Raw genomic sequence first — 72,089 nt, 5'->3', positions numbered from 1 at the left:
ATAAACTTAAAACATCAAAATGAATGAAAAATATTGTAAATATATTTTAAACATACTTTGATATATATGTACATATTTGTTATAGGTTCGTGAATCGACCAGTGGCCAAGTATTACTTCCCGACGAAGTAAAAATTTGTGAAAGTAAGTTATAGTCTCACTTTTAAAATCTAATATTTTGGGATGAGAATACATGCAGTTTTATAAATGTTTTACGAAATAGACACAAGTAATTGAAACTACATTATATGGGTGAATGATCGAAGCCGAATATGCCCCTTTTGCTTGGTTACCTAAGAATTAGTAAACCGATCTACTAATTGACGCGAATTCTAAAGATAGATCTATTGGGCCTAACGAACCCCATCCAAAGTACCGGATGCTTTAGTACTTCGAATTCGTTTTTATCATATCCGAAGGATTTCCTGGAATGATAGGGGATATTCTTATATGCATCTTGTTAATGTCGGTTACCAGGTGTTCACCATATGAATTATTTTTATCTCTATGTATGGGATGTGTATTGAAATATGAAATCTTGTGGTCTATTATTATGATTTAATAATATATAGGTTAAAACTATAACTCACCAACATTTTTGTTGACGTTTAAGCATGTTTATTCTCAAGTGATTATTAAGAGCTTCCGCTGTTGCATATTAAAATAAGGACAAGATTTGGAGTCCATGCTTGTATGATATTATGTAAAAACTGCATTCAAGAAACTTATTTTTGATGTAATATATTCTTATTGTAAACCGTTATGTAATGGTCGTGTGTAAACGGTATATTTTAGATTATCATTATTTGATAATCTACGTAATGCTTTTTAAACCTTTATAGATAAAATAAAGGTTATGGTTATTTTAAAAATGAATGCAGTCTTTGAAAAACGTCTCTTATAGAGGTCAAAACCTCGCGACGAAATTAATTAATATGGAACGTTTATAATCAATATGAACGGGACATTTCATAATCTGTCATTTACTTAATCATAATCTTTACTGAACTCAATGACTTGAATGCAACATCTTTTGAAATATGCCATGAATGATTCCAAGTAATATCTTTAAAATGAGCTAATGCACAGCGGAAGATTTCTTTAACACCTAAGAATAAACATGCTTTAAAGTGTCAACCAAAAGGTTGGTGAGTTCATTAGTTTATCATAATCATCCATTTCCATTATTTTAATAGACCACAAGAATTTCATTTTCAGTTCTCATAAATATACATCCCATGTATAGAGACAAAAATCATTCATATGGTGAACACCTGGTAACCGACATTAACAAGATGCATATAAGAATATCCCCTATAATTCCGGGAAATCCTTCGGACATGAAAAAACGAATTCGAAGTACTAAAGCATCCAGTACTTTGGATGGGGTTCGTTAGGCCCAATAGATCTATCTTTAGGATTCGCGTCAATTAGTAGATCGGTTTACTAATTCTTAGGCTACCAAGCAAAAGGGGCATATTCGGCTTCGATCATTCACCCATATAATGTAGTTTCAATTACTTGTATCTATTTCGTAAAACATTTATAAAAATTGCGCATGTATTCTCAGCCCAAAAATATAAAGGGTAAAAAGGCAAATGAAACTCACCATACTGTATTTTGTAGTAAAAATACATAGGACGTCATTGAACAAGTGTAGGGTTGGTCTCAGATTCACGAACCTATATTATTCATATATCTATTAAGGCAAATACTTGTAATCAAACAAGTTTAGATATTATTATTAATTGTTATTTCAGTAACTTGTATGTTTCATTAATAATTAAATTAACTATACTTTATTTTATATACATTAGATAAATAATTGGTATTTATTATGAAAATATTAATGTTGTTATGTGATATGTTTTAAAAATATTCTTATATAGTTATTTATTTGGTAAAATAATATCAATAATAATAAATAAAAATTTATATCTTTTTATGATAATAAATAATATTAAAAGTAATTAGATTTAGTAATGATACTGATATTAATAGTTTTGATAATAATACTAAAAATAAAAGTAATGTTAGTAATAATAATAATTTTAATAGAAAAGATAATAATGATAAGATAAAATGTTAGTTTTCAGAAAAATAAAAATTTAAATAATAATGGTACTTTTAATAAAACTGATGATTTTAATAGAAATTTTAATAGTCATATTAATCATAATAATACTATATATTTTAATAGTAATAACAATAATGATAATAATAATAATATTAGTTATACAAAAAATCTTATTTCTAATATTAGTAATAATAATAATTATTTAATAACAATCAATAATAAATAATAATAACAATAATAATAATAATAATAATGAAATAATAATAATAAGAGTATTAGTAATAACTACCTCAAAGGAGTAGCCCTAAAAAAATGCCCAAGTTCGGGGTTGAGCCCGCGACGTTCCGCTAACCCAATAACATCCTTAACCATCGCGCCATTTGTGTTTTTATGATTTATATTGGATACGAATTATATTAAATTCGTATATCGTATTTCCTATTTCTTCCTCCTTCATCATTATCTCATAATCATTACCATCATGATTATCATATCATATTCATCATTAACCTTTATCATCATTATCCCTTATCATATTATACTAATCCTAATATCTTCATCATTCATAAACATCGTACCATCATCATCGGTTGTTAACAATTATCAAACGGTATCATCATCCTTAATTCGATTCAACAAAGAGTATGAATTGAGTATAAATTGGGTGATGGCCCAACAAGCCTAGAGAGTATACAGCCCAAATTTGCACAAGAAATTTTGCGGCCCAAGTAGAAACTGAAAAAAAAAATAACGGCCCAACTCCAATCCTAATTGGTACCCGGCTGTTGAGGTAATACAGGAGATCGGCAAAAAAAATATATATATATATAATACTACCCTGCTAGTTGCATCTTTTATCCATCATTATAACAAGTCTATATTCCAAACACTTTCTTCTTTACAGCTCACTATCCTATTCTAATCTTGTACGCTGGATTAAGTAAAGTTTCCAAAGGTTTTCTAGTCTCTCATCCCTTTATCACTTAATCATCATTATTATCAATCTCTTAATGAAAAAAAATATATAAGCAAGCGTCCCAGCTTGGTCGGCCATGCAGCTGAATCGTGTCCCACATACAATATCATATCTCATTATTCGCTATATCAACAAAATGCTTATCATAATTTAATTAACCTTTGGCCCTCAGTTTTAGACTTTGCACAAACTGACTCGTTAGGAGAATTTACAAGACCCCACCATTCTATAACCTCTCGATCAACAAGGAAGCATCATTATCACTAACATGTGATTATTATTATTAAATCCTCTTTATACATCATGCAATTACCTTTAAAAAAAATATCAAGTGGTGTAAAATGGAACGTAAAAGTTTACCCAATAATTCCCATGTTCGGCTAAAAGAGAGAATTAGTGGTAATTTATTAAAGGCAACATCCATTCACTTTTTAGCAATATTTAATCGATCAGGTTACAAAATAATTAAACTAAAAGGAAACAGTTTGCTCACTTATTTAGTAGCCATGATCGATAGTTGAGGGTTTTGGTTGACGGTTTACAGCGATGGCAGCAGGCAAACTAATAATTGGAGTATGATAAGGATTGAGGTGTTAAGCTTGAAAGGAAAAGAAAACGTAGGTACGGCAACAAAACAGTAGCAGTATGAGAGGGTGTTCTATGGTAATGATTCGGGTTTATGATGGTTGAAGCAAAAGAAAGGAAGAAAAAAGGAAAGAATTTTAGTAGATGTTAGCGGTGATCGAGGGTAGTATTAGGTTGATGATAGAAGGTGTCTGTTTCGGTGGTCTTCGATGTTGGTTTAGTGGATTTCACGATGTGTGTTGGCAATGGATTATGGTTTGGGGCAGATAGAAGACAGAATCATAATAGTAACATGGTCGTGGTTTGTGGTGTTTCTTGGCCGCAAGACAGCAGCAAGACAACAGCAGGGATGGTGGCGATGAAGTGGTTTGAAGTGATGGTTCTCGTTGGTGTGTTCGAGTGAGATTCGATAGTTGAAGACGGTGGTAGTTTGTTGTGATGTTTGTAGAAGAAGGGTGGTGATCTTGGTGATGATGGCCAATGGGTGTGATCGAGCTTACTAGTAAGGGTGATGATTGAATGAGAGTGGAAATGATAAGGGTGATTGATCAAGGTTATGTATCTTATCATGTAGTGTGTAAATGTTATATTGTATATGCAGTACATGTTCATATGGAGTGTAAATGAGATTGAAAATAGCCTTAAGATTTGATTGAATTCGTTGTGTAGCTTGTGATGGTTAACAGAATAACAAGCAGGTACCTAAATATAATAAAGAAATTAAAAAGAGATTGAGACTGCTAACAAATTCGTACCCAATTGATTTAGATGTGTAATAATTTTAGACAGAAACAAAAATCAACACAAATGATTGAGATAGGTATCGGATTCTTTTGATTCTTAATGATTTTTCATATGATTTATATATATATATATAAATATTATTAATAATTTATAATTATAATTATATTAATAATAATCCAAATACTAATAACAATAATATTAATAATTTAATAATAATAGTAATAATAAAAATAATAAGGGTAATAATAATAATAAATCCCAGTAATAATAACTTTAGTGAATTTGATAAGAATTATGATAATATTTATATTAATATTGATATTAATATATATATATATATATATATATATATATATATATATATATATATATATATATATATATATATATATATCAATTTTTATATTTATATTTTTAACATGATAATATTAATAATTCTAGTATTGATATTAATAAAAAAATAATAACAATATAACAACTATATTTAATACATTAATTTTACATTTAGTATATTATATAATATATTTTATATAAAATTATATTATCATATAATAATATTTATAATAAGGATCATATATACATATATAGATTAATATCATATATATATATATATATATATATATATATATATATATATATATATATATATATATATATATATATTCATTTTAACAATACATAATTATTTTGTTTATTATTTACATTTTAAAGTGTATTTTTATTTATTCAAAAATATTACGTATACACTTATATATATATATATATATATATATATATATATATATATATATATATATATATATATATATATATATATATATATATATATATATATATATATATATATATATATATATATATATATATATATATATATATATATATATATATATATATATATTTACATTTTTAATTACACACAATTGTTCGTGAATCATCGGGAATAGTCAAAGGTCAAATGAATCAATGTAAACAGTTCAGAAATTTTAAGACTCAATATTACAGACTTTGCTTATCGTGTCGAAACCATATAAAGATTAAGTTTAAATTTGGTTGAAAATTTCCGGGTCGTCACATATTGCATGTCTGGAGACGACTTCTTTAATGACCCGTCCTAATCCATCTGGACGAATACATTACATTTGGGTACATCGCGAGGTACTTGACCTCTATATGATACATTTTAGAAACATTGCATTCGTTTTTAAAAGACAAACTTTCATTTCATCGAAAGTTAACGGCATGCATACCATTTCATAATATATCCAACTATAATTGACTTAATACTAATCTTGATGAACTCAACGACTCGAATGCAACGTCTTTTGAAATATGTCATGAATGACTCTAAGTAATATCTCTAGAATGAGTAAATGCACAGCGGAAAATTTCTTTCATACCTGAGAATAAACATGCTTTAAAGTGTCAACCAAAAGGTTGGTGAGTTCATTAGTTTATCGTAAACAATCATTTCCATAATTTTAATAGACCACAAGATTTCCTTTAATTAATAATCATACACTCGCAAGTGTTTAAAAATCATTCATATGGATTGAACACCTGGTAACCGACATTAACATCATGCATATAGAATATCCCCAAACAGAAATGCATCTGTATAATATAAACTCGAAGTACTAAAGCATACCATTTTCCAGTATGGGGGGTGTTAGTGCTTGTAGATCTACCTTTAGGGTTCGCGTCAATTAGGTTGTCTGTTTCCTAATTCTTAGGCTACCAAGCTAAAAGGGGTAATATTCGATTCGATAATCCAACCATAGATTGTAGTTTCGATTACTTGTGTCTATTTCGTAAAACATTTATAAAAGCAGCGCATGTATTCTCAGCCTAAAAATATATATTGCAAAAGCATTTAAAAAGAGAGTAAATGAAACTCACTATACTATATTTTGTAGTAAAAATACATATGACGATATTCAACAATGCAGGGTTGACCTCGGATTCACGAACCTATATAAATTATATATATTAAAACATATAATTGTAATCGAACAAATTTATATATTGTTAGTGCTATGATTTTTATTTTAATTATGTGTTTCATTAATAACCTAATTAATTACATTTATTTTGTATACTTTAAATAAATAATTATAATATAGTTTTATTATGTATGTTTTTATATGATTAATTTTTATTGTAATAACAATAATGATAATAATAATATATTAAAAATAATGATACTTGATAGTGCTCCAAATGAACATATATTTTGTAGCAATATCCTCCCAATATGTAAATTATTTAGTTGTAATTGTTCTATTTTAAGTTGTAATCGTTTATATTAAATAAGTACGAAGATAAAAGGCGAAAACGAAGATTCGAAGACAAAAACGTCCAAAAAGCTCAAATGTACAAGATACAATTCAAGTGGTTCAATTTATTGATAAGAAACGTCTAAAAATGACAAAAGTACAAGTTACAAAACGCAAAGTACAAGATATAAAATTGTACGAAAGGACGTTCAAAAATCCGGAACCGGTACCCGAGCCAACTATCAACACCCGACGCAATGGACCAAAAATTACAAGTCTACTATGCACAAGAATATAATATAATATATAAATAATTATATTAATTATTTATATTTTATATTTATTTATAAATTATGTCGACAAGCAAGGTTCCAAAATTGTGTGAGCTGGATTTTCAAACTCCGCGACTCGCGGAGCTGCAAAAATCAGAAATGCCTATAAAAGGCCATGCATTCTGCCGAGTTTAAAAAACATAAAAAAATAATAATAATACTCTGTAATAAATAATATATATATATATATATATATATATATATATATATATATATATATATATATATATATATATATATATATATATATATATATATATATATATAGGGTAGTTTTATATTAGTTAGTTTGGGCTATGTAACGGTTATTTACGGGTTTTTAAGCCGGAACTCTGTCCGTGTAACACTACGCGTTAAATAATCAATGTAAGTTATGTTCTCCCTTTTTAAATTAATGTCTCGTAACTAAGTTGTTATTATGCTTATTTGAACAGAAGTAATCATGATGTTGGGCTAAAAATATCTAAAATTGGGTAATTAGGCTTTGTACCATAATTGGGGTTTGGACAAAAGAACGACACTTGTGTAAATTAGACTATAGGCTATTAATGGGCTTTATATTTGTTTAACTAAATGATAGTTTGTTAATTTTAATATAAATATTTACAATTGGACGTCCCTATAAATAACCATATACACTCGATCGGACACGGTGGGCGGGATATTTATATGTACGAATAATCGTTCATTTAACCGGACACAGGAATGGATTAATAGTCACTAGAATTATTAAAACAGGGGTGAAATTATGTACAAGGACACTTGGCGTAATTATTAACAAAATATTAAAACCTTGTTACAGTTTAAGTCCCCAATTAGTTGCAATATTTGACTTCGGATATAAGGATAATTTGACGAGGACACTCGCACTTTATATTTATGACTGATGGACTGTTATGGACAAAAACCAGACGGGCATATTAAATAATCCAGGACAAAGAAAAATTAACCCATTGGAATAAACTAAAAATCAACACGTCAAACATCATGATTACGGAAGTTTAAATAAGCATAATATATTTTATTTCATATTTCCTCGTACTTTTATTTATTGTCATTTTAATTATTGTTATTTATTTTATATTGTTAGTTAAATATCGTCATTTACTTTACGCTTAAAATATAAAATCGACAAACCGGTCATTAAACGGTAAAACCCCATTTTATATATTATTAATATAATATATTTCGTACGAATATAATTGTTTAAAATATAGTGTGAAATAAGCCAGCTCCCTGTGGAACGAACCGGACTTACTAAAAACTACACTACTCTACGATTAGGTACACTGCCTATAGTGTTGTAGCAAGGTTTAGGTATATCCCATTTGTAAATAAATATTAAAACTTGTCATATTTTGTGTAATATTTCGTCGTATTTTGTATTTAAATTAATACTATTTCATATACACCTCGCATAACATCAAGTATTTTTGGCGCCGCTGCCGGGGACTCGGTGAAAAACTATATTTTTGTAAAAATATATTATTTCGTAAAAATATTTTCTTATTTATTATAAGTGTCCAAAAATATAAAATTTAAAAAACCGAAAAAAAATTTGTATATATATATATATATATATATAAGAGTTGTTCAAAAATATATAAAATTATAAAGTATTTTTATTTTTATTTTAGTTTTTAAATATAAGTTTTATTTATTTAATATAAATATTTTATATAATTATTAAAACAGAAAAATAAAAAAATAAATGAATATTAAAAACTGAACCTACGTAATTCGAAACCTGCACCTCATTTAATTTATCAAACTCCGCGACTCGCAGAATCTTAGGGCACGTGGCACAGCACTCGCGGAGCCGCCCTGACAGGTCACAAAACCCTGGTTTCGCATTAATTAAGGTGTTTTATTTATTATTATTATTATTTAAACCCTAATTAGTTAATTATTATTATTAATTAGTTTTAATTAATTATAATTAGTTTTATTATATATAAAAATTAATACTTTTATAAAATAAATATAAAAAAATATTTTTATAAAAATAAGTAATTTTATCACTTTTTATTTCTTTTTATATTTAATATCTTTTTATATTTTGTATCTTTTAATCATTTAATCGTAATATTGTATATTTGTCGTTCGTAATTATAGTTTTAAGTTCTAGTATTTTGCCGTAGCTTATTTTTATTTCTAGATTTTTAGGATTTTCCGTAAAATCCCTTAAGTGCTATTTCTTTAGACTAAGATTTAGGTGCTTTAGAATTTTGTGACGCCATTTATATATTTTAGTGCCTTTTAAGTAATTGCCGTTTTGGATTTAGAATTGCATTTAAGTTTTAATACCTTTAGGCGCAACTTTTTAAATTTAAATTTTAGTACCTTTTAAGTTTCGACGCGCTATATTCTTTTTATTTTTCGACGCTTATTTTTTGACACCTTTTATTTTTTCGACATTTTTCGACGTGCAATCTTTTTCTTTCTTATTTCTCGATGCTCTAGTTTTTAGGACTTAGAAATTTTCTCTACTTCTTCTCTAATAATTCCAAACGAAAAATTATTTTAAGCGGTTAAATTGATAGACATCCAAATTTTCTGGTTCGTAGTAATAGTTGGATTTGTTAGTGGCGAGTTGTGGGCTTCTGATTTAAAGGGTCCTGGCTATCTGCTGCATCTATTGGCTATTCGAAACGTGGGTCAGAAAAGTCTATTAATTTGATAACTTATATAATTTTTTATTTTATAACTAATAGGATAATCAGTAAATGCACCACATTGTAGCTAAAAGTTGGTAATAAGCGCATCATGGAAAATCTCGAAAATATTCTGGAAACTCTTTATGACATACGAAATCAATACTCTCAACCGAGTGTTGATGACAATTTATTCGGTCAATCTTGGATCACGAACGACGATACAATAACTGGTTGTGAAATCTGTGGAGATTATCACTCAACATGGGAATGTTATTATTACGTTCCTAAGGAAAATTACGTACCCACAGAACCTGAATGGAGCGATTATGAGGAATACAATTCTAATTGGGATTATTCCCAAGAATATTTCCAAACTCAACAACCAGAAAACGAGGAAAATTATGTGTCTGAAAATTCTTTAGATTATATGAAAATCAAACTCGAAGAACTTGATGCTCAAAATGAACAAATGAGAGAGTTTGTAAATCGGCAAGCTGAAACTCTATCAGATTACACACCTGTTGATCTAAGGAGTATTGTGCAAGAAAATCTCATATCATCGAATTTTGATGAATTCGAGAGCTCCGAAATCACCAATTATCCCGATAATACTTTTTATTCAGCTTTACCAATTTCACAACATATCGACACATTAGCCTCTACTGACGAAAACATCGATCCATCAATGGATGAAGAAGAAGTAAGGGTGACAAATTAGTACTCTTGGGAAAACGATAACGTTAAAAATTTTACCCCCGAGACCAAAATGGTGGGACCAATAAGTACCGTTAATGAAGAAAAATCTACTTCGATCCCGAAATTCACCATTCCACAACCTTCCAACCCAATATTCTCAATAGACGAGTCATCTACCGAAGATGAACTACGAGCTGTAATAGGTAATAACACCTCGAAATTCACCCAATTGGGTAATAGAGGTGAAAACTTTGATCCCGAGAATAAACGGAAGGAAATGTTAGGAATTGTCCACCCAATAGAAATATGTATGTCGGTGTATATCGATCCATTTGACCAAGAACCAGAAAAGAGACATATCCAATTACTAAAAGCTACACTTAAAAAAGAATTAAGTAGTGATGATCGGGAGAGTCTAAACTTTAAACCCATTGATATATTATACACCACCCGAGATGTAAATAACTGGCTCACTATTCTAATTCGTGGAACTTATTCTACCGACTTCACATGTCGTCAGCTAAGTGTGGGGAAGTCTAACCCCACTTAATGTTAAATTAGGGGTTCAGGTTAGTGCATAACTCGTTAAAAAAAATGCATGATAATTTAGGGTAAAAGACGTATTTTCAAAGATTAGCAAACATTTCAGAAAAGAAACCGTTTTTGAAGAAAAACATGTGTGATAAAACAAGAAGGAATGAACGATGATGCGCGCCATCTATCATTCGAAGAGCTTTGTAATTACAAACTGGGTATTTTTAATCACTTTTCTACACTTATCACCCTCGTGAATTTATAATTATAGTCTGATTTCATGCAAATGAGGGCATTGCATGATCTCAAGTGTTGGGAAAGGTTATAAATTCTCTCGGGTTTGCACTTAGTTTATTTGCCAAATTTTGTGAAAATTTTAAAAAATTTCAAATAAATGAATTCAAAATCATGTTTATACATATTTATGAACGATGAAAATTAGGTGTTAATACCGAAATTATCGTTACCTCGGAAAGGACATAAATTGAGAAACACCCTAAAACGATTGAATTCATTTAAAATGAAATAAAGGAGAATAAAAAGGCAAAGAAAGAAACTAAGTGTAGGGAGAACGTACCAAGTTATTCAATTAAAAACTATCTATCACATGTTTCTGTAAAGTTATTGCAGGTACTTTTGTTTTGGAGGATTTTAATCAGTTTTACCCAATTTACTGTAATATATTTGAAAGAAAAGATGGATCTACACGATGAATCAATTCCATCATTAAAAGGAAGTAAAGTCTTCCGAAAAAGACATGCGCTTCTTGATTTAGGTCAAGAATTTGTCGTCCAGACTAGCTGTAGGTTGATGAAAAATCTAGAAAAGTCATCTCTAAAATCAGCAGGAAATCCATGGACCTCAGCATCAAACAGGGTCGCCAATTGGTCAGACTTATCCTAACCATGAGAGGATCTGTCTCGTAAAATAGGGAGGACGCCGTGCAAATTAGCTTGATAAGACTAATGAATCAGACCCCCAAAAAGGATAATCTCCTTAAAGATTAAAAATCAGCTTTTAAGCCTGATATTACTCAATCCTAGAGGTTGACCTTAAAGATTGAGAATTACAAACTCATGAAATTCAATGATATCTAAACTCGAGCTTGAACGAGAAAATATTTTGATCAAAATTACAAACCGATTTGTTTTCTAGAAAACCCATTTTCAATGTGTTCATTACCATTGAACGTAAAATCCTAGGAATTCACCTGGAATTCATTAGGTCACATGAACCAAATCGGGTGTCAACCGTAAGAACGGTGGTTGCATAGCATGGTCGAAGACAGGACCTTGTGCCAGACCGAAAAATTATAAGGGTGAGCTTTACTATTGCTCCTACAAAGGATAGTAATTGCGTCCGACACATTATAGACCATAATTAAAAGCATGTCAGGGGACATTGCCTTAACAGTTGCTTGTTCAACGCTTTCCTTTACAACCGGACGGTAGTTTACCGAAAGGTAATATACGGGACAAGTAAACTGGACGTGTTGCTTTCCTAATACAAGGTTAGCAAGTGGGTAACACAAAACCATAAGTTTTGAGCTAAAATTTTCAAATCTGAAACCCACAAAACCAAAAAAAAATCATTTTGCAAACTCCGGTGAAGGGTTATTTCGAAAAACTTATCTAGGGTAAAAGCTAGATTGAATTTTCAAAAGATCAAATGTTTTCATAAAGATCTAATTTCCTTAAGGATCTACATTTTCATAGTCATGTGGGACTGTAAACCGCCTTTCAAATGTGCACTTTGCTTTGGAAACCGAAAGTAAATCGGCTATTTGATTGCAAGTGTCGTTGACCTAAACCCGAGGCAACTGTGGATGACACACCCACCTTTAACCATGGTTCTATCATTACTATCATTATTTATACCGCCATATCAAAATCACGGATGTACAAAGTGTGAAGAATAAAGAAGTGATTCGTGTGATGTATTATATTATTTCAAGTTATGTATTGCTTGAGGACAAGCAACGTTCAAGTGTGGGGATATTTGATAGTGCTCCAAATGAACATATATTTTGTAGCAATATCCTCCCAATATGTAAATTATTTAGTTGTAATTGTTCTATTTTAAGTTGTAATCGTTTAAATTAAATAAGTACGAAGACAAAAGGCGAAAACGAAGATTCGAAGACAAAAATGTCCAAAAAGCTCAAATGTACAAGATACAATTCAAGTGGTTCAATTTATTGATGAGAAACGTCTAAAAATGACAAAAGTACAAGTTACAAAACGCAAAGTACAAGATATAAAATTGTACGAAAGGACGTTCGAAAATCCGGAACCGGTACCCGAGCCAACTATCAACACCCGACGCAATGGACCAAAAATTACAAGTCTACTATGCACAAGAATATAATATAATATATAAATAATTATATTAATTATTTATATTTTATATTTATATATAAATTATGTCGACGAGCAAGGTTTCAAAATTGTGTGAGCTGGATTTTCAAACTCCGCGACTCGCGGAGTTTGCAAGCTTAAAATACCGCAACTCGCGGAGCTGCAAAAATCAGAAATGCCTATAAAAGGCCATGCATTCTGCCGAGTTTAAAAAACATAAAAAAATAATAATAATACTCTGTATTAAATAATAAATAAATATATAATATATATATAGTATAGGGTAGTTTTATATTAGTTAGTTTGGGTTATGTAACGGTTATTTACGGGTTTTTAAGCCGGAACTCTGTCCGTGTAACACTACGCGTTAAATAATCAATGTAAGTTATGTTCTCCCTTTTTAAATTAATGTCTCGTAACTAAGTTGTTATTATGCTTATTTGAACCGAAGTAATCATGATGTTGGGCTAAAAATATCTAAAATTGGGTAATTGGACTTTGTACCATAATTGGGGTTTGGACAAAAGAACGATACTTGTGGAAATTAGACTATGGGCTATTAATGGGCTTTATATTTGTTTAACTAAATGATAGTTTGTTAATTTTAATATAAAGATTTACAATTGGACATCCCTATAAATAACCATATACACTCGATCGGACACGATGGGCGGGATATTTATATGTACGAATAATCGTTCATTTAACCGGACACGGGAATGGATTAATAGTCACTAGAATTATTAAAACAGGGGTGAAATTATGTACAAGGACACTTGGCGTAATTGTTAACAAAGTATTAAAACCTTGTTACAGTTTAAGTCCCCAATTAGTTGGAATATTTGACTTCGGATATAAGGATAATTTGAGAAGGACACTCGCACTTTATATTTATGACTGATGGACTGTTATGGACAAAAACCAGACGGGCATATTAAATAATCCAGGACAAAGAACAATTAACCCATGGGAATAAACTAAAAATCAACACGTCAAACATCATAATTACGGAAGTTTAAATAAGCATAATATATTTTATTTCATATTTCCTCGTACTTTTATTTATTGTCATTTTAATTATTGTTATTTATTTTATATTGTTAGTTAAATATCGTCATTTACTTTACGCTTCGCTTAAAATATAAAATCGACAAACCGGTCATTAAACGGTAAAACCCCATTTTATATATTATTAATATAATATATTTTGTACGAATATAATTGTTTAAAATATAGTGTGAAATAAGCCAGCTCCCTGTGGAACGAACCGGACTTACTAAAAACTACACTACTCTACGATTAGGTACACTGCCTATAGTGTTGTAGCAAGGTTTAGGTATATCCCATTTGTAGATAAATAATTAAAACTTGTCATATTTTGTGTAATATTTCGTCGTATTTCGTATTTAAATTAATACTATTTCATATACACCTCGCATAACATCAATACTTATAATAATGATAATAAAAATAATGATAATAATAATAAAAATAATAATTTTAAATATAATAATAAAATCATGTTTAATAATAATAATAATAATAATAATAATAATAATAATAATAATAATAATAATAATAATAATAATAATAATAATAATAATAATAATAATAATGATACTTTTAATAATAATAATAATAATAATAATAATAATATAATAATAATAATAATAATAATAATAATAATAATAATAATAATAATAATAATAATAATAATAATAATAATAATAATAATAATAATAATGATGATAAGTTTAATAAAAATGCTAATTTTATATATAATAATAATTTTATTAAAAATGATAACTTCAATAAAAATGATAGTTTTTAATAAAAATGATAATTTTAATGATAATACTAATAATAATTTAAATGATGATTTTAATAAACCTGTTATTCTTAATAATAATGATAATCTTAATAAAATGATAATTTTATTTAATCACAACTTAATTGTATTTATTTTCATCTTTACTCATAAGCGTACTTCTAATTATACTTTTCGGTAGTAATTACCTTAACTATATTCATAATCACAACCTTAATCATTTTTATCTTAACATTAGTAATCTTAATTATATTAGTATTAATGATATTAATAATATAATAATTATGCTATCAAGATTGGTAATAATAATAATAAAAATAATAATAATGATAATAATAATAATGATGATGATAATAATAATAATAATAATAATAATAATAATAATAATAATAATAATAATAATAATAATAATAATAATAATAATAATAATAATAATAATAATAATAATAATAATCATAGTAATAGTAATAGTAATAATAATAATAATAATAATAATAATAATAATAATAATAATAATAATAATAATAATAATAATAATAATAATAATAATAATAATAATAATAATAATAATAATAATAATAATAATAATAATAATAATAATAATAATAATAATAATAATAAGTTTACAACCTTTGAAGAGTGAGTTCCTAAAAAAATAATGCCCTAGACCGGGCTCGAACCCAAGACCTCTTGAATACCCGCAAACACCTTCAACCATCCCACCATCCCTATTTTTCTGTTATAACTCAATTTTTGTTTTATTTATATTATACTTTAGTTTCATCTTCTTCCTAACATAAACTAACATCATCATCATCCCTCTTCATCGCCATGTACCATCGTCATTGTCATCCTTTATTATCATATAGCATCACCACTATTTATCATCATCGAACTTCATTGTTCACACCATCATTATCATGATCGATCATCATCTGTTTCGAACCATTATCATCAATATATCGCCATTCATCATCTTCATTCACGTCATCAACTCATCATCACTTCCATTATTTTTGTGATGATACACAAGAAGGAAAAGAAACAGAATTTATCACGGCAATAGCAACTGTAATGTGTTTTGGTGGTATTGGGCCACCTAATGGGTCGATTATATTTAATTGGTTATAAAAGACTTGATGTTGGGTTTAATGGATCGAACAATTGGGCTTCTTCTCGTTTGAACCTCAACAGATACAGAAAAAAATTCCTATGGCAGTCGACACCTTTTCAGGTTGCAGGAGGTCTTGCGTGGTGGTGGGTTTGTACAGCAGTAGCATAAACGAATACCAATAATCATCGTGATCAAGCAAAACGAAAACAAAAACAAAAAATGGTAGAGAGAGAGAGAGATGGTCCAGCGATGGGGTGGTGATGGAGTTTATCAAGGTGGCGGTTGGTTGTGTTAAATGGTGGGTTTATGGTGGTGGTGATCACATGAGGGAGACGGTGGTGGTGGTTTTTTAAATCACGGTGGTGAGGGTTTAGTGGATTCATGAGAATATAATAGAGATGGAAAAGAGATAGAGAAGGAAGAAGATGGCGGTGGATTGGTGGTTGACGGTGGTGGCCAGGGAGGGTGGAGATCAAGCAAGAAGGATGGTTTCGGGTGTAGCACTTGATCGACAGAAAACTTGAAGGAGAAGATGAAAATGTTTTAGTTTTTTGCATAAGTATGTTATATAAATATATATATATTTTTATTTTCATTTGTTTATTTATTTATATTTAATATGCTAAAGTTTTGTCAAGTGGATTTAGTGGGGAACAGGAGTACATCTGTGATCAATCGAATAGCCGCCTACTTTCTTGACCAGTGTTTTTACAAACTTGTTATTTCGTGCTTCCTTGCTAATCAGTGGCGGATAAAAAGTCTTCGAAAAATTTCTAAATTTTTACATTAATTACATTTATTTATTTTGGTCATTATGGTATAAAATTCTATCCTTAATTTGTTAAATAAAAATTACATCAACTGTCCCTCTCATTTATGGGTAAAATATAAAAAATGTTAAAATTTAATAACTAGGTTCTAAATACATTTTTAGTAAGCCTAAAATTTATAGAACTCATTTTTGAATCACCGTTTATTTTAAAATCGTATAAGTTTGAATTTAACTTGCTTAATATCAATCGAAACATCAAACGAATATTAAAATCATTTAATATTTATTTTTAATATACTTTATATATATAGAGATATATTTTAAATAATAATTATTATAATATCCTATTTTTATTTTATTAATTTTTAATAACAACAACATATAATACTTCAAATTATATTTCGAATTATTATTTATATATACATACACACATATCTATTTACAATTAATTGTTCGCACCATCATTATGGGCAGTCGAAGGGTAAATGAATGCATGAACACAGTTCAAAGTTTTTGAGATTTCAATATTACAGACTTTGCTTATCGTGTCGGAATCATATAAAGATTAAGTTTAAATTTGGTCGGAAATTTTCGGGTCGTCACAACTTCCTTCAAGTATAGTCGTGCTAACTTCTCCCTTTTGTCATCTTCTCTCATTGGTAGAAAGTGTGCTGACTTGGTGAGACGATCGACTATTACCCAAATAGTATCATAAACACTTGCAGTCCTTGACAATTTAGTAATGAAATCCATGGTAATGTTTTCCCATTTCCATTCCGGGATTTCTGGTTGTTGAAGTAGACCTGATGGTTTCTGATGTTTAGCTTTTACCTTAGAACACATCAAACATTCTCCTACGTATTCAGCAATATCGGCTTTCATACCCGGCCACCAAAATTGTTTCTTGAGATCTTTGTACATCTTCCCCGCTCCGGGATGTATTGAATATCTGGTTTTACGTGCTTCCCTAAGTACCATTTCTCTCACATCTCCAAATTTTGGTACCCAAATTCTTTCAGTCCTATACCGGGTTCTGTCTTCCCGAATATTAAGATGTTTCTCCGATCCTTTGGGTATTTCATTGTTCAAATTTCCCTCTTTTAAAACTCCATGTTGCTCTTCCTTTATTTGAGTAGTAAGGTTAGTATGAATAATTATATTCATATCTTTTACTCGAATAGGTTCCCTGTCCTTTCTGCTCAAGGCGTCGGCTACCACATTTGCCTTCCCCGGGTGGTAACAAATCTTAAAGTCGTAATCATTCAACAACTCAATCCACCTACGCTGCCTCATGTTCAGTTGTTTCAGATCAAATATATATTGGAGACTTTTGTGGTCGGTATATATAATACTTTTGACCCCATATAGGTAGTGCCTCCAAGTTTTTAATGCAAAAACAACAGTGCCCAATTCCAAATCGTGAGTCGTATAATTTTGCTCGTGAATCTTCAATTGTCTGGATGCATAAGCAATTACCTTCGTTCGTTGCATTAATACACAACCGAGGCCTTGCTTTGAGGCGTCACAATATATAACAAAATCATCATTCCCTTCAGGCAATGACAATATAGGTGCCGTAGTTAACTTTTTCTTCAACAATTGAAACGCTTTGTCTTGCTCATCCTTCCATTCAAATTTCTTCCCTTTATGGATTAATGCAGTCAAGGGTTTTGCTATTTGGAAAAATCTTGGATGAATCTTCTGTAGTAACCAGCCAATCCTAAAAATTGACGTATATGCTTCGGAGTTTTCGGGGTTTCCCAGTTTTCAAAGGTTTCAATCTATGACGGATCAACCTGAATACCTTCTGTGTTTACTACGTGACCGAGGAATTGAACTTCTTTCAACCAAAATGCACACTTTGAAAATTTAGCGTACAATTTTTCCTTCCTTAACAATTCTATCACTTTTCTCAAATGTTCACCGTGCTCTTGATCATTCTTTGAGTAAATTTGTATGTCATCGATGAAAACAATGACAAACTTGTCAAGGTATGGTCCACACACTCGGTTCATGAGGTCCATGAACACAGCTGGTGCGTTAGTCAAACCAAACGGCATAACCATAAACTCGTAATGACCGTAACACGTTCTAAAAGCAGTCTTTGGAATATCATCCTCCTTCACCCGCATTTGATGATAACTCGAACGTAAATTAATCTTCGAATAAACAGACGAACCTTGCAGTTGATCAAATAAGTCATCGATTCTCGGTAGTGGATAGCGGTTCTTGATGGTAAGCTTGTTCAACTCTCGATAATCGATACACAATATGAATGTACAATCTTTCTTTTTAACAAACAAAACAGGAGCTCCCCACGGTGATGTGCTTGGTCGAATGAAACCACGCTCTAAAAGTTCCTGTAATTGGCTCTGGAGTTCCTTCATTTTACTGGGTGTGAGTCTGTATGGAGCACGAGCTATTGGTGCAGCTCCTGGTACCAGGTCTATTTGAAATTCAACGGATCGGTGTGGAGGTAGTCCTGGTAATTCTTTCGAAAATGCATCGAAAAATTCTTTTGCGACGGGAACATCATTGATGTTCTTTTCTTCGGTTTGTACTTTCTCGACGTGTGCTAGAACAGCATAGCAACCTTTTCTTATTAGCTTTTGTGCCTTCAAATTACTAATAAGATTTAGCTTCACATTGCTCTTTTCTCCGTACACCATTAAGGGTTTTCTCTTTTCGCACATAATGCGAATTGCATTTTTGTAACAAACAATCTCTGCTTTCACCTCTTTCAACCAGTCCATGCCGATTATCACATCAAAACTCCCTAACTCTACTGGTATCAAATCAATCTTAAATGTTTCGCGAACCAGTTTAATTTCTCAATTCCGACATATTTTATATGCTTTAATTAATTTACTGTTTGCTAATTCGAGTAAAAATTCATTATCTAAAGGCATCAATGGACAACTTAATTTAGCACAAAAATCTCTACTCATATAGCTCTTATCTGCACCCGAATCAAATAAAACATAAGCAGATTTATCGTCAATAAGAAACGTACCCGGAACAAGCTCCGGGTCTTCCTCCGCTTCAACCGTATTAATGTTGAGAACTCTTCCACGGCTTTGCTCATTATTATTTTCCTAGTTTGGGCACATATTTTTGTAGTGACCCTTCTTCCCGCATCCGAAACAAGTAATGTGAGCATTATTTGTTCTTTTAGTCGTTGGTCCATAAGCTTCATACTTCGTCGCACCATGACCCTTTCTATTACATTTGGTACATACTACCTCACAGTATTTACCCGGATGATATCCTTCACACCTATAGCATGGAATTTTCTGATTGTTGTTGCCATTGTTGTTATTGAGATTGTTGTTGGGATTGTTGTTGTGGTTGAGATTGTTGTTGGGATTGTTATTGTGGTTCTTCCCACTTTTTGTTGACTTGCTTCATTTTGGCCTCCTCGGCCACCTGCTCTTTAACTGTCCCCTCAATCTGGTTTATGAGTTTGTGAGCCAATCGACTTGCCTTTTGTATAGAAGTGGGCTCGTTTGAAATCACATCCTCCTGAATCCTTTTAGGTAACCCTTTTACAAATGCGTCGATCCGCTCTTCTTCATCTTCGAACACTCTTGGACACAATAGGCACAACTCTGTGAATCGTCGTTCGTATGTGGTAATATCTAATCCTTGCATTCGTAGTTCTCTAAGCTCTACCTTGAGCTTATTGACTTCATTTCTGGGACGGTACTGCTCATTCATCAAGTGTTTAAATGCTGACCACGGTAGTGCATAAGCAGCATCGTGTCCCACCTGTTCGAGATAGGTGTTCCACCAGGTTAACGCAGTTCCTGTGAAGGTATGCGTGGCGTACTTTACCTTGTCTTCTTCAGCGCATTTGCTTATAGCAAACACAGATTCGACCTTTTCGGTCCATCATTTCAGTCCGACTGGTCCTTCAGTTCCATCGAATTCTAGAGGTTTACAGGCAGTAAAAGCCTTGTAGGAGCATCCTACACGGTTTCCTGTGGAGTTAACTCCACTGCTAGACCCTGAGTTATTGTTGTTGTTTTACATTGCAGTCTGTACTGCGGCTATGTTTGCAGCAAGAAATGCACGGAAATCTTCTTCGCTCATATTCAAGTTCTATCGAGTAGTCGGTGCCATTTCCTTCAAAAATAGCCAAAAGAGTTAAGTTAATCATATAGAATATTAGGAGTAGTCAATATTATTTCGTAGCATAATATGAACTTATTTATAAAAGCCTTTTCTTCATATTAGCGTTTTATAATTTTAGTTCGAGTAGTATCTACCCGTTAAAGTTCATACTTAATAGCTAGCGCAAAAATTAACTACTACAAAAATTTATAAAATCTAATATTTAAAACGTTAGAAAACTATAAAAACTATTACAATACCAAAATAAATATTAAAAGTAGTAACATTACAAATAATAAAATAAATAAAACTAAGAAAATTAGGGTTGATTCTGATTGTGCCAGAAGGGGTTTCAAGGTTCGTGGTATATGTTTTGATACGCTTGGAATGGGTCATATGTAGGAAAAGGTGGTTGTGTATCGTCGGTCCATGGAGAAAAATAGGCCGGTTCAGTAGGAATATAGTTCCTACCTTGGGAGGCTAAATAGGCTTTGATATATTCTTGATGATATTGCCAAGCCTGAAACTCACGATGCATAGCCTGATTGTATGCACCTTGGGCCATTATTCTTATATATCTGTCATTTGGTTTCCTCCACCCGCATTACCTTGCTCCTGATCTCGTTCTACCTGTGGATGCGTGCCATCATATGGTACTGCAGCGTTATGTCATTTCTTTAAAACCTTTGCACCATGATACACTCGTAAATCAATTCTATCACACAGTTCTAGTACTGCAACTAATAATCCCCCTGACTTCTATCCACATTGAGATACTCAGTAATTAAAGTAATGAAAATTCCACCTCATATTATACTATTATTCCGCATACCCCTTACCATTACCGATAAGTAATAACCCACACAATAAGGTATGTTCACAACGCTCTGTGGGTCTCGAATACATATGAGGTAAAATAGATCATTTTCATTTACCTTTTCTTTATTCCTACCTCGTTGTGTAATCGAGTTTGCTAAAAACCTACGGATCACTCTTAACTCAGCTCTATTAATATCAGTATAAGAGTAAGATCCCCCACGAAATCGATTATGGCTAGTCATTATACTCCATATTCCATTCATATCAAAATTTTCATTAACCCTTTTACCATTAATTATCAACCTTTGACAATCATTAGATACTAATTCCTCAGGCGTATATATACACAAGGCCCGAGCCATATCTAATAAAGACATATGGCGCATCACACCTCCTAAAAAAAATCTAATAAAACTTTGATCGATTAAGCTAGCTACCTGATCATTTATTTCAACTGTACTTAATAATTTCACACACCATTCCTTATATACAGGCCTACGTATAGTGAATAAACGTTTCCAATCATTAAAAGTAGAATTACCATACCTTTGGTAAAGTAATTCCCTGATTCGTTCGGCTAATCCCACTGTTTCTAACGGTTCCCAATCTATCACCCTGGGTACTTCAACATCCTTTGACTAAAGAATGTGTAAGTTTCTATGATATTTTGGATAATCTATCCAATGTCTGTCAAATCTTAAATTAGGGTGTAAATCTGCCACTTGTATATTTGAATATGAAATGAATTGATGCGGTAGATTTTGTCTGTATTGGTCGTTAATCTCCTGTTCGTCTGCATTCTCAGGAGGAGCATTGTGAGCCTGGGAAGCGGATGAAGATTCACCCCTTTCAGTCTACAAAACACATTAAACACAATTTTTGTGCATCTAAATATGCATTAGTGTTATCAAAATCATAAATCAAAACAATCATAATGACATGTTTGAACAATATTAAACTTATACGCATTTTTCATAATATTAACAATTCTACACTTTTACAAATAAACATATATGAAAATGTATACAATGTTCATAAGCATTCTTACTCAAATAACATGTCAAAATAACCATTACTAGCAATTAAACAAGTTTCAAATGGCATTCATATCAAATTAATCAAGTTCATGTATTTTAGACTTAAAAAGTCCACTTTAACGCTCAAAAATCATGTTTAGGATCAAAGTTTTGATCATTTAGCAACCTAAACATGTTACACTACTTAATTAAGCATGAACTAATAACAAAATTCGGCCATAACCTGTTTATATCAAAAAGCCCCAATTTTACTCAAGAACACAATCCCTAGATTACTCAAAATTCTAAAGTTTAAGGCTTCTGATCATGTTAAATAGCATCAATCTAGGTTATACAATCATAATATACAAACAATTTAAGCACAATTAGGCTAGAATTCATCAAAATTAAATTAGGTTAAAATATGCTCAAGAACACTATAAATACGAATTAAAGAGTGTTTGGTGTAGAAATTTACCGTTCTCCTTGAATAACTTCTAGGTAGGATTCTTCTCATCATGATTTTAGTGAAGATTTGGTGAAAAATGGGTAAAAATCGTGAGTTTGTGTGTGTGTTTTGGGTGTTTTTTCGCAGAAAAATATGAGATGGATGGATTTGGGACTGGTCTGTCGACCAGTTGTACTGGTCTGGGTTTTGGAAGCTCCGCGACTGCGGTGGATATCCACTCACAAGCTCCGTGACTGCGGTACTTTTTTTTATATAAAACCTTTAACTATTAAAACAATTAATTAATTAATTTAAAATTTTGTTTCTTTTTAGTATTGAGGTCGTTTCGGTACGTTTACCTAGTTCGTCCCTCGACAAAATTTTAAAATTTGTCATTTTAAAGTGATTGTTTTAAAAGCAAAGATTTTTAGGTTTTTTAAATGTTTTTGGCATACTTTAAATCAATAAGATTAAAAATAATGATAACAAAATTTCTTGCCCCGCTCTCGGGTAAAGCAATTTCGGTTCAACGACCTAGTCTTCAACTCAAGATGAATTTTAGAAATCAATTTTTTAACTTAATGAAATAAAGTAATTTTTTTTTTGTTTTTAAATTCACAAAAATCTTAACTTTAAAATGCATAAAATTTCATATAAATATTAATATTTATTATACAACAACAACAACAACAACAACAACAACAACAATACCCAATCTCATATGAGTAAATATTAATATTTTTTATATATATTTATTTTACAATTTTAAATTTAAAATAATATAGTTATATATTACTTTAGAAAACAAGGTAAAAATAAAATAAAAATCTTTATGGTCTTTTATCCCACTTTAATTAATCAAATATTAACAAAAATATACGTCCCTCCTTTGGGTAAAGTAATTTCGACTATATTACCTAGTTTTACTCCTGACAAATTTCTGAAATATTTTAGATTGATTTATTAAAGATATTTATACCTTATGAATAAACGGTAAATTTCACAGTGAGGAATTAAATTTTTGTCTGATATTAATAATTTCGGTTTATTATACGTAATTTTATTGAATATCAATTTAATACTTTATAGCGAACTATTCAGCGTTTATTATCAAAAGGTTAAAAGCAATAAATAAAATAAAAATTGTATATACTTACTTGTGAGATAGAATTCTCATAGACCTGCTTTAGTTAACTCATAGGAGAGTCGTTCGATTTGGTTTTCCATTGCTACATAAGCGTAACCTCAATTTTTCAATAACTTTTCTTCTAAACATATGAATGGTCCTTCTCTGCATAAAGTAACGAACTCGATATTGGAATCTGTTTGATTGTTCGAACATTTCCCTTCGTGTGACCATTTCCTGCATTTATGACATCTTTCAAGGTGTCGTGCTCTTCTTTTTATTGAGGATTTTGATTTTCCTTTACCAAAATGTGTCTTATTATGATTCTTCCTGAGTTCTTTCCTCACTTCGTCCATTTTGCCTCTTATGAATGATACCAGTTCACTCGGGAAGATGTTATTATTACGTTTAGTAATTATAGCGTGTAGTAGTAGACCATGGTTCAAATAAAAGGAATTCTTCATCCCGTAAACCTAAAAACACAAAAATTCAGAATGGAGGGAGAAGACTAGTTCTTTAGGGTCTGCTAGGGAAAGACCAATCAGATTCCATACTCGAGAACTACATGAAAACAGAAAATCTAACTCTAGATAGCATTATATTATCCTTAAAAGATTCAAATCTTCCCACACTTAGTTAGTTGTGGTGTCGAACTTGTGATTAACTTCATTGTTAATTTCAATTGGAACATTAACAACTTGCATATCTCTGACTTTTGCTTCAAGCCATTTGTTGATTTCCTCTGTAACATTCACAAATTTAATTAACACCGCCTTTTCTTTAGGAGACAAATTGGATACTAATCGGTTACATAACTTAAAGTTCCCCTTAATCCTAGCATCTTGAATCCGTTTATAAAGTTTCTTCGTTGAACTGTTAAAAACAGGTTCATCTAATTTCTTATCAACAATGGGGTTCTTTGTTATCGGGTCATCATTAGTTGTTTCTTCATCTTCCCCACACTTAGGCGTTTTTATTGATTCAACAGTTTTGGTTTGTGGAGATTTAAACTTTCGATTCACAAAGGTGACCGATTTGTCACCATCCCTAAGAGTCATTCTACCTTCTCTTACATCAAAGAACGCTTCGGTGGTTGCTAAAAATGGGCGACCTAAAATTAGAGGTATATCAAGGTCTTCCTCCATATTAATAACTATGAAATCTGCAACAAAGGTCAAACTTCCCACTTTAACAAGTAAATTGTTGGCTATTCCAACCGGATGTTTAATGGTTAGGTCAAATGATTGAACACCTATGCTGGTTGGTCTTAATTTACCCACACTTAATCTTTTGTATAAGGAAAGAGGCATAACATTCGCACTTGCTCCAAAATTTGCAAGCCCATTATACATAGCACCATCATTAAGCAAGCAAGAAATGATAAATTCACCTGGGTCTCGTACTTTAGTAAGTAGAGTTGGTTTGTTAACCTTTTCCGGGTGATCTTTTCTTGGTTCTTTCACTTCTACTTGAACTTCTTGTTCATATTTTTCTTCGTTTCTTGGAATGGGAGGTTTATATAGAAATTCTTCTTCATCACTCCAATTTGAAATCTCTCCATCTTTCACTTTTGGTTTTTCACATGTTGTTGAAAACATATTTATGTTTTCATTCTGAGGGTTTTCTTTGGTGGTGAAATTATGATTAACTTCATTGTCAACTTCCATCGGACCATGTATGTAATGTTTAACTCTGTGACCATTAACTTTAAATTCAATCCCATTTGAATTTATTAATTCTATTGTTCCGTATGGGAAAACTCTTTTGACTATGAATGGTCCAGACCATCTTGATTTCAATTTTCGGGAAATAGCATGAATCTCAAATTGAAAATAAGAACTATGTCTCCTTCTTTAAATTCTTTTGAACTTCTGATTCTTTTATCATGCCATTTCTTCGTTCTTTCCTTATAGATTAACGAATTTTCATATGCATCGTGTCTTAATTCTTCTAATTCGTTTAGTTGACTTAACCGTAGATGACCAGCTTCATGCAAATCAAGATTACATGTCTTCAAAGCCCAAAATGCTTTGTGCTCAATTTCTACTGGAAGGTGACATGCTTTTCCGTAAACGAGTTTAAAATGTGTGGTTCCAATTGGAGTTTTGTAGGCTGTTCTAAAAGCCCAGAGTGCATCCTCCAATTTCATGGACCATTCCTTCGGATTTGATCCTACAGCTTTCTCTAGAATACATTTTAAAGCTCGGTTGGTATTTTCAACTTGTCCACTTGTTTGTGGATGATAAGCAGTTGAGATTTTATGAGTTACTCCATATCTTTTGAGAACTTTCTCAAGTTGATTATTACATAAATGAGTACCCCGATCACTTATTAAAGCTTTCGGTGTTCCGAACCTTGCAAAAAGACGTTTTAAGAAGTTGACTACAACTCGTGCATCGTTAGTTGGGAGAGCACACCTTGTGCTTCCGCCCATTTAGATACATAATCAATGGCAACGAGAATGTAGAGATTTTTATGAGATTTTGGAAATGGACCCATAAAGTCAATACCTCAAACGTCAAATACTTCACATACTTGAATGACATTTTGTGGCATTTCATCACGTTGACTTATTTTTCCGGCCCTTTGACTTGCATCACAGGATTTACAAAGAACGTGTGCGTCTTTGAAAATTGTAGACCAATAAAATCCAGCATCGTAGACTTTCCTTACTGTGAGTTGAGGCCCATAATGCCCTCCTGTTGGTCCTATGTGACAATGGTTTAAGATTTGACTAGCTTCATCCCCGAATACACATCGGCGTATTATTCCATCCAGACATCTCTTAAACAAATGCGGATCCTCCCAAAAATAGTGTTTTATATCACTAAAGAATTTCTTTCGTTTTTGGTACGACAATCCTTTTTCAAGGAATCCACATACTAAGTAGTTTGCAAAGTCTGCAAACCATGTTATTTCACTATAATCGATTTTCAAAAGATATTCATCAGGAAAGTTATCTTGTATGGCCGATTCATTTAGAACTTCTAATTCAGGATTTTCAAGACGAGAAAGATGATCAGCGGCGAGATTTTCTGCTCCCTTTTTGTCTCGAATTTTAATATCGAACTCTTGTAAGAGTAAGATCCAACGGATTAATCGTGATTTGGCATCTTGTTTTGAAAACAAGTATCTAAGAGCAGAATGATCAGTATAGACCGCCGTTTTTGCTAGAACGAGATATGAACAAAAATTGTCAAAAGCAAAGACGATAGCAAGGAGTTCTTTTTCAGTAGTTATGTAATTCGTTTGTGCTCCTTGTAACGTCTTACTAGCGTAATAGATAGGTTGAAATCGTTTTTCAATCCTTTGTCCTAAAACGGCTCCCATTGTAAAATCACTTGCATCGCACATGAGTTCAAATGTTAGATTCCAATTTGGAGTTATCATGATCGGCGCATTAGTGAGTTTTTCTTTAAGAATATTAAAAGAATTGATGCATTCATCTGAAAAGATGAATGAAGCATCTTTTTCTAGGAGTTATTCATAGGAGTGGCAATTTTAGAAAAATCTTTTATGAACCGTCGGTAAAAACCGGCATGCCCTAGAAAACTCGTAACTCCTCTAACATTGGTGGGATGTGGAAATTTAGCAATTACATCTACTTTAGCTCTATCCACTTCAATTCCTTCCTTTGAAATTTTATGACCAAGAACGACGCCTTCATTAACCATGAAATGGCATTTCTCCCAATTAAGTACTAGATTTGATTGTTCGCATCTAATAAGCATTCGTTCAAGATTAACTAGACATGTTTCAAAAGTATCACCGAAGACTGAAAAGTCATCCATGAAAACTTCCATGCATTCTTCTATCATGTCGTGAAAAATCGCCATCATGCACCTTTGAAAGGTTGCAGGGGCGTTGGAAAGTCCAAATGGCATGCGTTTGTAAGCAAAAGTACCATAAGGGCACGTGAAGGTGGTTTTATCTTGGTCCTCGGGTGCTATTGGAATTTGAAAATATCCGGAGAAACCGTCAAGAAAACAATAGTAACTGTTCCCAGCTAACCTTTTCAACATTTGATCAATGAAAGGTAAGGGAAAGTGATCTTTTCTGGTGGCATCATTTAATTTTCTATAATCAATACAGACACACCATCCTGTTACAGTTCTAGTAGGAATAAGCTCATCTTTTTCATTTGTGATGACAGTGATGCCACCCTTCTTAGGTACGCATTGAACTGGGCTTACCCATGGACTATCAGAGATTGGATAAATTAAACCTGCATCGAGCAATTTAATAATTTCTTTCTTAACAACATTTTGCATATTAGGATTTAGTCTTCGTTGGCGTTGCACATATGTTTTATGACCTTCTTCCATAAGGATTTTGTGTGTACAATACGAAGGACTTATTCCTTTAATGTTATGAATCTTCCATGCAATAGCTGGTTTATGAGCTTTTAGCACAGAAATGAGTTTAGATTTTTCATTTTTCGTAAGAGAAGATGATATTATTACAAGTAATTCAGATTCACCATGTAAATAAGCGTATTCCAAATGGTTTGGAAGTGGCTTTAACTCTAATATCGGTGGTTCTTATATCGATGATTTGTATCGATATCTGTCTTCCTCTTTCAGCATTTGAAGTTCTTCTGTTATTGGTTCGTATTCATTAGCCATGAGTGTGGCTAACATTTCAGCTTCATCAATTGGTTCAGTTCCTTCTCCTAAAGAACATTCTCATGTTCCTTGTAATTCTGGAAATTCTTGTAACAATTCTGCTTGTGAATCTATAGTTTGAATATAATAACATGTATCATCTGTAGATTGCGGTTGTTGCATGGCTCTATCAACTGAAAAGGTAACACTCTCGTCCTCTATACTTAGGGTCAGTTTCTTACCAAACACGTCTATTATTGCTTTAGCCGTGTTTAAGAATGGTCTTCCTAATATAAGAGGAACTCGAGAATCTTCTTCCATGTCCAGAATAACAAAGTCTACTGGAAATACTAAAGTACCAAATTTAACTAGCATGTTCTCCATTATCCCTCTAGGATATTTTACTGATTGATCGGCTAGTTGTATGCTTATTCGTGTTGGTTTTAATTCTCCGAGGTCTAGTTTAGTGTATAATGAATATGGCATTAAATTTATACTAGCACCTAAGTCTGCCAATGCTTCTATTGAACTAAGACTACCCAGAAAATATGGAATTGTGAAACTTCCTGGATCTGATAATTTTTCTGGTAGTTTATTCAACAGCACTGCAGAACAATTAGCATTCATTGTAACAGCCGAGAGTTCTTCCATTTTTCTTCTATTTGTCATTAGATCTTTCAGGAATTTAGCATATCTTGGCATTCCTGAAATCACATCAATGAAAGGAAGATTGACATTTATTTGTTTAAACATATCCAAGAATTTGGATTGCTCGGCTTCAAGTCTTTCTTTTCTCATTTTACTCGGGTAAAGAAGCGGTGGTTGGTATGGTTTAACATAAGGCTTTGGCTTAATTGTGTTATCTTCATTAACCTTTTCAACTACCGGTTCTGTTTCCTTCTCTTGCTCAGGCTGTGGTGTGATGGTCCGTCCAAATCCCTCTGGACGAAGTCATCAACATCTGGTCCCATTGCGGTGAACGACTCCAAGTAGTATCTCTAAATTGAGCAAATGCACAGCGGAAGGTTTATTTAATACCTTAGAATAAACATGCTTTAGAGTGTCAACCAAAAGGTTGGTGAGTTCATTAGTTTATCATAAATATTTATTTCCATCATTTTAATAGACCACAATATTTCATATTTTCAATTTTCATAAATATACATCCCATACATAGAGATAAAAATCATTCATATGGTGAACACCTCGTAATCGACATTAACAAGATGCATATAGAATATCCCCATCATTTCGGGACTCCCTTCGAAAACATGATAAAATCGAAGTACTAAAGCAGTTCAAATTCTCTGACTGGGCTTGTTAGTGCCCATAGATCTATCTTTAGGATTCGCTTCAATTAGGGTGTCTGTTCCCTAATTCTTAGATTACCAAACTAAAAGGGGCATATTCGGTTTCAATCATTCAACCATATAATGTAGTTTCGATTACTTGTGTCTATTTCGTCAAACATTTATAAAAGCGCATGTATTCTCAGTCCCAAAAATATATATTGCAAAAGCATTTAAAAAGGGAGCAAATGAAACTCACTATACGATATTTTGTAGTAAAAATATGCATACGACGAAAACTGAACAATGCAAGGTTGGCCTCGGATTCACAAACCTATATCATTTATATATATATTAACACACATAATTGTAATCGAACAAATTTATATATATCTAAATTTATTAGTTATATCATTTTTAAATTAATAACCTATATGTTTCATATATTCAATTTATATATTTAAAATAAATAAAAATATTAATTTTGTTATGTTATATGCATTATATATATATATATATATACATACATACATATATATCGTTTGTTTGTTAAAATTATAATAATACTAAAATAATATTAGTAATGATAAAAATAATAATAATAATGATAATAGAGTTAAAAATGATACTTTTAATAAAAATGTTAATTTTAATGATAATGAGTACTAATAACAATAACTATAAAAATAATGATTTTACTAATAATAATAATGATATTAATATTTATATTATTAACTATAATGATAATAATACTACTAATAATAATACTAATACTTATGATGATAATAATAATAATAATAATAATAATAATAATAATAATAATAATAATAATAATAATAATAATAATAATAATAATAATAATAATAGTCATAATACTACTAATAATAACAATAATAATAATAATAATGATAATAATAATAAGATGATAATATTAATAAAATGAATGGATAAGTAACTACCTCAAAGGAGTAGTCCTAAAAAAATGCTCAAGTCCGGGTTTGAAACCGCGATATCCCATTAACCCGATAACATCCTTAACCAAAGCTCTGTCTATTTCATTTCTGATTAATATGATACTTAAATTTATATAACCCCTTTTCTTCCTGTTTCCCTTTCTTCTTCTTTTTCTAAAAAAAATATGCCACAACCGGGGCTCGAACCCGAGACCTCTGGTTTAACACAACACCACTAAACCAACTAAGTTGTTCTGTATTTCCTGATTTTACATCACAACTAACTCTTTAAAACCCTTAAATTCGATTATTGTAATTTTCTCCAAACAAGATTACTTTAATCTTTCTCCTTTCTCCCAACATCATAATCACAGATCATCATTATTGTTTCATCAATAAGTATCTATCATCATCTACACATTATCTATCATTATTTGGATTCATTTTTATCATCGCCAACAATCTTAACATATTACAATCATAATCATCATTCATAACATATCATGTATCAACATCCTCTCGAAATCATTTGTTTCTGTAATATCACCGAATCATCTTGTGATTATCATAATCATCATCGTTATCAACTAATATCATCACCATCTATATCATAATCTTAGTCATTAATACTAATCATCAACATCATTATCAAATCATACACCATCATTTTCATCATCCATCATCACAGCTCATCTCATCATCATCTTCTCTTCGTTTTAACAGCAAAACAATAGAAACAGAATGGCAGTATTAACAACGATGAGGTTTTGTGGCTGTGCAACAGAAAAATCGAAGCATAGCAGCCTGCTGGAATGAAAATAGAAACATACTATCATCGAGCAATCATCATCATCGTTAGTCTTCGTTTTAACACCACCATTATCATCTTCTTTGTATAATATTAACATCTTTCATTATCACCCTTCGTAATGACATCGTATAATATTCAACATACATGTCATCGTAACCAAAAAGTAAAGGGGAAGATAAAACTGGAAACGATCCATAGCAGAAATCTTACGAGCTCAAATAATGAATCAATCCATAAGCCCACTAACAATACACGGCCCACTTATAAATTCGCAAACCATGGCAGCCCAATCCATGATTAGGTTGTCTTCAAGGCTCGTTAGAATTATCTGGTTAGTTTAGGTGGGCGGTTTATACGATAGAATAGAAAGGAATTTGTTATAACTGCAGTAACCTAACGTGTTTCAGCACTAACTAGGCTCCACCACAACAATTCACTTTAATCATATAAATCTTATTCTAATCACGTTGCTATCATAATTATCACATCCGTATTAATATAATCAAGGTTTAAACAGAAATAGAAGGCTGCACTTACGCGTTTTAATAGCAACTTTAATGGTTTTGATTTTTTTTTTGTCCATTGACAGGAAACAAATGGAAAAAGCCAGGAACGAGGAAAAAAAATAAATGAACAAGGATGATGACCGTGGTCCTCAAGAGTTGCAGTTTGCTGTGGTGATTGATTAGAAAATAAACAGAAGTAGTAAGTTGTTCGTAGGTTCGAATGGTAATACGATAAAATACAAAAGATTTTGTGAAAGGACCCGTTCATATACATTATAAACGATTCACAATAGTTGATTACATTGCGAGGTATTTGACCTCTATATGATACATTATATAAACATTGCATTCGTTTTTAAAAGACAATCTTTCTTTACATCAAAAATTGACAGGCATGCATACCATTTCATAATATCCACTATCCAACTATAAATTGATTTAATAATAATCTTTGATGAACTCAAAGACTCGAATGCAACGTTCTTCGAAATATGCTATGAAAGACTCCAAGTAATATCTTTAAAATGAGCAAATGCATAGAGGAAGATTTCTTTAACACCTGAGAATAAACATGCTTTAAAGTGTCAACCAAAAGGTTGGTGAGTTCATTAGTTTACCATAATTATTTATTTCCATCATTTTAATAGACCACAAGAATTTCATTTCCAGTTCTCATAAATATACGTCCCATGCATAGAGACAAAAATAATCATTCATATGGTGAACACCTGGTAACCGACATTAACTAGATACATATAAGAATATCCCCTATTATTCCGGGATCCTCCTTCGGACATGATATACATTTCGAAGTACTAAAGCATCCGGTACTTTGGATGGGGTTTGTTAGGCCCAATAGATCTATCTTTAGGATTCGCGTCAATTAGGGTGTCTGTTCCCTAATTCTTAGATTACCAGACTTTAATAAAAAGGGGCATATTCGATTTCGATAATTCAACCATAGAATGTAGTTTCAATTACTTGTGTCTATTTCGTCAAACATTTATAAAAGCGCATGTATTCTCAGTCCCAAAAATATAAAGGGTAAAAAGGTAAATGAAACTCACCATACTGTATTTCGTAGTAAAAATAAATATAACGTCATTGAACAAGTGCAAGGTTGGCCTCGAATTCACGAACCTAAATTAATTATATATATTTATGTGTTGGTCAATATTTGTCTAACAAATTAGGTCAAGTCATAGTGTACCACAATCCTAATGCTCGAGACTAATATGCAAAAGTCAACAAAAGTAAATTTGACTCAAAATAATTTCCAAAAATCTATACATGATTAATATATAGTTTAAATATCGTCGTTTTATATTTTTAAATATTTTTAAAATATTTAATAGAGTAAATAATATAATTTATTTATTAATAAATAAAGTTTTAAATTAAATTTATATAATAAAATATACTTTTATATATATTAAGTAATAAAATTTATAGGGTTCATTTAATATCATAAAGATAATATGATAGGTATTATTAAAGTAAGTTATTACACATAGTAAAATATGTTTGTATCACATATTTATTTGATAAAATAATATCTATAATGTTATTAAGTAAAAGTTGTATTATTTTGTAATAATAATTATAAAAATATCAATATTTATAATTACCAAGATGACATTATGATAAAACGATAATTCTAATTATGATAACTTTAATATTTACAATAATTTTTAATATTATCTTTAAAATAATAATTCTATTTAAAATAATAATAATAATGATATTTTATAGTAACAATGACATTTCTATTAAAATGATAATTTTTGTTAAAATGATAGTTTTAATACTAACGATACTTTTAATAATAATAGTAATGATAAAAATAATAAGAATGATAATTTTATCTAAATCAATATCATATAATATTTTAATTTCATCATGATACTCTTACCCATTATTTCCTAATCGTTTCGTTTAATAGCTTTTAATCGTCTTTTATATCGTGTTCATAATAATGATAATAATAGTAATCAAAATAATTAGGTGTTACAAATATTTATTTTAATTACACTAATATTAATAATGATAGTTACTATGACATTATTAACGATAATACTAATAATTATCTTAATGATAATATAGTAATAGTAATAATAATAATAACAATAACAATAACCATTTTTAAATAATGATATATATTAATAATGATAATAATAATAATAATACCAATAATAATAATAATAATAATAATAATAATAATAATAATAATAATAATAATAATAATAATAATAATAATAATTGGATAATAATAATAATACTAATTATAACTTTAACGATAATAACGATAGTAATAATAAAATAAAATAAAAATAACATTTTTAATGATAAATCCCTTTTATTGATAAAGATAATAATAATGATAATAATAAGATAAAACTAGAACGACGATAAAAACGACGATAATAATAATCATTTTTTAATAAAAATATCGAAAATTCAATTGATTATAACTTCTAATCCATTCATCGAAACCATTCGATATCTAAAGGAAAAGTTCTTAATTTTTCGCTAGCTTTCCAAGGACATGCATATCTTATACCTTATCTCAACCGCAAGTGTAACTAATTCAAGATTCAACCTAACCTGTCTAAGGGCAATATCAAAAGTACAAGCATGCATAATCCTAAATACTCGAGCACTAGTCAGGGATACACTATTAGTATATAAAAGTTAAATTATGAGTACTCACGTATCAATATTGAGATTCAATATTGCAGGAAAGGTACGTAGATGCAACGGAAATGATAAACACTATATTGACCTCATGAGCATACCCATGAACCATACTCAATCACCTCCATAGTTATAACCCATAATTTCCTTAATCCTATCCCACTCGAAAAACAACTTCGAAATCACTCGAACAGCAATCCGTCGTAATATTTTATGTATACTAATAATATCTTGAAATAATACGGAGTAAATATATATATGTAAATCGATTAAGAGAGTTTAGAGAAAAATATTTTTCAAGTTTCTATGAAATAATGAAACCTATTGAATTCTATTTATAATAGATTTTTGAATTATTAAAGTGAATTATTAAAGTATGAATTATTAAAGTGAATTATTAAAGTATGAATTATTAAAGTATGAATTATTAAAGTAAATTATTAAAGTATGAATTATTAAAGTGAATTATTAAAGTATAAATTATTAAAGTGAATTATTAAAGTTAAAGTAAAGTAAAAATAAAGTAAATGTAAAGTTTAAGTATAGTAAAAGTATAAAACTATGTACGTATAATACGCGTATAAATATATATAATATTAATTTAAATCGTTATATATACTTAATAAAATAAAATATAAATATCGTTATCTTTATCATACTAGTTAAGTAATGAGTTGTCAAAAGTGGTTCTAGATATTTATATACGTTTTAATAATAAATTTCTTTTTAAATTGAAAACGTTTTTGTACGTTTGAAACTAAATAGATCAATCGAGTCTTTATGAGATTCAATCTTCCACTATCCTTTGTCTAGTTCTCAATGATTCACAATTTATTCTTATTTATAAATCACTTTACCATTTTCCGAATATTGTTAAAATGGAAAGATTTCTCAAATCAACGTGGGCCTTTCAACAGAGACTTGTAATCATAATTCAATATATCTGATAATTCAATCATTTGATCTTATCTTCTAATTCCATTGATAAACATTTTGAAACAGATACAATCATATAAAGTATTTAATCTAATATTTTTGTTTACATTTCAAGTTATAATATATACACATATGCATATATAATCATATTCGTTTAATGGTTCGTGAATCGTTGGAACTTGGTCGAGGTTGAATGAATGTATGAACATAGTTTAAAATTCTTGAAATTTAACTTAACAAATATTGCTTATCGTGTCGGAAACATATAAAGATTAAAGTTTAAATTTGGTTGGAAATTTCCGGGTTGTCACAGTACCTACCCGTTAAAGAAATTTCGTCCTGAAATTTGCGTGGAAAGGTCGTGAATGATAATAAGTATGTTTTCATGATGCATACGGGCTGAAAATTAGAGTTTTATCATCAGCGAATAATTTGGATAAACAATCCATTTATATGAAGAGTACGAATGAAGCTAACATAGAAGAGTGAAATGAGTAAGTGTAGATTCATCTTATCATTTGACGTAGATATGATTGATTCCCAGATTTCAAGGGATTTGAAGAAAATCTTCTTAATAAAATTTGACTCTCCGGTAATCAAGGGAATTAGGATCCGCTTTAAATGCGATCGTCCATTTTAATTGTTCTGTCGGAGATTTTCTTATAAGTTCACCTCCTTCGTTTCCTTACAACTCACACCTTCTGTTGATGCATTTTATGCAAGTCCCTAGACATCTACCCACGTCCATTGCAGTTACAACAGTTTACAGGCCACCATGATTGCTCGTTATTATCCTATCCGTGTTTGTATGTGGTTACAGGAACTGCAGGAATGAGATTTAGATGTTTGATTATGTTAGACTTAGTCAGACGTACGAGTGAAGCCTCACTAGTACGGCTGACAGGCTCATACGCACGGTTGATGCTGAGCTAAGTCACAATTACAACCTAAATGAGAAGACACGAGTGAGTGATCACCCGTACGGCTGATGAAGCCAACTCGTATGTGTGATGAATGAATTGTATGGGTGAGTCAATAGCAGAGGTATATAAAGTCTTATGTTCTTCATTTTAGGTTAAGCCTCTCATTTGTTACACACTCTCATATCTAGTGAGCTTCTCCGATTCTCTCTTAGTCCAAATCACCCAGGTGGTGAATAATAGCTCTAGGTGTTGATCTAATCACACTTGATTTAGTTGTGGTTTAACTAAATTAATAAAAAAAAAAAAACTTAACCTATTCACTAGAGGGTTTGATTCACTTATTCCGCCATTGTGTGAGTTAAATCTGTTGATTTCTAAGTTCCTAGTCATGTTTCATCTCCTTCTATTCTTTCCCCTTCAACTCATATTTTAAAGTATTCATCAATATGCTCCATCCAGTTCTGATTCTCGATATACTTCTAACTTTCATATCGGTCATTCTTCTTTTTCATCTACCGCTGAAAGAATCTATTTACTTCTACTATACTCTTGGGTTTATAGTGTTTCTAGTTCTACCGTGTCTTTATATTGCTATATACATCGATATATATGGTTTATAATTTCTGGTTTATCGCTGGGCTTTATATGTTCCCTTATATTTCAAAGTCTCTGCTTCTGTCTTCTATAATCATTATCATTCACATTTAATGCTCTCTTTTATTTGCTGCAATTTATACCCCAATTTCTATTTCGGAGTTTTGTCCTTTCGTTTCTTCTTCTTGCGATTAAGCACCGCTTGTAATGGTCCAGAATTCACAGATATGAATTTCGGAATGAACATTGTTAATGTTTTAGGAAGGAAATTGTGATGGCACGATCTTGACTTGTCAAATTACTAGAATACCTTGGAAAAGGCCGAATCATCAAGAAATATTTTCTTGATATTTTAGAGGTTAAATAGAATACAAGAGTCGTATAACATGGCACATGATGATGTTATGATCTGTGAATCATCACGTTCCATTTAGAAACTCAGCATGACTTACTGTAATATAATCACGTTGATCAAGTGTCATTATATTATAGTAATTCATGCTTCAGTTCCCAACACTACTTCAAAATATTCCTATTTTAAACTTGAATGTTTCAGAATTTAGAAACTAAAATAGTTTCTTTTATGATGTAATACAGATAGCGCGAAGAGGTAAATGATTTCAAATAAGAAAAATTAAGAAAATATCTTCAGAAATATGGAGGATATTTATAATGAAAGATATGATGATATTTTAGAATTTCTAATATCAGAGGATGATGAAGAATATTATCCGCAGGGGTTTAGAGTCAGGAGCAAGGTATTCGTTAATGACTTCAGTAGGTACTGAATCATTTGGATCCTTTGAAGTCAGGTTCAGTCTTTGTAATTTGTCCACAGCCTCCTTCCTACTTTGCTCAATCCGTTTTCCAGTTCCAAAACTTCTCTTTTTCTGCGCTTTGCCAGCACACTTCATCATTATCATCCAGCTTTTACCGTTTAAAGTCGTTTATAGTTTTTGCTGCTTCATCAGCATTTTTTTTTTCCATTTTCGGAGAACCAATTCGTAGTTCGGAGTGTTTTTCAGAAACTTCACATTCAAATTAAGTCCAGAAGATAGACGTTATATATACACATATAACTGTTGGCGTAGACATGCTGCGAGATTTCAAAATACTGATTGCTAATTCCCAATGATTCGTATGGCAATTCTCATTACAAGATGTGAATGAGTAAATGATGGGGTTTCAATAAATAATTATAATGACTTTTTGGAGAGGCTAAAGTCAAAGGGTAATGAAGTTGTTGGTACATCTGCTAATAATGTGGTGGAATGTAAAAGGTTCCCTGGTAACGATGGTGTATATCTCAAGGTTATAATAAAGTTAGTCTGACTGAAAAGTCGAAGTTGACTTGCTGGAGCTGTGACAAAACTGGCTACTTTGAATAGGAGTCGCAAAGTTATTTTTGTTAATAAATGCTAAAGAATCTGACGCGGATACGTTGTTTAAACTTTTACTTTGGTTTCAAGAGTTTTTTTCGGGTACATAACTGTGGGTAACATGTGGTTGGATCATCATCTCGATTGCTCATCATTCGAAGTATCTTCAGAAATTTTCGAAGGGTTTGAACACAGATTGTAATCGTTAACATACATTTGATGTTCTAACACAGTTTTGAAGTCAAAATATAGCTTGTAAAAGATGTAAGGATCTAAGAGTGATGATTTTGGTCATATCTCGAGTTGAATTTTGAGATTTCAAAATCAGAATATGTAATTAAATTTTGAATGAGTATGGTTGTTTTAATTTCTATAAAAGAATGTATATTGTTGTGAAAGTAGGGAGTATAATGGATGATTTGCTGAATCAGATTCGAAGAATGTAACATATTATTTGTGAATTTATATATCTCTCGGGTATTACCTACCCGTTAAAAAAAATTCACAATTAATATTTTGTACAAAAGAATTTTATTACAGTCTTTATGAAAATATATATATATGTATATTTTCTTCAGATGTAACATAGATTTAATGAGTTAATGTTAAATTAAACTCATTTGATTTACGGTTGAAACTAGAATTGAATAATCCCTAAAGGCTTTAAAAAGTACATAACTTTTACGCAGTATTTCTTTAATGACATTGAAATTATGAATCCATACTTCGTTATTTGTTGATGTATGATGTTCGGTTCGTGAAATTCTTGTGAATTTCGCAAAGTACGAATGATGTTATCTGAAAAGTTTCGGGTACATCGATGATGAAAGTGTAAAATAAAATATATACTTGATTTATTATGAATTGGAATTTGTTGAATTGCAACAGAGATTGTAGTTAATGCTGGTTAAGTTGCGGCCGAAGGACGTACATTATTGCATATTTGTAATATGAATTAACCGAGTAGTTAAGATTCACACACAATAGCTTAGCACGGAAAGATTTATTTCAATATATATATATATATATATATATATATATATATATATATATATATATATATATATAAAATATACATATAATTTCTTCAGAGGGAATGAGTTAATTCTTCATAACTCGTTGATACAATATACACATTATTGATTCGTAATGATGTCCACAGTGATTCTTGAACTGACGAAGTTTGTGATGTTATCGGTGTTGTTGATTCGGATGTTGACTGTACTGACGATGCTGGTAACGCTGACGGTACAGTTGATGCTGTTGGTAAAGCAAGTTTAGCCTGTTAATCACACACTATTTTTGTCAGGGTTTCTACTCTTCCTTCTATCATTTTGGTTCGTTTAACTGATTTATGGTTAGGGCTAGATTAGATAATCTCTAAGACTTTAGAGATTACATAATCGCCGCGGAATGTTTCTCCAATGAAGTTATGAATTAATACTTCATCAGTTATTGTTGTTGGTATTCCTTGGTATCTATGGTGCATATGACGTTGATACTCGTGGGACAGATTGTGAAGTTGAGGTTTACGACGCGGTTGTGGTTGGAGGTGGTAATGGTACTGTTGGCGTTGATGATGGTGGTACTGGTTATGCTGCTGATGCTGCTGCTGGTGTTTGTAATCTCTGCACCATATTCTCCAAAGTCACTACTCGAGCGCGAAGCTCGTTGACTTCTTCTATTACACCGGGGTGATTGTCGGTTCGGACGAGCGAATAAATAAAATCTAAACTTTGATGTAATATATATTTGTGACGATATACTCTGGAAATGAGCGAGAACATGGTATTTCGGACAGGTTCATCGGTAAGTGCTTCAGGTTCTTCGTCAAGAGGGCAATGTGGTGGATGGAAGGGATCACCTTCTTCTTGTCTCCAATGATTGAGGAGGCTACGAACCCATCCCCAATTCATCCAGAATAGGTGATGACTGATTGGTTGATCTATTCCGGTCACACTGCTTTCGGAGCTTGAATGGGATTCCATTTCGGAATCTGAGTGACTTGAACTGATGACGATTTCCATTTCGTACGATTGGATAAAGGAATTTTTTTTTCGATATGAAATGATGTTGGCTAACGGATGGTATTCTAATTACATAGAATATTTATATTTTTATATATATATATATATATATATATATATATATATATATATATATATATATATATATATATATATATATATATATATATATATATATATATAGATCAAAAGATTTCGTAGATTACAGAGGACTTTGCGGGATATGTCAGGCAAAGTTTAAAGTAACAGATACGATAAGTTATGATTTAGCAGATATGCTAAGATATGAATTTTTGTCTATACACTATTCATGCAATCAATGCAGCAAGACGTGTCTTAGACTAAAAATGATAAGCAGGTAATTTCCTGAGGATGATAAGTAGTTAATATTCGACACAAAATGATAAGTAAAACTTTTGACATGCAGACACGGTCGAAGTCCAGACTCACTAATACATCCTATCGACTTATCAGTTAGACACACTAATGCAGACCTGGTTCGCTAAGACCACCGCTCTGATACCAACTGAAAGGACCCATTCATATACATTATAAACGATTCACAATAGTTGATTACATTGCGAGGTATTTGACCTCTATATGATACATTATACAAACATTGCATTCGTTTTTAAAAGACAATCTTTCTTTACATCGAAAATTGACAGGCATGCATACCATTTCATAATATCCACTATCCAACTATAAATTGATTTAATAATAATCTTTGATGAACTCAATGACTCGAATGCAACGTTCTTCGAAATATGCTATGAAAGACTCCAAGTAATATCTTTAAAATGAGCAAATGCACAGCGGAAGATTTCTTTAACACCTGAGAATAAACATGCTTTAAAGTGTCAACCAAAAGGTTGGTGAGTTCATTAGTTTACCATAATCATTTATTTCCATCATTTTAATAGACCACAAGAATTTCATTTCCAGTTCTCATAAATATACGTCCCATGCATAGAGACAAAAATAATCATTCATATGGTGAACACCTGGTAACCGACATTAACTAGATACATATAAGAATATCCCCTATCATTCCGGGATCCTCCTTCGGACATGATATACATTTTGAAGTACTAAAGCATCCGGTACTTTGGATGGGGTTTGTTAGGCCCAATAGATCTATCTTTAGGATTCGCGTCAATTAGGGTGTCTGTTCCCTAATTCTTAGATTACCAGACTTTAATAAAAAGGGGCATATTCGATTTCGATAATTCAACCATAGAATGTAGTTTCAATTACTTGTGTCTATTTCGTCAAACATTTATAAAAGCGCATGTATTCTCAGTCCCAAAAATATAAAGGGTAAAAAGGTAAATGAAACTCACCATACTGTATTTCGTAGTAAAAATACATATAACGTCATTGAACAAGTGCAAGGTTGGCCTCGAATTCACGAACCTAAATTAATTATATATATTTATGTGTTGGTCAATATTTGTCAAACAAATTTGGTCAAGTCATAGTGTACCACAATCCTAATGCTCGAGACTAATATGCAAAAGTCAACAAAAGTAAATTTGACTCAAAATAATTTCCAAAAATCTATACATGATTAATATATAGTTTAAATATCGTCGTTTTATATTTTTAAATATTTTTAAAAGATTTAATAGAGTAAATAATATAATTTATTTATTAATAAATAAAGTTTTAAATTAAATTTATATAATAAAATATACTTTTATATATATTAAGTAATAAAATTTATAGGGTTCATTTAATATCATAAAGATAATATGATAGGTATTATTAAAGTAAGTTATTACACATAGTAAAATATGTTTGTATCACATATTTATTTGATAAAATAATATCTATAATGTTATTAAGTAAAAGTTGTATTATTTTGTAATAATAATTATAAAAATATCAATATTTATAATTACCAAGATGACATTATGATAAAACGATAATTCTAATTATGATAACTTTAATATTTACAATAATTTTTAACATTATCTTTAAAATAATAATAATAATGATATTTTATAGTAACAATGACATTTCTATTAAAATGATAATTTTTGTTAAAATGATAGTTTTAATACTAACGATACTTTTAATAATAATAGTAATGATAAAAATAATAAGAATGATAATTTTATCTAAATCAATATCATATAATATTTTAATTTCATCATGATACTCTTACCCATTATTTCCTAATCGTTTCGTTTAATAGCTTTTAATCGTCTTTTATATCGTGTTCATAATAATGATAATAATAGTAATCAAAATAATTAGGTGTTACAAATATTTGTTTTAATTACACTAATATTAATAATGATAGTTACTATGAATTATTAACGATAATACTAATAATTATCTTAATGATAATATAGTAATAATAATAATAACAATAACAATAACCATTTTTAAATAATGATATATATTAATAATGATAATAATAATAATAATACCAATAATAATAATAATAATAATAATAATAATAATAATAATAATAATAATAATAATAATAATAATAATAATAATAATAATAATAATAATAATAATAATAATAATAATTGGATAATAATAATAATACTAATTATAACTTTAACGATAATAACGATAGTAATAATAAAATAAAATAAAAATAACATTTTTAATGATAAATCCCTTTTATTGATAAAGATAATAATAATGATAATAATAAGATAAAACTAGAACGACGATAAAAACGACGATAATAATAATCATTTTTTAATAAAAATATCGAAAATTCAATTGATTATAACTTCTAATCCGTTCATCGAAACCATTCGATATCTAAAGAAAAAGTTCTTAATTTTTCGCTAGCTTTCCAAGGACATGCATATCTTATACCTTATCTCAACCGCAAGTGTAACTAATTCAAGATTCAACCTAACCTGTCTAAGGGCAATATCAAAAGTACAAGCATGCATAATCCTAAATACTCGAGCACTAGTCAGGGATACACTATTAGTATATAAAAGTTAAATTATGAGTGCTCACGTATCAATATTGAGATTCAATATTGCAGGAAAGGTACGTAGACGCAACGGAAATGATAAACACTATATTGACCTCATGAGCATACCCATGAACCATACTCAATCACCTCTATAGTTATAACCCATAATTTCCTTAATCCTATCCCACTCGAAAAACAACTTCGAAATCACTCGAACAGCACTCCGTCGTAATATTTTATGTATACTAATAATATCTTGAAATAATACGGAGTAAATATATATATGTAAATCGATTGAGAGAGTTTAGAGAAAAATATTTTTCAAGTTTCTATGAAATAATGAAACCTATTGAATTCTATTTATAATATATTTTTGAATTATTAAATTGAATTATTAAAGTATGAATTATTAAAGTGAATTATTAAAGTATGAATTATTAAAGTGAATTATTAAAGTATGAATTATTAAAGTAAATTATTAAAGTATGAATTATTAAAGTGAATTATTAAAGTATAAATTATTAAAATGAATTATTAAAGTTAAAGTAAAGTAAAAATAAAGTAAATGTAAAGTTTAAGTATAGTAAAAGTATAAAACTATGTACGTATAATACGCGTATAAATATATATAATATTAATTTAAATCGTTATATATACTTAATAAAATAAAATATAAATATCGTTATCTTTATCATACTAGTTAAGTAATGAGTTGTCAAAAGTGGTTCTAGATATTTATATACGTTTTAATAATAAAGTTCTTTTTAAACTGAAAACGTTTTTGTACGTTTGAAACTAAATAGATCAATCGAGTCTTTATGAGATTCAATCTTCCACTATCCTTTGTCTAGTTCTCAATGATTCACAATTTATTCTTATTTATAAATCACTTTACCATTTTCCGAATATTGTTAAAATGGAAAGATTTCTCAAATCAACGTGGGCCTTTCAACAGAGACTTGTAATCATAATTCAATATATCTGATAATTCAATCATTTGATCTTATCTTCTAATTCCATTGATAAACATTTTGAAACAGATACAATCATATAAAGTATTTTATCTAATATTTTTGTTTACATTTCAAGTTATAATATATACACATATGCATATATAATCATATTCGTTTAATGGTTCGTGAATCGTTGGAACTTGGTCGAGGTTGAATGAATGTATGAACATAGTTTAAAATTCTTGAAATTTAACTTAACAAATATTGCTTATCGTGTCGAAAACATATAAAGATTAAAGTTTAAATTTGGTTGGAAATTTCCGGGTTGTCACATTTTGGTGGTGGTATTCGATTAAACAGAAAAAGAATAAATGGTTGTAGCAGTAACAGCAAGGAAGGGTTTTGGCTTTGTAAATCAGTTAACCAATTAGTAGTAACAAAACTTGGTTGTTTGGGTTGGATATGGTGATCTTGTTTGTAACAATAACAAGTAGTAGCAGTAAGTGTAGTTTGAGCAGGAGCATCAATAGTTTAATCATGGTGACGTTTTATGGTTCTTGGTAGTTGGGCGATGGTTTGTGAAGGTTGGAACCGAGGCTTTCAAAGTGGTTATGTGGGTTGTTTCAATAGTGACAAATGTGGTGGGTTTGATAAAATGGATGTTCTTGGATTAAAGTAGAAATAGAAACACAAGTAACAATCATAGATGATAATGGAGGTGTGGTGGTGTTGATTCAATATGGGTGACAAGGTGGTGGTAACAGAAGACAAATATAGCAACCTTCATTGCTTGTTGTTCGCTGGGGTGATCTTGATGGATTGTGGTTGCACTAAAGTGGTGATCTTTGGTGTTAGGTTCTTGATGGGTGAAGATGATAGTTCACAAGGTAATAAGGAAATAACAAGTTGATGGTTGTATCAATATTGAAGTGATCGGGTGTGTGTGATTTTTGCTGGTGGTTACATGACGAAAAGTAATGGAAGGTAGCCGTGATGTGGAGGGATTATAGAGGTGGATCAAGAGTGATATTGTGAAAAAGAGAAGAAGAAAAAGATATAGAAGTGAGGTGATGATGTTTACTAGATGGTTGAGTTGTTCATATATAAATATAGTGTATCAGTATATGTATGTAATTAAATATATAATGTACATATATAAATCTCAATTTGTAAAGAATTCATAAAGTGGTACAGTAGTTTTCAATCAATCACATAAACACATATCACGAATATAGAATATATCATGCAGTTGAGAACAAAAATAGCTATAATCTATAATATAATAATAATATTAATAATATAATAATTAAAGAAATATAAACGTGTAGATAGTTAGCCGTCGCCTTTCACGGACAAAATTTCATACTCCATTGTTAATCAGTGGCGAATAAAAGTCTTCAGAAAAATCCCATATTTTTAAATTAACTATGTAACAACCCGTCCTAATCCTCCTGGATGAAGTCGTCAACATTTGGTCCCATTGCGATGATCGACTCCAAGTAATGTCCTTAACATGAGCAAATGCACAGCGGAAGACTTAATTCGTACCTGAGAATAACATGCTTTAAAACGTCAACATAAAGTTGGTGAGATATAGGTTTGATGCTAGTAGCGTTATAACTATGGACCACAAGATTTCATATATTTAAACATAATACACTCGCAAGTGTATATAAAAGTAGTTGAGCACTTGGTAACCATACTTAACATTTAAAACATCGCAGCATATTCTTAAATAATCGCTACACCGTACCAAGTGTAGTATACAGAAACGAAGTACTGTGCAACCGTTGAAAAACTGGTCGTCCAGCCCGGTTGGGGTTGTCAGGCCCGATAGATCTATCAACAGGATTCGCGTTTACATTCCTCAGGTAAATATTAGCTACCAAGTATAAAGAAATATGCCATGGTACAACTCAACATAGAATTTATTTTTGATCACTTGTGTCCATAACGTAAATTATAAAATGCATGTATTCTCATCCCAAAATATTTAGAGTTTAAAAGGGACTATATACTCACCATACTGTATTTTGTAGTAAAAATACATATAACATCTATGAACATGTGCAAGGTTGGCCTCGGATTCACGAACCTATATCATTTGTTTATTTATTAATACACATAATCGAAATCGATCAATATATATATTTATATGTTTAAATTTATTAGTTATATCATTTTTATATCAATATATATATATATATATATATATATATATATATATATATATATATATATATATATATGTTTCATGTATTTATTTTGTATATGAAAATATTAATTTTTGTTGTATAAAATATATATATCGTTTGTTTGTTAAAACTACTAATTGTACTAATATTAAAATGGTATTTATAATGGTGAAATGATAATATTGATAATACTTATTATTACTATTAAAAATAAAAATGTTAAAAAAATCCTTTTAGTGATAAATATAATAATAAATGTAAAATAAATACTAATTTTACCATTAAAGATGTTTATGATAAAAAAATTTTTATAATTATTTAATAACGATACTCATGATAATATTAATAACAATGCTTTTATTGATTTGTTAACATTATTAAAAATAGTAATAATAATAATACTACGTAATGATAATACTAATAATTATAAAATATTACTAATACAAATGTTTATGAAATAATACTAATTTATATTATTCTCATAATACTTGTAATGATAATAATAATAATAATAATAATAATAATAATAATAATAATAATAATAATAATAATAACAATAATAATAATAATAATATCAATAATAATAATAATAATAATAATTACCTTTAATAGTTTTTCCCAAAAAAAAAAAAATTTATGGCAGCTATCTGATTCGACCATGTGACCTCTGGATCAGACAAACACCCACACGACCACTTAACCAAATCAATTTATCTGTTTTGTATCCCTTTTGTCTAAATATAACCCAGTTTACTCTTATTCACCTTCTTCTTCCTTTTAAATTCGATCAGAGCTCCAACTCAATTAACAACAAATTTTACAAGAAAATTTTGAGATTTAAACTTATACAAAAACGTTTTAAAAGTGTTGGAACTGATTAAAACAACAGAATTTAAAAAAACTGAAACAGAAAATAATATCGTGTATTATCTTTAAATTGAATTCGATCTTTGAGGCTGTTATAGACATCGACTTCAACATGAAAAAGGTTCTAAATCCTTATTAAAAACTTTCTGAACCATCAATTGAAACAGAAACATTAAAACAAATTCCAATTTCGTGATGAACATATCATTTGACTTTTAGAAATTATATTTGACTTCAAAAATTCTCACTCGATATAAAGAATTGGATTCTGAATTTTTGCAGATAGATTCAGTAAAAGATTTCTAATCTTTCTGCATTTTTACTTTTTGATTTATAATTCGAATTTATGATATGACTATAAAGTTGAAAAACCGAGTTTATGGGTCTGTTATTTGTTATTTTTCTGTTTTTCTTCCCTTTAACAGACTCGAGTATATATTATATATATAAGATAATATTGTTTGTTTGTTTCTTGAATAGGTTAGACAATAATTCACGAGCTAAACAGGAAACAGAAGAAAAAAAATGGAGCTGATGGAGACTGAAACAGATACCTATCTGTTATTAATAATTTTAATTAATTAATAATTATTAAATGTATTAATAATATTTATGATAATAATAATAATAATAATAATAACAATTTTAACATAATAACATAATAATAATTTAATAATGATACTGATAATTATAATTATAACATAATAACAATAATATATCAAACTACACATATTAGATTTATTATCTATATATTATATATTATATATTAAAATTAATCGTTTTAATAAAACTGATATTATTGTTAATGTAAAAAAAATATATGAAATTAATAATAATATCACTATAATGACTATATTTTAACTTGTTATTAAATTTAATATATTAATATTACATATTATTAATCATATAGTATTTAATGATTATATATTATAATTTATTTTGAGTATAAAGTTTTTATCCGTTTACATACAATACTATTCATGTATAGAAATCATATATATACTCATATAAATTCTTTTTAATTACACCCTTTTATCTTAAAAATATATATTGTTACCTATTTACTCTGATGATTAAATTTGTATTAAATTAATATATAAATTTATTTTTATGTATATATTTATACATTTTTATTTACAAAAATTGTTCGTGAATCGTTGAGCATAGTCAAAAGGTAAATAATTATCCGAATATAGATTTTCAAATTTTCTAGACTCAACATTACAGATTTTGCTTATCGTGTCGGAAACATATAAAGATTAAGGTTTAAATTTGGCCGAAATTTTCCGGGTCATTACAGTACCTACCCGTTAAAGAAATTTCGCCCTCGAAATTTGATAGAGGTCGTCATGGATAACAATAGGAATGTTTTCATGACGAATATGAGGTAATAATGGAGTTTTATCAGTATTGAGAGATATAGATAAAACGATTCGATCATGTGAAGCGCACGAGTGAAGCTATCACAAAAGAGTGAAATGAGTAAATAAATATTTTCGTTTCAACCGATGACGTAATTACTATTGATTTCCGGGATTTATGGGATTTAAAGAAAATCTTACGTAATAAGATTTGGTTCTTTGGTGATTAGGGAAATCAGGATCTTCTTTGATTATATGCAATAATCTGTTTCGATTGCTCTGTCGGATATTTCACTATAAATCCACCTCTTTCGTTTCCTTATTTTCCACAACTCACATCTTCTACTCTTTCTCCTTAATTCCTATTTTAAGACATTCGCCAATATGCTCCATCCCATTCTAATTCTTGATATACTCTTAATTTTCACATCTATCATCCTTCTCTTTCATCTACCATCTGAGGATCTTATTTACTTTTACTATTATCTTGGGGTTATAGTGTTATTAATTTTCCCGCGCCTTTACGTGGCAATACGTATTGATATGCACGGTTTGTAGTTTTAGGGTTGTTATTGTGTTTTATATCTTCCCTTATATTTCGATGTCCCTACTTCTGTCTTCCGTAATCATTGTCATCCACAATTAATACTCTCTCCTATTTGCTGCGATTTTTACTCCAATTTTTTTTTTCGGGGCTTTGTCCTTTCGTTTCTTCTTCCCGTCCTCAAGTCAAGAGAGCAATGATCCGAAATTTATAGGTATGAAATTCGAAATGAACATGGTTAATATCCTAAGAAAGAATTGGTAATGGCACGATTTTGATTTGTCAAATTACCAGAATATCCTGGGAAAGACCGAATCATCAAGAAATATTTTCTTGATATTTTTAGAATTTAGATAAATTGTAAGAGCCGTGTAACATGGCACATGATGACGGTGCTGAGAATCATCATGCTTCATTAGAAACTCAACATGACTTACTGTAATATAATAACGTTGATCAAGTGTCATTATATTATACTAATTCATGCTTCAGTTCCCAACACTACTTCAAAAACATTCATATTTTAAACTTGAAGATTTCAGAATTTAGAAACTAACACAGTTTCTTTTATGTTGTAACGCAGATGTTACGGAGTGATAAATGATTTCAGATAAAAATGGTTATGAAAATATCTTCAGAAATTTCGAGGATATTTATAATGAAAGACACGATGATATCTTAAATTTTCTATCATCGATGGATGATGTAAAAGATTTGTATGTGAAGGTTTAGAATGAGGAGTAAGGTGTTTGCTGATGATTTCAGCAGGCACTGAATCATTTGGATCCTTTGAAGGCAGGTTTAGTCCTTGTGATTTATCCACAGCTTCATTCATACTTTGCTCAATCCATTTTCCAGTTCCAAACCTTCTCTTTTTCTGAGCCTTACCAACACTCTGTACTTTATCGTCAACTTTTGACTTGTTAAAGTCGTTTACAGTTTTTGCTGCTTCATCAGCATTTCAAGAACTAGTTTGCAGTTCAGGGTGTTTTTCAGAAACTTCACATTCGGAGTATGAAATTCTTAGGGGTAGACATTGTAGGTATAACTGGAGAAGTTCTGTGAGATTTTCAAAATACTGATTGCGGATTCCGCCAAAGAGATGACGAGCTGTTGGTACATCTGCTGATGATGTCGCGGAATATAAAAGGTTCTCCGGTAATGACAGCTAAAGGACAACGTATATATATCGAGGTTATAATAATACTAGTCTTACAAAGAAGTCGAAATTAACTTGCTGAAGCTGTGACGAAATTGGCTACTTTGAAAAGGAATCGTAAGATTGTTTTTGCTAATAAATGATAAAGGATTCAACACGGTACGTGTTAAACTATGAATTTGGGTTCGAGAGTTTTTTTTTTAGGTGCATAAATCTTTTCTTCCGTAGATGAAGTGAGCTTGGTTCAACTTCTCGATTGAGGTGTTTTCAAGAATCATGAAAAGATTTGAACACGGATTGTAACTGTCGAGGTACAAATGAGGTTTAAGATGAAATCAAGTGGCAAACTTGAAGAATTATTTAGTTTCATATGTTATAATCAATATTTTAATTCATTTTAATTGTCCAAAGTTAGCAGTCCAATAGTCCAATTGTCCAATAGTCCAATATATTCATATATAATTTAATATATAATATTCGAATTAATTAATACGTATCGTGACCTGTGTACCGATCTCAGTATTGATCACAACTCAAACCATATATATATTTTGGAATCAACCTCAACCCTGTATAGCCAACTCCAACATTCACATACAGAGTGTCTATGGTTGTTCCGAAATATATATATATATATAGATGGGTCGATATGATAGGTCGAAACCTTGCATACGTGTCCCGTTATTTAAAGTGCGTAAAAGTAAATAACAGAAATTAAATGACGATAAATAAAATTTCGATAATTAAATTGCGATAAATAAAATGTAACCAGTTAGCTAGGAACAGTTAGCGTGGATTCCTAACAAAATTTCTCTTAATTAATTTGTTTGTTTCTAACAATTTTTATCATATCTAATATTTTCTTCATTATGCCACTTGCTGGATTCTGACAGGTCAAAATCCAAATATGAAATTGAATGAAATTGGTTATTCTGTGGTAAACGGATTTGTATCTCCGGGAATGTAAGTAGGATAGAAAATGACTGTTGAATCAGATTCGAAGAATGTACAGTGTAACTTATTAATGTGAAATCTAAATATTCCTCGGGTACTACCTACCCGTTAAAATATTTTTATCATTAACAGTTTGTACGAAAGAATTTTTAATTACAATCTTTATGAAAATATACTTGCATATATATTTTCTTCAGATGTAATCATGAGTCAATAAGATATTAAACTCATTTGATTTATTGTTAGTACTAGATTACATGATCTCTAAAACTTTAGAAATTACATAATCGCCATGTCAAGCGAAGATAATCGATATAGAACGATATGTAGAATGAAGATAAAGTAGATAGAACGATGCGTAGAATGATGATTATACTCGAGGTACAGAATGAGATATTGAGGCATGTGATGTTGAAATTTGGGTTGTTGGTGTTGGTGGTATTGTTATTGACGGTGATGCTACTGGTGCTCGTAAGTTTTGCACCACATTTTCCAAAACTACAACTCAAGCGCGAAGTTCGTTGACTTCTTCTATTATTCCGGGATGGTTGTCGGTAGGAATGGGCGAATGAATAAGGTTCAGAATTTTAGATAGAAGATAATTGTGACTAGCTACCCTGGAGATGAGGCTAAAGATGGTGTTTCGGATAGGTTTGCCGGTAAGTGTTTCAGGTTCTTCACCAAGAGGTGAATTCGGTTATTGGAAAGGATCGCCTTCTTCTCATCTCCATTGATTAAGTCGACTACGAAACCCATCTGATGAATTGGGGATGGCTGATTGATTGATTCATTCTGGTGACGCTGCTTTCGGAGCTGGAGTGGGACTCCATATCGGAATCCGAGAGACTTGATCTAATGGTGAGTTCCATTGCGTACGATTGAATAAAGGATTTTTCGATATGAAATGATTTTCGGATATCGGATGGTATTCTAATTATATAGAATACCTATACATAGTACAGAAGATCCCGTAGATTACGAAGGGATTTAAGGAAACGTGTCAGATAAAGTCTACAGTAACAGATATGCTAAGATATGAATTAGTAGATACGCTAAGATATGAATTTTTCTGTACACTATCTATCAAATAAGTGCAGGAAGTCGTGTTTAGACTTAGGAATGATTAGCAGGAAATTTTCCACTGGGAATGATATACAATACTTATAATATGCAGCTAAGGTCGAAGTCCAGACTTGCTAATGCATCCTAACAACTATCAGTTAGACCCACTAATGCAAGACATGGTTCACTAGGACCAACGCTCTGATACCACCTGTAACAACAGTGGGGACGCATCACACTCAGTGCCTTCCCAGCTAACCGCCTGGTGACCACTGAGCGTACCTCAGACACTGATTTTACGGCCCGCCTCTCGGCAACGTACAGCCAACCCTAATAGGGACCGCGAGGAGTAAGAGCCAATGCTTCGTCACAGGTAACACTGTGAGAACCCCCTCTACGATTAACCCGCTCATAAACGGCATTAAACTAGCTCTGATACCACCTGTAACAACCCGTCCTAATCCTCCAGGACGAAGTCGTCAACATTTGGTCCCATTGCGATGATCGACTCCAAGTAATGTCCTTAACATGAGCAAATGCACAGCGGAAGACTTAATTCGTACCTGAGAATAAAATGCTTTAAAACGTCAACATAAAATTGGTGAGATATAGGTTTGATGCTAGTAGCGTTATAACTATGGACCACAAGATTTCATATATTTAAACATAATACACTCGCAAGTGTATGTAAAAGTAGTTGAGCACTTGGTAACCATACTTAACATTTAAAACATCGCAGCATATTCTTAAATAATCGCTACACTGTACCAAGTGTAGTATACAGAAACGAAGTACTGTGCAACCGTTGAAAAACTGGTCGTCCAGCCCGGTTGGGGTTGTCAGGCCCGATAGATCTATCAACAGGATTCGCGTTTACATTCCTCAGGTAAATATTAGCTACCAAGTATAAAGAAATATGCCATGGTACAACTCAACATAGAATTTATTTTTGATCACTTGTGTCCATAACGTAAATTATAAAATGCATGTATTCTCATCCCAAAATATTTAGAATTTAAAAGGGACTATATACTCACCATACTGTATTTTGTAGTAAAAATACATATAACATCTATGAACATGTGCAAGGTTGGCCTCGGATTCACGAACCTATATCATTTGTTTATTTATTAATACACATATTCAAAATCGATCAATATATATATTTATATGATTAAATTTATTAGTTATATCATTTTTATATCAAATATATATATATATATATATATATATATATATATATATATATATATATATATATATATATATATATATATATATATATATATATATATATATATATATATATATATATATGTTTCATGTATTTATTTTGTATATGAAAATATTAATTTTTGTTGTATAAAATATATATATCGTTTGTTTGTTAAAACTACTAATTGTACTAATATTAAAATGGTATTTATAATGGTGAAATGATAATATTGATAATACTTATTATTACTATTAAAAATAAAAATGTTAAAAAAATCCTTTTAGTGATAAATATAATAATAAATGTAAAATAAATACTAATTTTACCATTAAAGATGTTTATGATAAAAAAAATTTTATAATTATTTAATAACGATACTCATGATAATATTAATAACAATGCTTTTATTGATTTGTTAACATTATTAAAAATAGTAATAATAATAATACTACGTAATGATAATACTAATAATTATAAAATATTACTAATACAAATGTTTATGAAATAATACTAATTTATATTATTCTCATAATACTTGTAATGATAATAATAATAATAATAATAATAATAATAATAATAATAATAATAATAATAATAATAATAATAATAATAATAATAATAATAACAATAATAATATCAATAATAATATCAATAATAATAATAATAATAATAATTACCTTTAATAGTTTTTCCCAAAAAAAAAAAAAATTATGGCAGCTATCTGATTCGACCATGTGACCTCTGGATCAGACAAACACCCACACGACCACTTAACCAAATCAATTTATCTGTTTTGTATCCCTTTTGTCTAAATATAACCCAGTTTACTCTTATTCACCTTCTTCTTCCTTTTAAATTCGATCAGAGCTCCAACTCAATTAACAACAAATTTTACAAGAAAATTTTGAGATTTAAACTTATACAAAAACGTTTTAAAAGTGTTGGAACTGATTAAAACAACAGAATTTAAAAAAACTGAAACAGAAAATAATATCGTGTATTATCTTTAAATTGAATTCGATCTTTGAGGCTGTTATAGACATCGACTTCAACATGAAAAAGGTTCTAAATCCTTATTAAAAACTTTCTGAACCATCAATTGAAACAGAAACATTAAAACAAATTCCAATTTCGTGATGAACATATCATTTGACTTTTAGAAATTATATTTGACTTCAAAAATTCTCACTCGATACAAAGAATTGGATTCTGAATTTTTGCAGATAGATTCAGTAAAAGATTTCTAATCTTTCTGCATTTTTACTTTTTGATTTATAATTCGAATTTATGATATGACTATAAAGTTGAAAAACCGAGTTTATGGGTCTGTTATTTGTTATTTTTCTGTTTTTCTTCCCTTTAACAGACTCGAGTATATATTATATATATAAGATAATATTGTTTGTTTGTTTCTTGAATAGGTTAGACAATAATTCACGAGCTAAACAGGAAACAGAAGAAAAAAAAAATGGAGCTGATGGAGACTGAAACAGATACCTATCTGTTATTAATAATTTTAATTAATTAATAATTATTAAATGTATTAATAATATTTATGATAATAATAATAATAATAACAGTTTTAACATAATAACATAATAACAATTTAATAATGATACTGATAATTATAATTATAACATAATAACAATAATATATCAAACTACACATATTAGATTTATTATCTATATATTATATATTAAAATTAATCGTTTTAATAAAACTGATATTATTGTTAATGTAAAAAAAATATATGAAATTAATAATAATATCACTATAATGACTATATTTTAACTTGTTATTAAATTTAATATATTAATATTACATATTATTAATCATATAATATTTAATGATTATATATTATAATTTATTTTGAGTATAAAGTTTTTATCCGTTTACATACAATACTATTCATGTATAGAAATCATATATATACTCATATAAATTCTTTTTAATTACACCCTTTTATCTTAAAAATATATATTGTTACCTATTTACTCTGATGATTAAATTTGTATTAAATTAATATATAAATTTATTTTTATGTATATATTTATACATTTTCATTTATAAAAATTGTTCGTGAATCGTTGAGCATAGTCAAAAGGTAAATAATTATCCGAATATAGATTTTCAAATTTTCTAGACTCAACATTACAGATTTTGCTTATCGTGTCGGAAACATATAAAGATTAAGGTTTAAATTTGGTCGGAAATTTCCGGGTCATTACAAACTATATTTATTTATTTTGGTCATTATGGTATAAAATTCGATCCTTAATTTGTTAAATAAAAATTACATCAATTGTTCCTCTCAATTCTGGGTAAAATATAAAAAGTGTTAAAACTTAACAAATAGTTCCTAAATACATTTTTAATAAGCCTAAAATTTATAGAACTCATTTTCGTATCACCGTTTATTTTAAAATTACATAAGTTTGAATTTAACTTGCTTAATATCAATCGGAACATCAAACGAGTATTACAATCATTTAATATTTATTTTTTAATATACTTTATTTATATATAGAGATATATTTTAAATAATAATTATTATAATATCCTATTTTTATTTTATTAATTTTTAATAACAACAACATATAATACTTCAAATTATATTTTGAATTATTATTTATATACATACACACATATCTATTTACAATTAATTGTTCGTGAATCATCGAGAGCAGTCGAAGGTCAATTGAATATATGAAACAGTTCAAACTTTTTGAGACTCAACATTACAGACTTTGCTTATCGTGTCAGAAACATATAAAGATTAAGCTTAAATTTGGTCGGAAATTTTCGGGTCGTCACATGTGGTGCCAGTGTAGTAGGAATAGAGTCATTAGAATTTACAGGCATTTCAGGTGGTTTGAGTGTAATACCACTTCGTGTGGTAATGGCTTTAGCTGTTTCATTTCGGGGGTTAGCATTTGTATCGCTAGGTAGACTCTCCGGTTTTCTTTCACCTATCAACCTTGCTAGGTTACTTACTTCTTGTTTCAAATTTTGAATAGAAGCTTGTTGATTTCTAAATGCTTAAGTATTTTGTTTATTAGTTTGTTTCTGAGATATGAAAAACTGCGTTTGAGATTCAACTAGCTTTGACATTATATCTTCTAAATTTGGCTTTTTATCATCGATTTGTGGTGGTTTACTTAGAAAAATAGGTCTTTGCTAGTTGTAAGCATTGTTAGATATTTGTTGATTGCTAGGACCTTGTTGGTTGTTGTATGGAACATTTCGGTTATAATTCTGATTTTAATTGTAGTTTGGTCTTGGCAATTGATAATTATTTTGATAATTATTTCCAGGCCTTTGGTTCATATATGAAACATTCCCTCTTTGTTCCATTGTTTGTTCAATACTGAGAAAATCTTTTGTCAAATGTGGTCCTCCACACTGCTCACAACTAATTCGTATTGCGTGAATATCTTTAGTCATCTTTTCCATTCGTCTCTCGAAAGCATCTAACTTTGCAGAAATGGAATCAAATTTCATGACCCGTCCTAATCCATCTGGACGAATACATTACATTTGGTTACATCGCGAGGTACTTGACCTCTATATGATACATTTTACAAACATTGCATTCATTTTTTTAAAAGACAAACTTTCATTACATCGACAGTTGACGGCATGCATACCATTTCATAATATATCCAACTATAATTGACTTAGTAATAATCTTGATGAACTTGACGACTCGAATGCAACGTCTTTTGAAATATGTCATGAATGACTCCAAGTAATATCTCTAATATGAGCAAATGCACAACGAAAGGTTTCTTTAATACCTGAGAATAAACATGCTTTAAAGTGTCAACCAAAAGGTTGGTGAGTTCATTAGTTTATCATAAATAATCATTTCAGATAATATAATAGACCACAAGATACTCATATTTCAAAAACAATCTGTGCAGGTCTGCTCACTGCTGGAAAATCATTCATACGATATATAAACACCTGGTAATTGACCTTAACAAGATGCATATAGAATATCCCCTGCATACTGGAATTCCGCACGGTCATGAAAAAGCATACAAACAGGCCACTCTTTTAAATATGATGGTTATGTACACCTCACAAACAGATCATATCTTTTAAAGCTGGCGGTTGTATACCTATTTCGAAGTACTAAAGCAGTTCAAATTCTCTGACTAGGGCTTGTGAGTGCCCATAGATCTATCTTTAGGATTCGCGTTAATTAGGAGCTCGGTTTCCTAATTCTTAGATTACCAGACTATAAAGGGGTGATATCCGGTGTACTCGTAACTCAATCGTAGAATGTTTTTAAATACTTGTGTCTATTTCGTCAAACATTTATAAAAACAGCTCATGTATTCTCAGTCCCAAAAATATATATTGCAAAAGCATTTAAAAAGTGAGTAATTAAACTCACTATACTGTATTTTGTAGTAAAAATACATATGACGGCATTGAACAAAAGAACAATGCAGGGTTGGCCTTGGATTCACGAACCTATATCATTTGTATATATATTAATTCATATAATTGTAACTGAACAATTTTCATATATTATAACTTTATAATATATATATCTAATTTGTTTATGTGATTGAAAATGATCATTATTTATATGGTTATATATGGTTATATATATATATATATATATATATATATATATATATATATATATATATATATATATATATATATATACCTAATTTGTTGTATGTGAATCTTTATATAAAAATTGTTATTATAATTAACTCATACTTATGTAATATTACTTATATGTATATTTTTTTATATATACATAATAATATGTAATATTAATAATAGTAAAAAAATGTATTTGATTATAATGATAATAATTTTTAATATTAATAATACTAATAATATTAATCCTATTAATAATACTTATGTTAATGATAATAACTCTAGTATTTATAAAATGATAGTAATGCTAATATTTATGAAAATATTAATAAATTGTATTATTTTCGTAATAATAATATTAATCATACTCATAATAATGATAATATAAATAATACTTACTCATAATAATAATACTGATATTAATGATAATAATAATGTTAATACTAACACTAATGTTTGTAATGACAATAATCTTATTAATAATGTTAATATTAATAATTATAGTACTTAATAATTATAATTATTTGGATAATAATATTAGTAATAACAATAATAATAGTAATTATAATAATATTTATAATAATGATAGTGATAATAATAACTATATTATCCTTTATCATAATAATCATAATAATGATACAATGCTTATATTAATCTTGGTAATAATAATAATAATAATAATAATAATAATAATAATAATAATAATAATAATAATAATAATAATAATAATAATAATAATACTAAATTTTAGTACTTTGTAATGATAATAATATTAATATTAATTTACCTACTATAATTATAATAATGATAATAAGTGTTAATTAATAATACTAATAATAATAATAATCAAATTTGTGATAATACTAATGATAATAATTATAACAATAATAATAATAACAATAATAATAATAATAATAATAATAATAATAATAATAATAATAATAATAATAATAATAATTATAATTATAATAACAATTATAATAATAATAATAATAATAATAATAATAATAATAATAATAATAATAATAATAATGATAATAATAATAATAATAATAATAATAATAATAATAATAATAATAATAATAATAATAATAATAATAATAATAATAATAATAATAATAATAATAATAATAATAATAATAATAATAATAATAATAATAAAAATAATAAGTTTAAAGTACTACCTTTGAAGAAACATTTTAAAAAAGAATACGTCACTGCCAGGGCTCAAACCCGAGACCTCTCGCTCAACCCGAAACACCCTTAACCATTGAACCGCTACCTATTTTTTCTGATATGGTTTCCCCTAGAATATATATAACCCGTATAATATATAACTGATTTCGTTTCCTTCTTCATCCCAATAATCGACCAGATACACAATTTTATTGGGGTTTCTATAAACGGATTTTTTTTAGAATTTCTTATGAGTACAGAAACAACTGGAAATTCGATTTATCCATTTAAAACAAAAGAAAAATTAAAAAAAAAAACTTTGAAAACATATACTGAACCCGTCGCTGAACATAATGAACAACTTGATATTTGATTTTGATTTTAAGGTCGTAATAAAAGAAGGTTTCTACACGAAATAGGTTGTAAGTCGTTTTTAGAAACTTTAGGAGCCATCAATTGTACTTGAAACAGTCAAACAATGACGAATTTCTCAAAGATTAAACTGTTTGACTTTTTGAAACTAAACTTTGACTCAAGAATTCGTTTTCGTTTTGAAGAATTAGAAGATGAGATTTTGCAGATAGCTTCATTAGATTGTTCCTAACAAAACTGCTTTTATAGATTTTGAAATATGATTTGAAAACGGGCTTTTGATAAAATGAATCAAGAACAGAGTAAAATAAAAACGGGTTCAGTTATATTTTCTGTTTTGATTCAACAGATTGGATTAATTATTATTGATAATTGATAATGGTAACGAAAAGGAATTTGGGATGCCTAAAACATATCCTTCGTTGGTCGATTAAATATAAGAACCTGAGTATTTCTCAATCAGACAAAGGGTAGCAGGTAAATAAAATAATCAAAAACCAAATACGTTTATTATCTGATTGGTACTTGATGTGTGATATCGTGTCTATAATTTATAATGGAAAATGCCAGTTAAAAGATTACTACACACTAACGGGCAGTGTACCCGATCGTGTAATAGTATAAAATTGGTAATTCCGAAATCGTTCCAAGGACAGTTTAAACGTGAGAATTAAGATTGTAACTAATAAAATAAACTAAGGTAATCTATGAAAATCGAAAGTACGAGATAGTTTGTTTTGTGGCTATTTAACGATTAGCCAAATCAAAGATTGATTAAAAGTAAAAGACAATATTTTTGTATTTTTAAGTTTATAAAGATAAATGCAGACTCAACAAAAAGTAAAGATATTTGAATTCAATGGATAAAAGAATGTTCACCTAGATCTCCTATTCGTAGTGTCGGATGATTTGTTATTAAGCACTAGTTCAATTTATCAATACATGCAACTACAGAGTCGGTTTACCCAGAGTTCTCTTTTAGCAAACACGTCAAACTTAGATTTATTGGCTTAGGGTTCCCTTTCACCAAAGACCTCTTTCGTTTGTGACTTAGTAATTAACTAACTACAAGATTAAGATTCAATTGGTTACGCGTTCGCTCCACACAATTCACCCCTGTTTTGTTTAATCCTTGTTACCCGGTTTACCCCCTTGGTCCAGTAAGCACTCAATTGGTTAAGACAAATCAATTGAAAACTAGTGTACTAAATTGAAACAGGGTTCCCTTTGTTCAAACAAGATCACTAATCAACCTAGTAACAATAATCAACACCCACAAGAATTGTTCTTAATCAAAACTCATAATTATCATGCATTAATCAATAAAACATTAAAGTATCATCCAAAAACATACGAATATTCAATCTAGACAAACATTAAAAGCTTAGCCAATCATGGCTAGAACAAAAATCACAAATAAATAATTAAGAGTATTCATAATGATGATAAGAATTAAACATAATGAAAATTTTGTTCTAGATTGATAGATGGATCGAGACTTGTTTCCGGAATGATTGATGTGTTAGAATGACCTTGAAAAACCCCAAAAATCACCTAAGTTCGTCAAAAAGCTGCTGGAAATCGTCTGGATGCGAAAGTGTCAAGTTAGGGTATTTTTCGGGCTTTAAATAGGAAACAAAAACTGAACCGGGCTCAAAGTGGCGCGGCGCGCCAGGTACCCGCGCGACGCGCCAAATGGGTGCGCGGCGCACCATTTGCTGTAAAACTGCTTTCTGGTCTTCTGAAAACTGTCGAACTGATTTTTATGCCCATTGGAGCGGCGCGCGACCTTTTGGAGCGGCGCTCCAGGCCCCTTTTTGCTGAATCTGAGCTGAAAACTCACTAAAATCACCTGTTTTCGAACCAAACTCGAATCAAACCAATCCCTTTCACTTGCTTTCATATAAAATCACTAAAAACCATCAAATATCTTCAAAATTCATCTCCTTGGTCTTAGAACTCGAACTTTCAAAACACTTATCAAAATAACACCAAATCGTATCCAAAAGGACCAAAATGTACCCGATATCGCTAAGGAAAACGTGTATGAAATATGCGATATCAAACAACCCCACACTAGAGTTTTGCTTGTCCTCAAGAAATTAAACTCGATAATAATCTTCTACCATATAATAACTCTTCAAACATGTATGTAGAACCAAACGAACAAGAAACCAAACCAACAACAACTAGCGTGGGCACGATTTGGAGTAAATAACCACCATGGTTCCAACTTGCATTCCCCCGAAATAACTTCCCAAACCGCAATCAATATGTAATGGATATAGTATCCAAAGATAATCGCGAATAACGTACCATACTGATGAAGTAGAGAATCTTGAATCATAAAATAAGTCTTCAAAGTAAACGGGAATCAAGTGGAAACCGAGCACCAAAAAGTATAGCAATCGAACATGTGTGCCAAAAGAACGCACGGGCTACCCCGCAATTGGTCAAGCCAATGCCTCCCACAGTACCTAACATCGCGATATGTCGGTAAGAAAATATTGTGCTTAGGAGGATACACATTACTTCCAGATATCATCGATAATCATGAGGTGATCATCTAATCCGTTAAGTCAACCATAAAGATTGAGATTCATCAGGCTTAAAAGCTGATATCTTACCTTTCCGGAGGTTATCCACTGGGAATCTGATCAATCACTGACATTTTGTGTATCATGGTGCGCTTCCCATTTGGCTAGCAAATCTCCCTCATTGAGATAAGCTTTAACTACCAGTTTCCCTGTTTGACATTGAGGCCTGGTAGATTTCCAGAAAATTTTAGCAATGACTTTTCAAGATTTTTCGTCACCCTACAACTGGTCTGGACTACATCTTCTGAAACAAATCAGCAAGTGTGTCGTTCGGGAGACTTGACTCCCTTAAGGATGGAAAAGATACATCATGTGTGGTTAAATAAGGTGGTCGGGTGCGACATTGTCCTTGTTAGGAGAAACAATGAGGATCGCCCTGTTTAAGTTTTCGATCTAGCGAATGGTCCGGTTTCGACCTCACGCCACTATCACCGTTCATACTGTTGACACCCGCCTTGGTGCAGATGACCTACGTATGAATTTTTATGTTCATGTAGGATTTCACATTCAAAATAATGAACATGTTTTGAAAGTTCAAGACTTTCTCCTCTAACAGTACCTCATCGTGAAATGATGGGTAATGAAATGGTACGCTTAAGAGGTATACGTACCAAGTAAAACGGTCGGAAGACTTTACTTCCTTAATGAGTGGATCTGAGTCACTCGGAAGTGCCAATCTGTTTTAATTGACACCGGTTTGCCTACTTCCCACATGACAAGCTTTTCTGCTTGTTTTAAGAAAGGTAGGAAGTAGATACTACCCTTCCAATAAATCCCAAAAACCTTTGGGTGCCATAGCTTTTGGCTATGGGTTGTGTTGTCTGAGCAAACACAAGCACGTAGCTATTGTTCCTCAAAAGGATAACACTGGTGAAGCTCTTGGCTCCTCTTCCCACAGTATCACACCATTAGATGATGTAATAATAAAATGATATAGTTTCGGAAGTCTGCTATACCAAGTAACCAAAAGTTTGTGATCAGGCACGTGATTCGGTCACAATCACGCTATGCAATCACCGCTCTCTCACGGTTTACACCCGTTTTGGTACAGGTGACCTACTATTGAGTTCCCCGAACTCGTAGGATTTCATGTCCAAAATAATGAACATGTGAAACAATTTTGGCTTCTTTGAAAACACGAATTATATCATAAAATACCAAGCCAATTTTCAAAATAAAGATTTTGGCCGAATTTTCAATTATTTTTCCACTTTTTTTTAATTTTTGAACTAACTTTTCTGTTTTTTTTTTACCTAATTTTTCAAATTTTTTTTTTACGACCAAAACCCGTGAAACGTAAGTCTTTTTAAATCAAAACTAATATGATGATGATTTCATTAACAACCAACCCGAGAGATTTTACATCCCCAACCCACACTTGAGATCAAGTAATGTCCCCATCACTTGAGATCAAAAATAGATAAAAATCGAAAGGGTTATGTGAGAAAGAAAATATAAAAACTTATCGAGTTAACCACTGATCGCGGAATGCCAGTGATAGATGGCGCTTAACTGACTGCCAGCATAAGAACATCATCCATTCCCGATCATCACACCAATATCATCAATCATGCAGTTTTGCTGAACTTAATGCCAGACTTGAAAAATCGTTTCACCAACAAACCTAAGAAAATAAAAACATACGAACTACATAAACGGGACAAGGTGGCACCACCCGATGCCGAAACGCCTTGTCCCTCAAATAAGTTGCAGAGTACATAAACAGAAAATAAAATTATTCAAGTACAGACCAACTTAAAAAGGAAATAGTTTCAAACAAATACAACATAACATGCGCAACAATCAATCACTTCCCGGACAAAAATCTCTGGTAGGGTCCCAATTCACACCATACGTATCCTGAAAAGCTTGGTAAGGGTCATATGAAGGATCCGGTCTTGGAGGAGTAACTGACGTATAATCAGGAATGGTAGTTCGCGTCGGAATATACGCCTCCGGGTGCTGACGCATCTGACGCTGAATTTGTCGCTGATGGACCTCCCACTGATTGTGGGCCCTAATTCCCCTAACATCGTACTCAACCCTGTCAACACGCTCTCCCAAACGACCCAACTCTGTTCTAAACTGTCCCAAGGATGTGTTAATCGACCCATAGTTGTTTTGGTGCAAAGTCATCAAATCCTCGTTATGCCTACGCTGCTCTGCTAACATCCGCTGATTATGCTCCACCTGAGCATCATACGCTGATCTGCTGTCCCTATACTCTATATGAAAATCGTCAACACTGTTAACCAACGAATTCTAACTCTCTTCACCCATTGACCACGTACCTTGTACGTTCGCAGCACTCGAGCTACCTGCCTCATACGTGGATCGACTAGCCCCACGTCCACGTCCACGACCTGCACCTTCACCTGGCTGTTGCTGTTGCTCTTCATCAGACCACAAAACCCAACCTGCTGGACCACGACGGATAAACTCAGCCTTAGAGAAAAACAGAATATTGGTGGGCATCGCCTCAACTCCCACTACATCACACCTACTCGTCGGGACCGAAAACGCCCGAGCCAACCTAGTAACAAAATGCCCACTTAACAATGGGCGTTCCGTGCGGTTGTCTGTTCCAATTTCCTACAACCATACCCCTAACATACATGGAACATCGATCGGCTCCCTCAGTTTAATTTGTTGTAGGATCTAAAGATCCCTTCGCTGAATTTTGTTCGCGTTTCTCCTAGCCATAAACATTGTAGCAATCATCTTAAAAATTATTCGATCCTCAGGAAGTCTAAGCATCGACTGAACACTTCGACTCGAACTAAACGGACCAGCACTAGCATTTGCCACAGTCGGCCAATAATCACTTACATTGAAAACTTGCTCCCCGAACACTCTGCAATTCATCAAATGCCACTTCAAATCATTATCAGTCAACTCAGGATATAGATCTAATGCCAGAGCCAACTCAACTTTAGACATGCGACGCTCTAACCCGCCAAGCCTAAACGTCAAGAAATCTGCCTCGGTCGGAGAGACTCGAGGGCGACAACTAACAGTTGAGAAGAACTCTATAGTTATCTGCTCATAAATATCTTCATTAATCTCAAATAACCTTTCATAAGGTCTCAACTCATTACCCGCATAAACTACCCACAAGTAACGACGCAACTCCCGAACAATATTAGCACCCACTGATGAAAGATGCGACCAATCTAAATAATAAGTTCGCTCAATCGGACGAGCGCTATTTGTTGTGAACCTTTCCTCCAAATCCTCATCATTCGAGATGTGAGACAACCATAATTCAGGATTATTCGGTGGTTGCTTTGGTTGTTCCTGGTTTCTGAAAGGACCCGTCCTAATCCATCCAGACAAAGTCCATATCGATTACAAACGATTCACAATAGTTGGTTACATCGCGAGGTACCTGACCTCTATATGATACATTTTACAAACATTGCATTCGTTTTAAAAGACAAACTTTTTTTATATCGAAAACTGATGACATGCAAATCATATCATAATATATTCAACTATAATTGACTAAATAATAATCTTAATGAACCCGACGACTCGAATGCAACGTCTTTTGAAATATGTCATGAATGACTCCAAGTAATATCTTTTAAATGAGCAATTGCACAGCGGAAGACTTCTTTCTTACCTGAGAATAAACATGCTTTCAAGTGTCAACCAAAAGGTTGGTGAGTTCATTAGTTTAACATAAATAATCATTTCATAATTTTTAATTGACCACAAGATTTCATATTTCCATTTCTCATAAACATACGTCTCATGCATAGAGACAAAAATATCATTCATATGGATTGAACACCTGGTAACCGACATTAACAAGATGCATGTAAGAATATCCCCATCATTCCGGGATCCTCCTTCGGACATGATATAAATTTCGAAGTACTAAAGCATCCGGTACTTTGGATGGGGCTTGTTGGGCCCGATAGATCTATCTTTAGGATTCGCGTCAATTAGGGTGTCTGTTCCCTAATTCTTAGATTACCAGACTTAATAAAAAGGGGCATATTCGATTTCGATCATTCAACCATATAATGTAGTTTCAATTACTTGTGTCTATTTCGTAAAACAGTTATAAAAAACAGCGCATGTATTCTCAGTCCCAAAAATATATATTGCGAAAGCATTTAAAAAGGGAATAATGAAACTCACAATACTGTATTTTGTAGTAAAAATACATATGACGAAACTGAACAATGCAGGGTTAGCCTCAGATTCAAGAACCTATATCATTTATATATATATTAACACATATAATAACATTTAAACACGTTTTATATATTAATATTAATATACTTCATAATTTGTATGTTATATTAATAAAAAGTTTATTTATAACTATTTTATATATTTTAGATAATTGTATATATGATTATATTAAAATGTATTTATCTATTATTTATAACTTAATTAATATTTTATAATAATAACAATTAAGTTAAATCAATATGTAATATTAATATAGTTAGGATATATGTAAAAATATATTTTTATATAAATATCATTTGTTTATTATAATATTACTAAAATAATGATAATAATAATAATAATGATATTAGGAATAACAAGTATTCTACCTTAAAAGCTTTTCCCAAAAACAAATGCATCGGCCAAGGCTCGAACCCGCGACCTCTCGCTTAACCAATAACACTATACCACACCTCCATCTGCTGCTTTTCTGCTATTCTTAGAATCCTAATTTATTTAAGAAGTATGTTTTTCTGTTTATCTTTTCGGCCCAACAAAGAAAGGATCTCGGCCCAACTGAATTGAGATTCCTGCCCAACTGAAAACATATTATCTCGGCCCAAGTACTAATCATGGCCCAACAGGAAATTTTGGTTCTTTTTTCTAGGAAAAAAAATGGCACAGCAGGGATTTGAACTCGCAACCTCCCGTTCCCCTAACTTGCACCCAAACCATCTGCTCTATTATGTTTTTCTGAAATTATTCCTAACTTAAATCTATAAAACCCTAAGAAACGACTTATCACCTTCATCATCATCGTACATATCGATCATCATCTTATATCATTAAACTTCTCATCATCCTTTGCCTTGTCACTTAAACATCATCACTATCACCATTTCACGTATCAACATGCCCCTGCATTCTCATTCCCTTTCCTTATTTTAGCCCAAGAGAAAGCCGCTGTTGGGCCTGATGATTAATCCAACAAGGACTCGGCCCAAATTTGTATTTTGGTTATAAAAAAAATTACAGTTATTAATATCACCAACCCGCAATATTAGAGTTTAATATTGTGTCAAAAGGATAGTGGACCATGAATCTAGTGATCACCAGGAGTGCATCGTATCTATCATGCTTTTAATATTCACATACATGTCAATATCTTCTTTACAGCTCATAGCCATCAACATAAAGTATTCCTTAATCATTTCATCGAAATTCATTATTTAACATCTATCTTCATCGTTACATATATTTATTAGTAGAAACTAAAGGATAACCGTAATAGGAATTTCTTCCTAATCGAAACAGAAAGATATAACCTTGAATGAAGTGGTTGCTGCGAAGGAAAATAGTAATAGTTAACAGCTTTTTATGTTTCAGTGGTGGTGTTTGATCGAAGATGGCGACGGGGTGGTGATAGTGATGGTGTTCATGGGTGTTTGTAGGGTGGTGTGTGGTGACTAAGGTGGTGGTTTAGCTTGGTTGAAATAGAACATATACTCAACGGTTGTGAGGGTGGTTCTTTGGTCATGAAAAGAAAACATGGAAGGTTGTCGTGACAATTTGGTGGGTGTTCAGCCTAAAATAGAAACTGTAAAGCAACATAAAAGTTTACATAGTATCAAGTGGGTTTGAGGTTGGTGGAGGATGGTTCACGGTTTAAGATGGTTTTAAAGGTAGTGTTCGAACTGCAAAATATTTGATTTAGAAGAAGACTAGCTGTAGTAGCAACATAAATGATTTGCAGTTTAGAGAAAGGATTCATGATGATCGTGGTGTATAAGAGAATGAAACAGAAATAATCAAACAAACATAATGAGTTTTGCAGGTGGTTATTGGGTTTGTGGTTGTTCGATCAAACAGAAAATTTAGAGTGATGGGTGGTAGTTAGTTTGGTCAAATAAGAGTAAACAACGAATAGAGTTGTAATGGTGAGGGTAGACTAATGATAATGATGGAGCTTGAGTGAAGTGGTTATCGGTTGAGTTGCAGTTAAAAACTAGTTAGGAATATATAGATAGTTTGATAAATGGTGATACAAGGTAGTTTGTAAATGGGACGATAGGGTGGCAAGATGGATGGGTGGTGAACCATGGTCTCGGTGGTTGTGGATTGATTCAAAGGTGGTGGTATTAGTTGCAGTCATGGGTTTGTGATGGATAAGGTGATGGGTGACGGTGGTAGTGTTGATTGGTGATGAAGGCTCACGGCCAAGGGAGTGAAGTATGGCCGGCGTTGAATGGTGGTGGGAGGGTTTTGTATCCCTACCTCAACTCTTGGATTGTTAGCCGATTACTAGAGAGAAGAAAAAAGAATTGATAGCTATGTTGTGAATGATTTCTTTATATGTATATATTTACATATATGAAGAGCAAGTTGGGTTATCTTTTTAATATTATAAGGCATACCATTTGCTATTGTTTACTCCCAAATAGCTATGTTGCCCAATTATTGTTCTTAATTTTGTACTCACTCAATATGATATAAATCAATTATCAATCAGAAAAGTAACGTATAAATGATGTGGGGCTCATACTAACACAGTAAACGAATCTTAAGATTTAGTGTTTCGTTTGAGTGCATGAATATCAATCAATATATCAATGTATGTACTAGAAGAACTAGCAAGTGGATCAGGTGAATGGGAATAAATGAATAAAAATATCATAAATTAAACATGTAAGAATATATATTAACAGCCTCTTTATTGGGTTAATGTGTCGACAGTTTCAATTTAGGTAGTGTATCGTGCTCCTAAATATATATTTAATAATAATATTAATAATATTAATAATAATAATAATAATAATAATAATAATAATAATAATAGAATTCTAATATTATTAATAATACTAATAATAATATAACAACTATAATTAAACTTGTGACATTTAATATTATAATTTATTAATTATGTAATATTATATTATTTAATACATTTAGTGAATATGATATATTTATATATTTTATATATACTACAATATATTAATAATTATTAATAGGAATCATACATAGATTTATAATATTATCATATGTATATTTATATACATACATTTTAATAGTAACTTAATTATTTATTTATTAGTTTTCATTTTAATTCCTATTAAATAAAGTATACTTTCAAAATAGTATATATACACTTATATTGATATTTATAAATATATTTATTTACAAATAATTGTTCATGAATCGTCGGTAATAGTCAAAAGTCAAATGATTATATGAACATCGTTTCAAAATTTTCTAGACTTCAACATTACATACTTTGCTTATCGTGTCGGGAACATATCAAGATTAAGTTTAAATTTGGTCGAAAATTCCAGGGTCGTCACAGTACCTACCCGTTAAAGAAATTTCGTCCCAAAATTTGAACGAGGTGGTCATGGCTAACAATAAAAATGTTTTTATGATGAATATGAGTTGGTATATAGTGTTTTATCACTATTGAGTAATATAGATAAAACGATTCGATTACTTGAAGCGTACTAGTGAAGCTGTCATAAAAGAAATGTAATGGGAAATAAAGTTTCGTCTTAACTTTTGATGTTGTATTGGTTGAATTCCGGATTTCAAGGGATTAAAGAAAATCTTCGAAATCTATAAGATCTGATTCTTCGGACTTTAAGGGAATTAGGATCTCTTTAATTAAATGCGGTCATCTGTCTCAATTGTTGTGTCTGATTTTTCTTTTATTATTCTCACCATTCCTATACTTTCCTTCTTAGTTCATACATCCAAAGGATTGTGGAAATGCTTAATCCAGTTCTAATCCTTGTCCTTATCCTTACTATCGTAACAATCATTCTCCTTTTTCAACTTCCACCCGAGGAATCTGCTTACTTCTACTTTGCTCTTGGGGTTATAGTGCTTTTAATTCTCCCATGTCTTTATGTTGCGATAAACATTGATATACACGGTTTGTAATTTATGCGTTGTTATCGGGCTTTATATCTCTCCTTATATTTCAATGTCCCCCTTTCTGTTTCCTATAATCATTGTCATCTACAGTTAATACTCCCTCCTATTTGCTGCGATTTATACTCCAATTTCTATTTCAGAGCTTTGTCCCTTCTTTTCTTCTTCTGGCGATTTGGCATCTCTTGTAATGGTCCAGAATTCGAAAATATAAGTTTCAGAATGAACATTATTAATGTTCTAAATAGGAAGGAACGTAATAGCACGATTTGATTTGTCAAATTACCAGATTCACTGAGAATAGAACTATCAAGAATATACTTTCTTGATATGTTCAGTAGTTAAGCAGAATGACAGAGTTATGTAACATGACACATGATGATGTTATAATCTGTGAATCATCATGTTCCATTTAGAAACTCAGCATGACTTACTGTAATATAATCACATTGATCAAGTGTCATTATATTATACTAACTCATGCATCAGTTCCCAAAATTACTTAAATAACATTCATATTTTAAGCTCGAAAGTTTACAGAATATAGAAACTGACAGTTTCTATATGATGTAACACTGATAGCACTAAGAGATTAATGATTTCAGATAAGAATAGTTATGAAAATATCTTCAGAAATATGGAGGATATTTATAATGAAAGATACTATGATATCTTAGAATTTCTATTATCGAAGGATGGTGAAGAAAATTTGTTCGCAAGAGTTTGGAGTAAGGAGCAAGATATTCGCTAAAGACTTCAGCAGGCA

This window comes from Rutidosis leptorrhynchoides, chromosome 4 (assembly GCF_046630445.1).
Source record: "Rutidosis leptorrhynchoides isolate AG116_Rl617_1_P2 chromosome 4, CSIRO_AGI_Rlap_v1, whole genome shotgun sequence".
Lineage (NCBI taxonomy): Eukaryota > Viridiplantae > Streptophyta > Magnoliopsida > Asterales > Asteraceae > Rutidosis > Rutidosis leptorrhynchoides.
Note: the sequence above shows the minus strand (reverse complement) of the source record.